At 60.6% G+C, this 66,411-nt stretch overlaps 2 protein-coding genes across 8 annotated transcripts in view; both read left to right on the top strand.

Moving 5' to 3' along the window:
- Window positions 1-6,293, top strand: part of SRRM1 (serine and arginine repetitive matrix 1) — a 21,228-nt gene extending 14,935 nt beyond the window's left edge. For all 7 annotated transcript variants that reach the window (XM_068159131.1, XM_068159133.1, XM_068159130.1 and 4 more), the window contains 5 exons: window positions 275-379; window positions 1,042-1,506; window positions 2,254-2,440; window positions 3,293-3,496; window positions 3,986-6,293. In XM_068159131.1, the coding sequence (XP_068015232.1) occupies window positions 275-379; window positions 1,042-1,506; window positions 2,254-2,440; window positions 3,293-3,496; window positions 3,986-4,090 (1,066 nt within the window). In that variant the 3' untranslated portion in view covers window positions 4,091-6,293. The remainder of the gene's footprint in view (window positions 1-274; window positions 380-1,041; window positions 1,507-2,253; window positions 2,441-3,292; window positions 3,497-3,985) is intronic.
- A 21,641-nt stretch (window positions 6,294-27,934) lies between these two features.
- Window positions 27,935-56,751, top strand: CLIC4 (chloride intracellular channel 4). The gene is made up of 6 exons (XM_068159128.1): window positions 27,935-28,104; window positions 41,885-41,994; window positions 45,048-45,173; window positions 46,524-46,630; window positions 48,136-48,317; window positions 49,755-56,751. Exons 1-6 carry the CDS (start codon window positions 28,033-28,035, stop codon window positions 49,917-49,919), a joined length of 762 nt encoding a protein of 253 aa, XP_068015229.1. The 5' UTR covers window positions 27,935-28,032; the 3' UTR covers window positions 49,920-56,751.
- Window positions 56,752-66,411: the final 9,660 nt, after the last annotated feature.

Here is a 66,411-nt window from a genome sequence, read left to right as displayed (position 1 = left end):
TGAGGAGTCTCAACCTTTCAGAAGAAGATAGACTGAGTTGGGCTTCCAGCACCTCTAAGGGAGCTGCTGCTAGACCAGGCTGAGCAGGAGCTGAGCTGGTCTCCTGGCTGCCCTGTGGGCTCTGACAGTGAGATGGGGCCTGGCCCACACTGCTTTTCCATCAGTGATTCTGAAACAAGATGGTTTTGTACAGTGAGAGCAGACTTCCCCCCTCCCCAGAAATGCCCTGAAGAGTCACCTGCAGCTTTCCTGAGCCTTCTCTCTGCTCCCCTAGCCGCAGGAGGAGGAGTCCCTCCCCCCCACCAGCCCGGCGCCGCCGCTCCCCCTCGCCTGCTCCCCCTCCCCGCCGCCGGCGGTCGCCCTCCCTGCCCCGCAGAAGGTGAGTCTGGGCTGCTTGGGGTGGCTTGGGTTGGGTTTGGCCTGGAGTGGCTGCTTTTGGCTAGTTGGCCTCAAAACGAGATGCTGTGATGGCAGCTTGCTGAGGGCAGTGGGGGGATTCTGGGTGGTGGGGGCGTGGAGCAGTGCCTGGGTGACCCCCTGGGGGTGCTTCTCAAGAACTTTGGTGTTGAGCCTCTAAAAATTCTTCATAACTTCATTTTTCTCCTTCTTTGGCCAAGCTTCAGCCTGGGGATGAGAAGGCTGAGGAGGGATCTGACCAGTGTTTACAAATACTGTCGGGGGGGTGTCAGGAAGACTGGGGCCAAGCTCTTACTGCTGCCCAGTGATAGGATGAGGGGCAGGGGATGCAAACTGGAACCCAGGAAGTTCCACTTCAACCTGTGGAGAAACTTTGCTGTGAGGGTGGTGGAGGCCTGGGGCAGGCTGCCCAGAGAGGCTGTGGAGTCTCCTCTGGAGAGCTTCCATCCCCGCCTGGACACACTCCTGTGTGACCTGCCCTGGGGGCTGCTGCTTTATCGGGGGGGGTGGGCGGGATGACCTCCAGAGGTCCCTTCCATCCCCTGCCCCTCGGTGATTCCCTGAGCCGCGGCTGTCTGCGAGCTGCGAGGCCGAGCGGCAGCTGAGCCTTTGTTGTCTCTGCAGGTCTCCCTCCCCGCCCCCGCGCCGACGCTCCCCCTCCCCTCGGAGGTACTCTCCGCCCATCCAGCGACGCTACTCTCCCTCGCCGCCGCCCAAGAGAAGGACCGCCTCTCCTCCGCCCCCGCCCAAGCGCAGGGCGTCTCCCTCTCCGCAGGCCAAGCGCCGAGTCTCCCACTCCCCGCCTCCCAAGCCGCGGAGCTCCCCCGCCAAGCGCCGCTCCCCCTCCCTCTCTTCCAAGCACCGCAAGGGGTCTCCTCCCAGCAGGTCCAACCGGGAAACTCGTTCCCCACCACAGAACAAAAGGCATTCACCTTCACCACGGCCTCGAGCTTCTCATACCTCTGCAAGCCCACCTCCACCACCACCGCGAAGGGGAGCTTCAGCTTCGCCCCAGAGGAGGCAGTCTCCATCACCCAGCACCAGACCCATCAGGAGGGTGTCGAGAACACCAGAACCTAAGAAGACAAAGTAAACCAATCCACCTCTGGGCTTTGGGGAGAGCTGGGGAATCGCTTTCCCGTGGCTCTCGTGGCTTGGGGTTGCTCAGGTGCTGCTGGTGGCTCCATCCAGCTTCCACCATCGTAACACCGATTGGGTTTGGAAGCATCTGTTGGAAGTGCAGGCGTTGGGAGAAGCATTAAAGAGGCTTCATGGAAGCTCTGAAAGGTCTTTTAATGGCACAAGAAAGCTTGAGAGGAGTTTTGTTGCCAGCTTTGATTAAAGCAGAATGAGCTTTCTCTTAAGAAGTTAATTGTGGGAGGTTCAGGAGCACTCCACCAGCTGCTGAGTGGATTCCTCAGTGGTCATCCAGGACAAACTGCTGGCACTCCAGAGGCTGGGGTTTGTTTTGCCTGTAGTGTGAGGCTGCTCCCAGAGCAGATGGTCCAGAGTGTGGTGCTGGCTGCTTAATTTTTGCAGAGAGAAAAGTGTAGCTGCCTGCCATGTCTGGCACTGTCTGCACTGGGTGCTGGGAGACAGCATTGCTCTGCTGCTGGCGCTGCCTGTGCTGATCCATCAGCCCTCAGGGGAAGCAGCGCTCGCTCGCTGCCGAGCTGCTTCTGTTTAACAGGCTGCCGCCTTGCAGCGTCCCCACAGAGGGGCTGGGGGGCTGTGCCTTCAGTGTGGCCACTCATACTTCAGGTGGCTCTCTTGCTATGTTTTGTTGTCTTGCTTTGTCTCTCAGTAGAGCCTAATCCCAGCTCTTGTGGTTCCCAGGGCCTCCACGCCGAGCCCGCGCTCCGCCCGGCGAGTGTCTTCGTCGCGCTCTGCTTCGGGATCCCCTGAGCCAGCGCCCAAAAAGCATCCAGGCCCTCCCTCTCCTGCTCGCTCTCGGTCCCCCTCTGCCAACTGGTCACCTGCAAAAAAGGCTAAAAGCCCAACTCAGAGCCCATCACCTGCAAGGGTACTTGTTTGACTTGGAAAAGCCATGCTGGCTTGGGTTAGATGGCACAGATCCAGGCTGGGTGCAGAGTGGGTTGAGAGCAGCTCTGAAGAAAGCCTTGGGGGTGGTGGTTGCTAAGAAGCTCCCCAGAAGGCAGCTGTGTGCTGGGCTGCAGCCAGAGTGTGGGCAGCAGGGCAAGAGAGGGGATTCTGCCCCTTGGCTCTGCTCTGCTGAGACCTCACCTCCAGTCCTGCATTTGGAATGAGTCCAGAGGAGGCCACAAAGATGGGCCAAGGGCTGGAGCACCTCTGCTGTGAGGCTAGGCTGAGGGAGCTGGGGGTGTGCAGCCTGGAGAAGGGAAGACTCCTGGTGGGAAAAGAACAATTCCATGTGGCATCCTTATCTCTTCCCCAGGGAGCTTCCTAGGGACTCTTCCCCTCTTTGCCAGAGGGAGTTGAGTCCACTTGGCAGCCTCAGTGAGGGGGAAGAGCTCTGCCTGGTGTTGCTGTGAGCAGCACATGGAGTTTGCATGCTCTGTTTAAGCAGCCACAGCACAGCCATGCTGTAGGGCATCTCTGCTAGGATTGCTTCTGGGGCAGCCCTTCTGACCCCTGTGCCTCTGCCAGTTGATTGGGATTGTGACTTTCCCCTAGATCTGAAGACAATGTTGACCTCTCTGAGTTTCAGAGTTCTTGGTCCAATGGCCCAGCATGGCTGGGGCCTTGTTTTAGCCTTCTGAAAGCCTTAGGGATGAGTTGGGCTGGGAGGGACCTCAGAGACCATCTCACAGTTCATCCAGCTCCAGCCTCCCCTGCCGTGGGCAGGGATGCCTTCCACTGGGCCTCACCCTGTCTCTCTTGAATTGTGTCACAGAATTCAGATCAAGAAGGGGGTGGAAAGAAGAAGAAGAAAAAGAAGGATAAGAAGCATAAAAAGGATAAGAAGCACAAGAAGCACAAAAAGCATAAGAAGGAGAAGGCTGTGGCGGCCGCGGCGGCCGCTGCCGCTGCTGTGGTGGCCGCCCCAGACACCACCTCGGCACAGGAAGACCAGGAGCCAGAGCCAGAGCCCAAGAAGGTAGGAGTTGGGTAGATGTGCTTTCACTTAAGGGTCTGGGACGAGCCAGTAGCTGGAGGTGAGTGTTCCTGTGCTGGTGTCTGAGCAGCAGTGTGCTCACTGTCCAGCCAGGCTCTGGTGGGTGCTGCCCAGGCACAGGACAGGGAGCAGTGGCTGCAAGCTGCAACCCCTCAACATGAGGAGAAAAGTCTTTATGGTGAGGGTGCTGGAGGCCTGGAGCAGGCTGCCCAGAGAGGCTGTGGAGTCTCCTTCTCTGCAGACTTTCCAAGCCCACCTGGATGTGTTCCTGGTTTATTCCTCGGCTCTCCCCGGCTCTCCCCGCCCTGGGCGGCCCTGCTTTGGCAGGGGGGTTGGGGCTGGCTGATCTCCAGAGGTCCTTTCTGTCCCCTGCCATCCTGTGATGTCACTGGAAGGTTTGCCATGCTGGGGGAGCTGCAGCCTGGCTCAGCCCTCTGGCACTGAAGAGCTGCTCTCTCTCTTTCTTTGAAGGAGACAGAAAGTGAACCAGAAGACAACCTGGATGACCTAGAGAAGCACCTGCGAGAGAAGGCCCTGAGGTCCATGAGGAAGGCTCAGGTCTCCCCCCCCTCCTAGGCAGAGACCTCTTTGATATAATAATGTACATTTTGACTTTATTTTTGGGGGTTGGGGTTTTTTTTTGTTTGTTTTGTTTTGGTTTGTACTCAGAATTCAATTTCCAGTTGCTAAATGTGTTTGAGCTTTAGACTATAACCTTTGTTGTCAGGATTGCTTAGGTCTGGAGGTTCACCCTGTACAGAGGGCCTGGATCCCCACCACTAAAGGTGTCCACAGTGTGCTAGTGACATTCTTTCATTGCCAGGCAAACATTTCAGCTGGAGGGGGAGGCCTCTTGGGGGCTTTTAGGAGCAGGAGGGGTTGGCTTGGAAGCTTTTAAACACCACTCTCAATTCCCCACTTCCTTTGGAAGGCAAACCAAAAAAGCAGAGTCTGGGGGGTGGGCTTGGTTTGGGGGGCAGGGGAGGAGGAGGAGGCTCTCACTGGCCTCCTCTTCTCTTTTTGTACCTACTTCATCTTGTGCTGCTAACCTTGGTGGTTTGGAAGCCTGCCCAGGAGGCAAAACCACTGCAGAATTAGGGGAGAGATTCATCAGCTGGAAGGAAATTGGTCAGTTTGGAGGGGAGGTCACCTGAGGGGAGAGACCTCCTGTTTGAGGGGAGAGTGAATCCTTTGGGGGGGAGGGAGGGAATTGATCCCATTGGATTGGGGATTGAGTGCATTGGAGAGGGATTGAATCCATTGAGAGGGGAAATTGACCCATTGGAAGGGGGATTGAATCCATTGGAGGGGGATTGAATGCATTGGAGGGGAAATTGATCCATTGATAGGGGAAATTGACCCATTGGAGGGGGATTGAATGCATTGGAAGGGGGATTGAATCCATTGGAGGGGGAAATTGATCCATTGAGAGGGGAAATTGACCCATTGGAGGGGGATTAAATGTATTGGAAGGGGGATTGAATCCATTGGAGGGGGAAATTGATCCATTGAGAGGGGAAATTGACCCATTGGAGGGGGATTAAATGTATTGGAAGGGGGATTGAATCCATTGGAGGGGGAAATTGATCCATTGAAAGGGGGATTGAATCCATTGGAGGGGGAAATTGATCCATTGGAGGGGGGATTGGATCTATTGAGGGGAAATTGATCCATTGAGAGGGGAAATTGAATCCATTGGAGGGGGAAATTGATCCATTGAGAGGGGAAATTGACCCATTGGAGGGGGATTGAGTGCATTGGAGGGGGAATTGATCTCTTTGAATGCCTTCTCCTCTTGCCTGTGTAGTTCTCCATGAAAGCAAGACCCCCCAAAGTGGCAATTTGAGAGTGATCCCCACAAGATAACCACCCTGCAGAAATGAAAGCATGTTGTTTAGCAGGACACTGTGGGGTTCTGTTGGCTGTGTGACCTGGTTTGGAAACACTGGAATCTTTCAGTTGTAATTTTTTGTTTTTGTAATGTTCTCTTAGTTGTTGTTTTTGTTGTTTGGCTTTTGGTTTGTTTTTTTTTTAAGGGCAGTTTCCATTGATCAGCAGCCCCAGAGAGAGGGGGAGAAAAAAAAAAACCACCATAGAAAACAGCCAAAAATAAAAAGAAAGAAAGAAAGAGAGGAGAAAAAAAATAACAAACAAACAACAAAAGGAAAAAAAAAAAAGGCCAAGAAAGGAAAAAGCAAACAGGAAAAGAGGCTAAAAAGGAAGCAGAAAAATCATTTGAAAGCAGTTGGAAAGGAAGCAAAAGTAAACAAACAGCAGACAGAAAAGTAATAAAAAGGCAAACAGAGAGAAAGGCAAAAAAAAAAGGAAAGGAAAAGCAAAAAAAAAAAGGTTTTAAAAAAAAAAAAGGAAATAAAAGCAAACAACCACCAAAAAAAAGAGGAAAAAAAAGGTAAATGACAAAAAAAAGAGCAAATAACAGAGGGGAAAAAATCCCCAACCAAACAAAAGATTTCCTTCAGCTCCCTGAGACTTTGTGTTGGAGATGTTGTTGCCCCCCCCTCCCCTCCCTCCCCCCTGTTGCTAAATCTTTGTCTCCTGACGGTTCTCAGAGTGGTTCTGAGCCTCCTCCCAGAGCTGTGGGCTTGGGACTGTCCTGAGGAGCCCTCCCCCTGCCCTCCCTGCCCTCCCCCCCGGACCTCTTTGGCTATTGTCACGTTCTGACTGTTCCCTGGGGTGGTTCTGGGGTGGTTTTTTATTTTTAACTCAGAAGCTCTCTAAAGCTTGTGGATTAAACAAATAAATTTCTAAATTTAAAGAGGTGCTGGCTGGTTTCCTGGGGGCAGCTGCTGCCCCTCAGCTTGCCCTGGGGCAGGGGGGAAGGGCTGCACTGGGGAGGAGCAGCAGGGAGGTCCTGTGTCTGAGAGACTGTGGGGGGAAGCTTTGTGGTTCTTTTGTGCCCCCCTCCCTGTGCTGGGGGCAGGGCACAGCAGAAGCTGCTCCTTGTTCACCTCCTGTTGTGTCTGGAGGGATGCTCTTGCAAAGCAGGAGTTCAAGCCAGCTCCAAGCTGGGCAGCACTCTGCTAGGCTTGGGTAGAAGCTTCAACCCTTCTGGTGCTTGTCAGCAAGGGGAAGGTTTGAAGTGCAGCTCAACCCCAAAACCCTTTCCTGCAGGTTTGCATCAGCCTGGCCCCAAGCTGTGGCTGTGGAGGTGCAGGTCTGAAGGCTCCTGGGAGGGAAGCCTGGGGGGGTTGCTGTTCTCTTTGGGCACCTTTGGGACTTGCTGGGTTGCTGCTGCTGTCCCAGGTGGTTTCTGAATCCTCCAAGCTCTGCTTCTGGGAAGCAAATCTTGAAGCCTGAGCTTCCTCTGGGGGAGGAATGGGCTCTGCCTCTCCAAGGGGTGGTGTGCTGCACCTGCAGGAGATGTGATGTGCACAAGGCAGTGTAGAGCTCTGGTCCTGGTCCTTTGGGCTTGACCTCCTGGTAGGGCTTGAAGCAGGTGGTGTGGAGGTGATGGATGGAAGGGGCTAGCTTTGAAGTGGCTTTCTGCTGCACTTCCTTTTGTGCTGAACCTTTTGTCCCTCAGCAGAAGCTCATTGTATGCTAAAGTGCTTGCAAACTTAGTTGTCCACCTCTGGCACCTTGAGTTCTGTTGTTAAATGTCTGTAATAAATGCCAAGAGCTTCCTGCACAAAGCCAGCTGAAAAAGTCCATCTGAGTGAACCTGCTGCTTGTGGAGCTGCAGAACCCAGCCCTCAGCCCTTAGCTTCCTCCTTTGCTTTCCCCCTGGGATGTTTCTTGGCAGCACAAATGCTGCTGAAGTTCACTCTTAGGGCTGCTGTCTTCTCCAGGAGCTAACAACTTCATAGGTTCAGAGAATGCTTTGGGTTGGAAGGGACCTCAAAGCTCATCCAGTTCCAGCCCCCTGCCATGGGCAGGGACACCTCCCACCAGCCCAGGCTGCTCAAGGCCTCATCCAGTCTGGCCCTGAACACCTCCAGGGAGGGGCCAGCCACAGCCTCCCTGGGCAGCCTGTGCCAGAGTCTGCCAAAAATTTCTACCTCCTCTCCAGTCCCAGCCTGTCCTCCTCCAGCTTCAATCCATTCCCTCAGCCTGTCCCCAGAGAGGAGGTTCTGCAGCCCTCTGAGCATCTTTGTGGCCTCCTCTATACCCACTCCAGCAGCTCCAGGTCCCTCTTACGCTGGGAGCACCAGAGCTGAAGGCAGTGCTGCAGGTGGGCTCTCAGCAGAGCAGAGGGGCAGAATCCCCTCCCTGCCCTGCTGCTCTCCCTGCTTTGGATGCAGCCCAGGCCGTGGTTGGCTGAATCTTGCTCTGCTCTGGGTTTGGTGACCTCTGTGAGCCTTTTAATCTTAGTCCCAGGAGAAGCTCTTTAAATACATCCAGTGCCTGAGTCACCAGCTGCTTATCTCCACTCCTATCTGCTTTTCATCCCCTGCCTCCTGGAGCTCCCAAGGCTCTGAGCACCCTGCCCTAGTGGAGGCTCTCCCTGCAGAGGTGTGGGACTGGGTGACCTTTGGGAGGTCCCTTCCAGCCCAAACCGTTCTGTGATGATTCCAGGGCAGGGAGCTGTGATTCCGAGGCAGGGAGCTGTGATTCCAGGGCAGGGAGCTGTGATTCCAGGGCAGGGAGCTGTGATTCCAGGGCAGGGGGCTGTGATTCCGAGGCAGGGGGCTGTGATTCCAGGGCAGGGAGCTGTGATTCCAGGGCAGGGAGCTGTGATTCCAGGGCAGGGAGCTGTGATTCCGAGGCAGGGAGCTGTGATTCCGAGGCAGGGGGCTGTGATTCCAGGGCAGGGAGCTGTGATTCCGAGGCAGGGGGCTGTGATTCCGAGGCAGGGAGCTGTGATTCCGAGGCAGGGAGCTGTGATTCCGAGGCAGGGGGCTGTGATTCCGAGGCAGGGGGCTGTGATTCCAGGGCAGGGAGCTGTGATTCCGAGGCAGGGGGCTGTGATTCCGAGGCAGGGGGCTGTGATTCCGAGGCAGGGAGTTGTGATTCCGAGGCAGGGGGCTGTGATTCCAGGGCAGGGAGCTGTGAGTCCGGGGCAGGGGGCTGTGATTCCGAGGCAGGGAGCTGTGATTCCAGGGCAGGGAGCTGTGATTCCGAGGCAGGGGGCTGTGATTCCGAGGCAGGGAGCTGTGAGTCCGAGGCAGGGGGCTGTGATTCCGGGGCAGGGGGCTGTGAGTCCGGGGCAGGGGGCTGTGATTCCGAGGCAGGGGGCTGTGATTCCGAGGCAGGGGGCTGTGATTCCGAGGCAGGGGGCTGTGATTCCGAGGCAGGGGGCTGTGATTCCGAGGCAGGGGGCTGTGATTCCGAGGCAGGGAGCTGTGATTCCGGGGCAGGGGGCTGTGATTCCGGGGCAGGGGGCTGTGATTCCGAGGCAGGGGGCTGTGATTCCGGGGCAGGGGGCTGTGATTCCGAGGCAGGGGGCTGTGATTCCGAGGCAGGGAGCTGTGATTCCGAGGCAGGGGGCTGTGATTCCGGGGCAGGGAGCTGTGATTCCGAGGCAGGGGGCTGTGATTCCGAGGCAGGGGGCTGTGAGTCCGGGGCAGGGGGCTGTGATTCCGAGGCAGGGGGCTGTGATTCCGGGGCAGGGAGCTGTGATTCCGAGGCAGGGGGCTGTGATTCCGAGGCAGGGGGCTGTGAGTCCGAGGCAGGGAGCTGTGATTCCAGGGCAGGGAGCTGTGAGTCCGAGGCAGGGGGCTGTGATTCCGAGGCAGGGGGCTGTGATTCCGAGGCAGGGGGCTGTGATTCCGAGGCAGGGGGCTGTGAGTCCGAGGCAGGGGGCTGTGAGTCCGAGGCAGGGGGCTGTGAGTCCGAGGCAGGGGGCTGTGATTCCGAGGCAGGGAGCTGTGATTCCAGGGCAGGGAGCTGTGATTCCGAGGCAGGGGGCTGTGAGTCCGAGGCAGGGGGCTGTGATTCCGAGGCAGGGGGCTGTGATTCCGAGGCAGGGGGCTGTGATTCCGAGGCAGGGGGCTGTGAGTCCGGGGCAGGGGGCTGTGATTCCAGGGCAGGGAGCTGTGATTCCGAGGCAGGGGGCTGTGAGTCCGAGGCAGGGGGCTGTGATTCCGAGGCAGGGGGCTGTGATTCCGAGGCAGGGAGCTGTGAGTCTGGGGCAGGGAGCTGTGATTCCAGGGCAGGGAGCTGTGATTCCGAGGCAGGGGGCTGTGATTCCGAGGCAGGGGGCTGTGATTCCGGGGCAGGGAGCTGTGATTCCAGGGCAGGGAGCTGTGATTCCGAGGCAGGGGGCTGTGATTCCGAGGCAGGGAGCTGTGATTCCGAGGCAGGGGGCTGTGAGTCCGGGGCAGGGGGCTGTGATTCCGAGGCAGGGGGCTGTGCTCGGTGCTCTGAGCTGTGCTGTGGAGCAGGCTCTGAGGAGCCGAGGCTCATCTGGCCTTGCCCCTTTGCTGGATGCCAGGTGAGTGTGCAGCTGGGCTGGCACAGCACTGGCAGCACTCAGCTTGCTCTCAGCTGGAGTCAAAGCTGCGGCAGAGGCTGTGGCAGGGAGAGGGGGAGCTGCTGTCACCTCCCCGTGTGGCTTCCCAGCTTCCTCGCTTTGCCTCCTGTGTGATCCACTTAGCTGCTCAGTCCCTGTCGTAAGCGGCTGTGGTCCCTCCGCAGGGACAATCGAGAGGTGATTAACTCGGAGAGCAGTGGCGCTGGCAGCTGTGTGCTGCCAGACTTTCATCGGCAGTTTGACTTTTGAGCTTCAGCTGTGCTCGGGGGGAGCTGTCGGACCAGCGGGAGTCCATTCAGCCAAGAGGAGGGAGATCGTTCCCCACCCCCTGGCCGCCGGTAGGTGATGTCCTGCGACAGAGGCTCTTATCTGAGCTCTTCTGGCAGGGAAATCAGATAAGCAGCTGCTGAAAGTACAGCAAGAACACTGCCTCTGTCCTGCTCTGCTGCTGAACACGCACACACACACAGAGCTTCTCTTGCAGTCCCTTCTTTGCTTCCAGCAAGGGTCTGGCTGCCAGAAGCAGCTGGGTTTATGGTTTCTCTTGCTCAGGTTTAGCTCTGCCTTGGCTCTGCAGCTGCCAGCCCAGGAGGCTCCACCTCAACATGAGGAGAAACTTCTTTGGAGCTGGAGCCCTGGAGCAGGCTGCCCAGGGAGGTGGTGGAGCCTCCTCTGGAGAGGTGCCCCTGGCAAGCAGAGGTTTGGGTTGTTTGGGTTTGAGGTTTTTCTCCCCTCAGTCTTTCATATCAAGCCATGAGCTGAGCTGTGCAGTGCTGGGGTCTCCTGTAGCTGCCAGGGGGCTGTGCCTGAGGGACTGACTGCCCCAGAGCCGCCCCCAGCGTCCCAGGGAGGGGAAGTGCTGCCAGAAGGCTTCCTCAGCTGGGAGTGCCCAGGTTTATAATGGGAGGTGGCTGGCACCCAGGGCTGGGGAGTCAGCATCTGACGCCCTAATCTGGCTGGGTGAAGCTGGGATTAGAGGGCAGAGTGACTCAGGGTGACAGCAGCCACCCTGTGCCACAGGTGCCCCTTTGTTCAGCTGCCTTCTGCTTTTGTTTGCTGCAGAGGTCGTTCAGGGTAACAGAACCCAAAGCCAGCGCTGCAGGGGAGAGTTTGTTGGCTGCCACCCTGGGAGCAGTGTCAGGGCTGGCAGTGTGGCCTGGGGAGATGATCTGCCCCAGGTGGGGCTGACACCTCCGGTGCAAGGTGGTTTCATTGCAAGTAAACTCTGAGTGGAGCTTGCCTGGGCTCTGCCTGGTGGCACAGCCTCTGCCTGGCATGATGTGGAAAGCTCATGGAAGAGCTTTGGCCTGGGGGGGCAGCAGCCCCCTGCAGCTGGCTCAGTTGGAGAGGGTCCCGAGGAGGTGACAAGAGGCTGGAGCTGCTCTCCTAGGAGGACAGGCTGAGGGAGCTGAGGCTGTTCAGCCTGGAGAGGAGAAGGCTCCCAGGAGCAGATCCATCAGGAATGGAGCTTCCTCTCCTCCAGGATCAGGCTCTTGGGGCATCACACAGTGACCACCAACTGCAGCTGGTGCTGTGGGGCTCGACCCCTGGGCCATGAGCAGGGGCCAGGGGAGGCTGCACAGCCTGGGCAGGGGGGACACAGGAATCCTTTTACCTTCCACATCTGCTGCAGCCTGCTGAGCTGCGGGGCAGAAGGGATGTGAGCTCCAGCCGCCTGCTTCCTCCTGCACAAAGGCAGGATGCAGTTGCCCCTGGGGCACAGGTAGCCAAGGGGGGCACGAAACCAGCGCTGCCTCGGCGCGGGGTGCTGGGCACACAGCCGCGGAGCAGCCGCGTCCGGAGCGGGAGGCAGCGCAGCAGGAGGGGGGTCCGGAGAAAGGGACAGGGCAGGAGGAGGGAGGGGAGAGGGCAGCCGGCAGGGGCTGGCAGCGGGGCCCGGAGAAAGGGACAGGGCAGGAGGAGGGAGGGGAGAGGGCAGCCGGCAGGGGCTGGCAGTGGGGCCCGAAGGAAGGGATGGGGCAGGAGGAGGGAGGGGAGAGGGCAGCCGGCAGGGGCTGGCAGCGGGGCCCGAAGGAAGGGATGGGGCAGGAGGAGGGAGGGGAGAGGGCAGCCGGCAGGGGCTGGCAGCACGGCCGCGGGCGCTGTGGCACCAGCGCCTGGCAGCGGTATGGAGCCTGCCGTGAGCCCTTGGGAGGCAGGTAAGGAATCCAGGGAGCAGGAGGTGCTTAAGGAGAAGGATATTGTCCAACAGATGCTGAGGCTGCAGCTGCAGGAGGGGAGTGGGGCTGGTGTGAGCCTCATCTGCCAATGGTGGGCAGGCAGGGGTGGGCAAAGCTCCAAATCCTTCACTTTTACTTAAAAGAAACCACGGAAGAGAGTTGTTTTGGGAGGGCCCCTGCAGGGCCGGGGGGGATCGCTGAGTTCCTCCACAACAGCTTCGTGTGCAGCCAGGGGCAGAGCTGCAGCTCCAGTAACTTCTGCTGGCTGCAGCCGGTGGAGGTTTGGCTCCGCTGTGGCCCCTGGGCTGTGGTCCCTGGGGAGGGCTCTCAGCTCAGGCTGCAGAAGTCCCCAGCACACTGCAGCCCTTATCTGCTCAGCCAGATCTTCCTCCCCACCCCTGACCCTTGCTGGTGCTGTGTCCTGCTCTGGGCTGTGCCCACAACACAAACCTCAGCTGCCTCCCTGCTGACCTGCACCATGCGGTGGGCAAAGGGACTGTGCCTGGTGGCACAGCTGTGCCCAGCTGCCTGGCATGGAAAGCTCATGGAGGAGCATTGGCCTGGGTGGGCAGCAGCCTCCTGCAGCTGGAGGGTCAGTTGGAGAGGGTCCAGAGGAGGCCACAAAGATGAGCAGGGATCTGGAGCACCTCCCCTGCAAGGCCAGGCTGAGGCAGCTGGGGCTATTGAGCCTGGAGAAGGCTCCAGGGAGACCCCAGAGCAGCCTCTCAGTACCTGAAGGGGCTCCAGGAGAGCTGGGCAGGGACTTTGGACAGGGGCTGGGAGTGACAGGGTGAGGGGGGATGGATTGAAGCTGGAGCAGGGTTAGTTCAGCACATTAGGAAGAAGTTCTTCACTGTGAGGGAGGTGAGACTCTGGAGCTGGCTGCCCAGAGGAGTTGTGAACCTCTCATCCCTGGAAGTGTTTCAGGCCAGGCTGGATGAGGCCCTGAGCAGCCTGGGCTGGTGGGAGGTGTCCCTGCCCGTGGCAGGGGGCTGGAACTGGATGGGTTTCAGGTCCCTTCCACTCTGTGATCTCTGAGCTCCTCACTCAGGCTGCAGCAGTGAGTGGCTCCATGCTTGGAGTGAAGCAGAGTCCCTTTTAGGAACAGCCAACCTCCCCCACTGCAGGGGCAGGGGAGCTGCCATTAGCAGCTGATCCTCTCTGTGTCAGCTGGGTTTGGATGCAGCCAGTGGGGGTTTGACTCCCCAGGTGGAAAGGAAAGGGGGGGGGGGGGGGAAGCCCAACAATTGCCTTTGTCACTGCAATGATCATTTCTAATGAGCCAGAGAGGCTTTGGGCCCCTGTCCAGCTTGTTAAAGTCTCTGCCAGTCCCACATGCAGCAGGACCAGAGGAGAAGGAGGGGAAATGACATCAGGTGCACGAGTGGCAAAGCACAATCCAGCCCTTGATGATTTATTTAGGTTTTAATCTCTCACAAGGCTGGGGATGAAGCCTTCCATTATTCATGCAGGAGCAGAAAGGGAGCTGTGCTCACCCCAGACTCCACTTTCAGCTTCAACTCTTCTTTCCAGCCAAGGAAAGTGGACACCTCGCTGGGATCCAGGGCAGAGATAAGTGAGGGGAGCTGGGTGAGGAGGGAGGAAGTGTGGGGTGGCTGCTGTGGAGGGCAGGAGCCAGCAGCAGCCCAGCCCCGTGGCTGCAGGGCTCATGTCGGTGGTCTGGGGGCTCCTGGGGGTGCTGCAGGGGAGATCTTGCTGCTGAGAACAAGCTCTTCCCCCTCCCAAGGGGCTCGGGCTTGCAGCTGGAGCTTCAGTCAGCTGAGTCCCTGCAGTGGCTGCTCACAGCTCTGGGCTGGCCGATGGGGTGGCTCCTGGCAGCCCAAGCTGGAGCTGCTGCTCTCCAGCTCAAGGCTTTCACAGAGTCATGACGCTTGGAAAAGCTTTTTGAAGGTCAAGCCCAGCACCACCCTGGCCCCAGGAGCCATGGCCACAGGCTTCCCCAGCCCCTCCAGGCATGGGGACTGCACCACCTCCCTGGGCAGCCTCTGCCACCCCCTGACCACTCCTGCAGGACAGAAGTTGTTCCTAATCTCCAACCCAGACCTCCCCTGGTGCAACCTGAGGCCATTTCCTCTGCTCCTCCATCCCCCCCGGCCCTGCAGCCTGCACACATCACCTTGTCTCCAGCCTGGCCACGTTGCCAGCAGGGGCTTGGCCCTTCTCCAGCTGCTGCTTCCTTCCTCCCAGCCTCGGCACAGCCTTTGCTGCCTTCCACTGCCTGTGTGGCAGCCCGGAGGAGCTGCAGCAAATGCTAATCTCATTTACTGCTCCGTGGCCTTTTCTGGGGGTGGCTTTTTGCTAGGGGAGGAGGAGGGAGATGAGGTTGGTGCTGAGCTGGAGCTGCTGGCTCACTCTGGGATCCCTCCCTCCTCCCCCAGCTGTGCCAGCTGTGGGTTTAGCCCTGCCTGGGGGTGCAGGGAAGGTGCCCCCTGGCCCAGGCTCCTGTCTCTGAGAGCAGTTTCTGCTGACTGAGGCTCTGTTGGCAGGTGAAGAGGTGAGTGCTGTGGTGAGGCCAAAGGGAGGAGCCCTGAGCAGTGGAGCAGGAACAGCCCAAGGCTTGGGGATGCATTCACAGCATCCCAGCACCGAGGGGGCTGGAAAGAACCTCTGGAGGCCATTGAGTCCACTCCCCCCTGCTCAGATCCCCCCTGGGGCTGCTCCTCTCCACACCCAGCACCCCCAGGGCTCTCAGCCTTTCCTCCTCACAGAGGTGTTCTCTTCCTTTCATCATCCCCATGGCCTCCTCTGGACTCTCTCCAGCTGTTCCCTGTCTCTCTGGAGCCCAGAGCAGGACACAACACTCCAGATGAGTCCCCACCAGGGCAGAGCAGAGCTGCAGCTAGCCTCATGCCCCCCTTTCCCTGAGCCCCCCGAGGCACCTGGTGCTGGGATGCAGATCCCAGATCTGGATGAAGTGCAGGGTTGGAGGGAAAGCAGAGGAGGGGAAGAAGCTTCAGAGCTGCAGGGCTGAGAGCAAGCAGCAAAGACAGAACCCTCCTGGCTGTGCCAGGGACTCCAAACCCAGCCCTGGGCAGCAGGGTGAGACAGGCTGAGGCTGGCTGAGTGCTGCAGCTCCCTGTGCCCAGCTTGGCCTTGCTTTGGCACCAGCACTCTGCTGGCTCCACCAGGACCTTCCCTGGGCTGCGTCTCTGAAAGCCTCCATTGTGAGGGGAAGAGGCCCAGGGCCCAGCTCCCTGGGGCAGGGCTGAGAGCTGCAACTCCTGGGATGAGCCCTGCAGCCTCTGAGCCCTGCCCCCCTGCCCTGTGCCCCCTGCCCTGTGCCCCCTGCCCGAGCCTGCTCAGCAGGGTTTGGCTCATCAGCCCTGAAGGGAACCCCAGGTGCTAAAGGGGTCAGGGCTGGCAGAGGCTGCCCAGGGAGGTGGTGGAGTCCCCAGGCCAGGCTGTGTTTGAAGGTGGCTTGGCTGTGGTGCTTGGGGCTCTGCTTTAGGGGTGGCCCTTGCAGAGCAGGGGCAATGGTTGGACTTGGTGGTCCTGAGGGTCTCTTCCCACCTGAGTGTTTCTGCGGCTCTGTGCTGCCAGCTCCTTCAGGAGGCAGCCCAGAGGCCATGGTGGGGTTGGGCTGCTGGTTGGGTTTGATGATCTTCAAGAGCTCCTCCAGCCTTCATGGCTCTGTGATTCCCACCCCCCAGGGCTCCCAGGCCCAGCTGCCATCAGCCCCCTGAGCCTGGGACACTCCATGGCTCAGCATCTGCTGCTGCTCCAAAGGCAGCCAGAAGGGCTCTGAAGGTCCTGGCCACACCAACCCCATTTGTCTGCAGTGGTTTTTCCCTTCCCCCTCCCTGGGCTTTGCCATTGTGGCTGAGAGGCTTTTCCAGCCCCCACTTCTGCCTGTGCTGGACAGCTGGGGGAGCAGGTGGCCAGATCCTGGCGTGGTGCTGTGTGGGTTCCCTCAGTAGGGAGGATCTGATGTGGTGCTTGGGTGTAACCAGCTGTGCAGGTTTGCCTTGGCCAGCTGCAGGTGGAGATTTGCCTGCAGCTCCTTCTCCAGCTCCTCCCCTGCTGACCTTCAGGCTGTGCTGCCCCTGTGACCTGTGGCAGCCACCCTCAGCTCCCTGCCCAAACCTTCCCTGCAGATGGAGACACTGAGGATGCAACAAGCAAGGAGCAGAGCTTCCCCCTCAGCAGCCATGGAGGCCCTCAGGATGATGCTGGGCCCCATGCTGGGCCCTGGGGGAGGACAAGGAGCTTCCAGCAGCCTGCTCTGGGGTGGCCTTGGTGCTGCAGCTCTCTGTGGTGTGCAGGAGCTGGGATGGAGCTGGCCAGGAAACAACCCCTTGGAGCCTTGGCTTTGGGGGGCTGGGGCTGGGGCTTCTCTGGGGGTGCCAGAGCAGGGGATTGAAGAGGGTCTGGTTGTAACCAAGCCCCACTCAGGTTTGCTGTGCTGGCAGTGAGGATTTGCCCTGCTGGGCTGAAGCCTGAGCAGCTCTGCATGGGGGAATCCTCCCCCAGGTGATGCCCACTGGTGCTGTGCCCCATGAGGAGTGGCCTGGCAGCAGGATGCCAAGGCAGATGGGGTGGCACTGGGTGGGTGCAGAGGGAGGTTGCCAAGACATTCAGGGAGCCCTGGATGTGAGGTGAGTCCCCTGAGGGCAGCCTGCTGTGGCTGGATGTGTGACCCTTCCCTCCTGGGAGGGGGGCTGGGATTTCTGCCTCCTGCCAGGGAGGGTTTGGCTTTATTGTCTCACCCTGCCCAGCCCTGCCGAGAGGGAGCAGCCAAGGGGACATTTGAATGTCAATGAGATGCCAGCTGCAGCCCTGCTAATTGCTCATTTGCTTACCCAGAGCTAAGTGTTACAGCAGTGAGAGAAACCTCAGCCACAGGAACCTCTCCTGCACCTCATTAGGGTGGCTGTGGAAAGCAGCCCATGGTGGAACCACCCTTGCCTGCTGCCATGACCATCTCCAGCTCAGCTCCATCGCTCTCCCCACTGCCCTGAGCAGCCAGGGAAGTGATGGAGGTCACCCAGAAGTTCATGGCTGGGAGAGGTGCAAAGGATTTAGAAGGGGGAAAAAAAATCTCAGCAGAGCCTTGGTGCTCAGAGAGGGGCAGGCTGTGGCTGTGCCCTCCCTGGAGGTGGTCAGGGCCAGGCTGGATGAGGCCCTGAGCAGCCTGTGCTGGTGGGAGAGGGCTGGAACTGGGTGACCTGGAAGGTCCCTTCCAACCCATTCCATGAATCCCTGTGGAGTCTGGGTGGGCTTGGGCAGCCCTTGGGCTGTGGGGCAGAGGGATGACTCCAAGCCCTCAAATCCCTGCCCCAGCTTTGTGCTTCAGCTTCTGGCTCTCAATGGCTCTGGCTGTAACTTAGGAGGAGGCTGAAGAGTGTCTCCCAGAGATGGTGACACAAAGCCCAGGGGGCTAGCAGGGTGATGATTAACATTGCAAAAGCAGGCAGGGCTCAGCCCTTCCTGCCTTTCAGCCTGAGCAGGTAGAGCAGAGGCTGCAGGGAGCCAGGCTCTGCTGCTGGCAAGGTCTGGGAGAGCTGTGCTCTGCTTCTGCCCCCCAGGATTGCTGTTCTCCCTGTCTGCAGGGCAGGAGTGGCTTTGACAAGGACCTCAGCTGCTTCTGCCAGCTGCTGAGCCGTGGCTCAGGTTTGTGCTCAGGTCTCAGCTCCCTGAAAGGAGGCTGAAGGGAGGTGGGGGCTGCCTTCTCCTCCCAGGATAACAAGTGATAGGATGAGAGGAAGTGGCCTCAGGGGGCACCAGGGGAGGTTTAGGTTGGACACTAGGAAGAGTTTGTTCCCCAGAAGGGTCACCAGGCACCGGCCCAGGCTGCCCAGGGAGGTGATGGCAGAGTCCCCATCCCTAGAGGAGGTTAAAAGCTGCTTGGGTGAGGAGCTGAGGAGGGAGCTGTTAGGTTATGGTTGGACTTGATGACCTGAAAGCCTTTTCCAAGCAGGTGGTTCCACCATCTCCATCCTGCTGTGGCTATCTCTGGGCTCTGGGCTGGGATTCCCTTGGCCTCACTGCGCTGCAAGGCTCAGAGGAGGTGGAGGAGCTGCTGCCAGCTGCCAGAGCTTTACCTGCTCAGGGTTTGATCACTGTGATTATCCCTAAGCCCTGCTAGGACTGCAAGCCCTTGGCAGCCAGACCACAGCTCCTTTTCTTGCTTAAGCCCTTTAGAGGGGAAAGCCAAACCCCAAACAACAACCAACCCAACCTGGCTCCTTCCACCGTGACTCAGAGAGGAGGAAATCAAACGCAGGTTCCCCAGGCTGCCGCCTGAGTCAGAGCAGCCTTCACGCCACGGTCCAGGGCAGGCTCCCTGCTGGCGTTTGCTTTGTTCCTTGTGATCAAAGTAATCAATCTGAGATGTGGACTTTGCCCAGGGAACCTCCTGGAGAGCTCAAGGGCATCTGGAGCCTCCTGTGTAGGGGTGCTCGGGGTCCCCCCCTCGATAGGAGCTCCCTCGGTGGAGCTGGAGGGGCTGAGCCCGGAGGGACTCAGGGGAATTGCCACCTGAGCTCTGGGGTTCCCTGTGAGGCTTCATCCCATGCTGCCCCAGCACTGTGGGCTTGGGCTGGGCTGGGCTGCCCTGGAGCAGCCCTTTGGGGCTCCAGCAATCTCAGTGTCCTTACCTGAGAAGAGCACTGGAAGGGCACCTCGGGATTTTGCTGCCTGCCAGGCCTGCAGGAGCAAGCTGCACCCAGGCAGGCAATTTGGGTCCCTCACTGCTTCTGGGAGCTGCCTGATCTGCTGAGGGGTTTGGATGGTGTCTGATGCTGAGGGCTGAGCTCTGTGGGAGCAGCCAGAGATGGGTGCCTGGGGAGAGGCTGGGGAGAGGCAGCTGCTGGAAGGGCACTGCAGCAGCAGGGCTCCTGTGCCTGCGGCAGGAGGCTGTTTACCCTGGCACCACCCTCAGCTCTCAGCCTCAAAGCAGGGGCAAGAGGAGGGCACTGATGTTTTCCTTACCTGAGGCAAGAGAGGAGTGTCAGGGGCACGTCTCCACCCGGGCTGGAGCAGGAACCTGCCTCCCTCCTGGAGGTGGTGGTGCTGGGTGAGTGCTCAGGGCAGGGAGGGGGAGGTGGAAAATCCTCCCTCCTGCACGAGGGTCTGGCCCTGAGCACATCTGCCGTGCCTTGGTCTTGCCACCCACCCCAGGGCTACACCAAGCCCAGCCCCAGCTGCTTGGTGTGGCTCCACTTGGACCATGGTAGACTCCAGAAGAGCAAATGCACTGCTGAGGGCAGCAGGGCTGTGCTGGGGATGGGCTTGGGTTGGGGTCTGGGGGGAGCAAAGCAGGGCTGGGCTCTGCAGCCTGGGGGGGAAGGAGAGCTTGGCCCTGGGGAGAGGATGCTCCACACCACGGACAGGAGTGGGCATGGCCCTGGGAGCTGGCAGAGAGGAGCAGCTTGAGCTGCTGCCTGCTTGATACCTGCAGTGCTGGATGAGCTGCTGCTCTGCAGGACATCCTGGGGCAAAGCACTTAACCTCGTGGAGCTGTTCCCCGAGGAGAAGGAATGAATGGAATGGTTTTGTTTGGATGCCCCCATCCTGCAGCAAGCTGACTGGGATTGCTGTTGACACTCCAGCAAGTGCCAGGTCAGGAGAAGCCCTTTGCCAGTGGAAGGCAGGGGCCCATCTCACTCCCAGTGTGCAGGAATGGAAACAAAGAGATTTCAGAGCCTGGGTGCAAGCTGAGGCTCAGCATCCATCACCGTGAAGCAAGCTGCTGGCTTTGTCCTCTCCCTCCCCTCCAAGCTGGCTCCAAGCCCTGCTGGTGTGGAGCAGCACCACACACCTTCAGCATCTGTGCCTGCTTGGCAGCCACCCAGGAGCAGAAGGCAGCTCCCTGCCCTCCTTCAGGGGTTTCTGCCACCCTTGAGGCTTTGCTGTGGAGCACAGAACTTCAGCAGCAGCCTCACTCCACAGAGAGCTCTCCCTGTGCTTTGGGTTCTGTCAGGCCACAGCCTTGCTGCAGCTTGGGCTTGGATTATCAGGAGCCCAGGGTCTGGATCAAGCAAGCCCGGGGATAAAGAGGGTTTGGTGCTGGATTTGCTCTCTCTGATGTCAGCCTGCAGCCCGGGGAGAAGATGCCACTGGCTTGGGGTCATTACTTTAATTGGGCTGATCCTCTGCAGATGTCATTTGCAGGCTGCTGGAGGAGCTGCTGCTGGAGGAGCTGCTGCTGCTGCTGCTCCCTCTCTGCTGGCACACAAAGGAGCAGGCAGGAGGCGGGGGCTGGCTGCACGCTGCCTTCCCACACCGCCTCCTCCCCCCGGGGGCTTTTGCAGACCATTTAAACACCAAAAAAACCCAAACCCAAACCACATCAAAGAGCACTGCTGCCACCGAGGCTTCCCGGCAGAAGCCACTCTGTGGTGGTGAACCCCAGCTGGGAGCTGCTGGGACACAATGGGAAGGGCTCGTTAGGGGAGTCCCCAGCTAGCAGCAACTTCTTCTCCAGGCTTTTGGGTTGCTAGAAGGGCAGGGAGGGAGCCCAGCTGGTGGCAGCTGATGGCTGTGCTCCAGGGCACTGGGGCTGGCTCCAGAACTCACCCAACCAAAGCCAAGCAAACCTGGGCTCTGCTGGGAGAGGAGCAGGCTGGGTTGTGCCAGGGTGTGCTGCGGGCTGGGTTGGGTTGGGTTGGGTTGTTGTGCTTGCTGTGGTTGGGTTGTGTGGCTGTGGTTGGGTTGTGTTTTGTTTTGGGTTGTGTTTTGTGGCTGTCTTTGGGTTGTGGTTGTATTGTGGTTGTGCTGTGGCTGGGTTGTGGTGGTTGGGTTGGGGTTTGGGTTGTGTTTTGTATTGTGGTTGTGTTGTGGTTGTGCTGTGGTTGGGTTGGGTTTTGTATTGTGGTTGTGGTTGGGTTGTGGTTGGGTTGTGGTTGTGGTGGTTGGGTTGGGTTTGGGTTGTGTTTTGTGGCTGTCTTTGGGTTGTGGTTGCATTGTGTTTGTGCTATGGCTGGGTTGTGGTGGTTGTGTTTTGTGCTGTGTGGTTGAGTTGTGGTTGTTCTGTGGTTGTGTTTGTGTTGTGTTATGTTATTGTGTTGTGTTTATTGCCCTAACCAAGCATGTCCCCAGCCCAGCTCTCTGCAGAGCTCACAGCCTAGCCTTAACCTGACAGGAAAGCAGGCAAAGGCCTCCACTGACTGCTTCCCAGGCAGCTCCCCACAGAATCAGAGTCATGGAACTGTAGAAGCACAGAATGACCTCAGCTGGAAAAGGCCTTTAAGGTCATCAAAGCCAATGTCTGTACATAAGGGTGGGCAAATAGAGAGCTTTGAGGTCTCTTCCAACCTTGGTGATTCTGTGATTGTTTCCCTTCAGCAGGCACAGCAGAGTCCTTTTTTCACCCCCAAATGGCTTTTCAACCCAGAACTGCAACAGATTTTTCCTGAGGGCCCTCCAGGTGCTTGGTGTGGCTGTGCCTGTGCGGTGCTGCTGCAGGGATGTGTCCTGGGAGGTCTCCCAGCACCCAAAGACAGCTTCCAGCTCCCCTCATCCCTCATCCTTAGCTGAGATCCAAACTGTGCCTCTGGGGTCCAAAGTGTGCCTGTTGGTCCTTTCCAGGTTCTCTCCTCCAAGCAGGGTGAAGCTGGGAGCTGGGTTTGCTGATGCTCACTGTAGAGACAAGGCCAGGATCTGGTTTTTGAAAGTAGGGCAGGGAGGAAGGCAGGGAGAGGAGACAAGAGGCATGGCAACAGCCTCCTGCTGAAAGGGGAGAGCCTGGCATTCAATTACTCCTCTTGTCTGTGTTGTCTGTGTGCTCCTGAGAGCCAACTTTCCCTTTCCCCTCCTTGGATATCACCTCCAAAGGGGGGGAGATGCCAAGCAGCTTGACTCTGCCAGGCTTGCAGCCCCCCTGAGAGGAAGGGAGCTGCAAACTCTGCCTGTGTCAGCACTCCTGCAAACCTGCCCCCACCCTGCCCCAGTGCAGGGGGACCTGAAGCAGCCCAGGCAGACCTGCAGACAATGCCTGCTTTGTCCACCTCCCTGCTCCTCGGGTGCTGGGAGGTGCTGAGTCCAAACATTTAACCACCAAATGCATTAATTACTGTCCAGCTCCCCCGGGGGAAGGACCAGATGCCAGTAAGCAGGGGGAAGGAAAACTCACCCAGTGTGTTCCTGCATGGAAAGAACATCGATTGTTCAACCACCTCAGGCTGCAGTTGCTGCCACAAAAAGGGCTTGATGAAGGGTTCCTAGAGACATTTAATCCCTCCAGGCCTCGGTGCTGGGAGTGCTCTGAACCCAGAGCCTGCCAAAAAGCCCCAGAGATGGTGAGGTGAAGTCAGCTTCCCAGGTCAGGCTCTGGGAGGTGTCCTCTGCTCCTCTAACTCAGAGCTGCTCTCTGCTCCAGAGCCCCAGCAGGGCCAGAGGTGTCCTGGGCTGCATCAGGAGAAGTGGCTCCAGCAGGTCCCCTCTGCCCTGCCCTGCCCTGCTCTGCTCTGCCCTGCTGAGACCTCACTGGAATTCTGTCTCCAGTGCTGGGCTCCCCAGCCCGAGGAAGACAGAGATCTGCTGGAGAGAGGCCAGTGGAGGCTGTGAGGATGAGGAAGGGACTGGAACAGCTCTGCTGGGATGGAAGGCTGAGAGCCCTGAGGCTGTTCAGTGTGGAGAGGAGAAGGCTGAGAGGGATCTGCTCAATGTCTATCAATAGCTGAGGGCTGGGGGTCAGGATGGAAGTGCCAGGATCAGTTGGGTGATGCCCAGGCACAGGACAAGGAACAGGGTGGAACCCAGCAGGTTCCACCTCAACAGGAGGAGAAACTTCCTTGGTGTGAGGCTGCTGGAGCCTGGAGCAGGCTGCCCAGAGAGGCTGTGGAGCCTCCTGCTGTGGGGAGCTTCCAATCCCCCCTGGATGTGCCCTGCCCTGGGTGCCCTGCTCTGGCAGGAGGGTTGGACTGGGTGATCTGCAGAGGTCCCTTCCAACCTGTACCATTCCAGGATTCTATGCCAGCTCCAGGTCTGTTTCCACGCAGCTCTGCACGTCCTCAGCTGCTCACTTCAGCACCTTCTGGGACCAGCTCCGGGAGCCTGCAGCTAATGCTCCAATTTGGCTCCCACCCCGGATGAAAATGAGCTGTCTAGGGACAGCTGGCTGGGAGCTGCAGCAAGCTGCAAGCAGTCTGACACCAGCAGAAGTCTGACTGCCCCCACGGGGAGCCTGGCAGGCTAGCACCCTCCCACCAGCTCCCAACACCAGGGCTGCTCAGCACCGGGGAGAGAAAAGCTGAATGAGGGATGGCAAAACAGCCCCTCCGAGGCGGCAGGGGGGGATGGAGCCCCAGCGCTTGCTGGGTGCCTGGATGTGGGGCTGGAGGACGCCGGAGCTGAGGAGGTTACTCTGCACCGTCAGGGCAGCGCAGCTGGGACGCAGCCTCCCCGAGCCTGTGGTCGCTGCTCTTCCGCTTCCAAGTCTCCAGGGGAAGGACTTTGCAGCATCCCAGCCTGCAGGAGCCCGAATTAGCATTGGAATGGGAATGCTGGGCGGGGAGAGTTCCTGCCTTTCTTTTAATAGGTGTCCGTGGGCAGGTTCTTGCAGCTTCAGCCACTTGCCTCGAAGAGCCAGAAGGAAGCTGACCGCCAGGGCCAGGCTCCTGCTGACAGCTGCAGCTGGCACAGGATGGTCCAGCAAGGCTGCCCTGGTGCCTCCTGCCTCCCAACCCTCCCTCGGGACCCTTTCTCCTCAAAACAATTTCATTAAGCTTAAAAGCTGGGATGTTCATAGAGACCTGCTGAGCTGCAACTTGAGCTGTGTGCTGAGCTCCTCCAGTGCCTGGCTTAGAAATAGAGCTGAGCTCCCCCAGGGCCTGAAGCATCCCCTTAGAACCCAAGCTGAGCTCCCCCAGGGCCTGAAGCATCCCCTTAGAACCCAAGCTGAGCTCCTCCAGTGCCTGAAGAATCCCTTTAAAACCCAAGCTGAGCTCCTCCAGTGCCTGAAGAACCCCTTTAAAACCCAAGCTGAGCTCCTCCAGTGCCTGAAGAACCCCTTTAGAACCCAAGCTGAGCTCCTCCAGTGCCTGAAGAACCCCTTTAGAACCCAAGCTGAGCTCCTCCAGTGCCTGAAGAACCCCTTTAGAACCCAAGCTGAGCTCCTCCAGTGCCTGAAGAACCCCTTTAGAATCCAAGCTGAGCTCCCTCTGTGCCTGAAGAACCCCTTTAGAACCCAAGCTGAGCTCCTCCAGTGCCTGAAGAACCCCTTTAGAACCCAAGAGCTATCTTGGAGCCCTGAGGTCAGTGCAGCAGTGAATTCCACCAGCTGACTGTGCTCAGCGAGGGCCAGGGCAGGAGCCCCCTCGCTTTGAGACCTTTCAGCATCCCATGCCTCCAGTTTCCAAAGCCCTCTGGAAAGTTTGAGATGGAAAATTGCTGCACAGAGGCCAAAAGTCTTGGGGAAGCGAAACAAGAACGTGCTGGTGTGCTGCTGTGCCAGAGGGGAATCAACCTCCTCAAGACAGCATAAAATAATAGCGAGGGAGTGACCTCCTGATCCCAGCAGAGGTGGGGGGTGAGGGCTGCTTTGTTCTGACTCCCTGACTCGCTGCAGATTTGCTTTTGAATAAGCCACTTAGCTTTTCCTGACTCACTGCTCCCAGCTGCAGCGAGTGGGGCAGGCTCATTTCCCTGGGGATCATTAGGAGGAGCTGGGTATTTGTTTCAGAAAGCTTGGACAAATTAATTCCAAGCATTATAGGGGGGGGATAATAGAAAAGCTCCTGGCTGAACAGAAGCAGCAATTAGAGGAGCAGGAAAGAACCAAGAGCCTTCAGAAGTGTTCTGAGCATGGGTAGAGAAAGAGGTTGAGTTGCAGAGGGTTTGGTGGGTGGGTGGCAGTGGAAAGCAGGGAAACAGAACTGAGAAGGTATTAAAGCAGCAGGCAGGGCTGGCACAGCTGGAGAGATGCAATAAGCTGCTCTGTGAGGGAACAGCAGGTGAACTCTCCTGCTAGAGGAGAGATTCAGTGGCAGAGAGGGGGGCAAGGGCCCTGGCAGCTCCTTTGTGTGGCTGCTAAGGTGGGAAGGCAGCGAGTGCCTTGCTGCCCTCGGAGCTGGCGCTCTCCGCTCAGCTTCGGCAGCACCCGGGGGGAGCTGATGGTGCTGAACCTGCTGCCCTCTCACAAGCAGCTGGCTCTGTGCTTTGGGGAGGCTCAGCAACAATTTCAAGTTTCACAGAATCGTGTCTCAGGGTGGAAGGGAGCTCAGAGCTCATCCACTCCAACCTCCCCACCGTGCCCAGGGACACCTCTCCGCCAGACTCAGCTGCTGAAGGCTTCCCCCAGGCTGGCCTTGAACAACCCCAGGCAGGAGACATCCACAGCCTCCCTGGGCAGCCTGCTCCAGAGCCTCACCACCCTGTGACTTTGAGGCTTTGCTGAGAGGAGGATGGTGAAGCACAGAGAGGAAGGCTTGGTGCTTGGCTGAGAGGGGGGTACCTGGCTCAGCACCCCTTAGCCTGCTGCTGCTCGGTCCCAGTTGAGTGGACTCAGCTCTTGCCTGTGCCAGTGGCCACCAATCTATCAGCAGAGGGTAAGAGCTGTCCCCTGGCAGCCTGCAAGCAGAGTCCCTCATCTCCAGGGCCTGCTGGGGGCATTTGGCCCAAGTGGTGCAGGTTTTGTACCCTGCTGTGTGGAGAGTTGGATCCAGGAAGGCTGGGCAGGGGCTGCTCCGGAGGGCTGGTGGCAAACTGGAGCAGGGCAGGCTCAGGTTGGACCCCAGGAGGGAGTTCTGCACAGGGAGAGTGGTGAGACACTGGCACAGGCTGCCCAGGGAGGTGGCTGCAGACACTCAAGCTCAGCCTGGCTGTGCCCCGGGCAGCCTGCTCTAGCTGGGGGTGTCCCTGCCGAGTGCAGGGGGTTGGACAAGATGACCTTTGGGGGGGTCCCTTCCAACCTGATGCAATCTGAGTCTCTCCAACCGATGCTTGTGGAAGGCCTCAGCACCAATCCCATTTAAGGGAATGTTTCTTTCCCCCCTCCCCACGCCACCCACGTCCCAGTGACGATGTCCTCTGTGGGCACAGGCTGCAATTAGCTTAAGGGCAATCATCCAGAGAGGTTTCTGGACAGGGCCGGCCCGCGTGGTCCCAGATGGGTTTGGGCACAGTGACACACCAGCTTCCCGTGCCGCCTGTCCCACCCCGTGAATCAGCGAGATTCCTTGGACTCCCTGCAAAACAAACAGAAGGGAACCTTCCACCGGCTGGCAGGGAGGCTGCCGAGCCGAGCCGGGAGCTGCAGGGATGGGAATCACTCTGTCACCGCATCTGCTGCCCAGCCCCGCCAGCACCGGGACGGGGACCGGCAGCTGCTTTTCCTGCTCGGGATGAACAATCCAAGGGCATTTCAAAGATGCAATTTGCTTAAAGATATCCGGTTACAGAGAGCTGGGGGGGACGAAGCGCCCCGGGAGAGATGCGAGGTTTGGTTATGAGCAGGGAAGGCTCTGCCGGTAACCATTTCATCCCCAGCCCTTCGCCGGCTGCGCGCAGGCATTTGGGTGCAAATTACAGGGCGGGCTGGGCGGCAGCGCCGGTGGCAGACGGCTTGGAAGCAGCTCAGAGCTGGGGAGCTGCGTCTGCGACTCAGCTCGGTGCCACCCCGGGGGATCCCGCGGCCCCGGCGCAGCCTGCCCCGGGAAAGGCTCTGCCCAGACGTCTGCTCAGGTGCAGCTGAACTCAGACTATTAAAAATAGAGTCTGAGCCGCTGAGAAACAGGAGGAAAGGAAAAAAGGCAGGGCTGGGAGCGAGGGAGGGAGGGAGCTGCCGGGGAATAAAAGCTGCTCTGTTCGCAGCGGCTTGGACTCGGCAGGCATGAAGTCGCACGGGGAAAATGTGATCCCAGGCTGTGTGCTGCCTTGTGCTATTTTGGGGAGAAGCCTGGAAAAAAAGGGCAAATGGCTTCCTTTCGTTCCAGCGTTTCGCCCAGTTCTCCGGGGGTTGCTCTGTCCAGCTCCTCGATCCCTGACCCTAACAGCGAGGCAGGGAGCAGGCTGGGAGCGCCCGCCCCTGCCTCTCCGAAGGCTTCCTCTCCCCCCAGCCAGGCCAGAGGCTGCTCTGCGCTGCGGGGAGCCCTGCACCCTGCGGGGAGCCCTGCAGCCTGCGAGGGCAAAGCGGTTGAAGTTTTGAAGCTTTTCACGGGATCCTGCCGGGGGTTGGAAGGGACCCAAAGAGACCATGGAGTCCAACCCCCCCGGCCAGAGCAGGCCCACAGCCAGGGCAGGCTGCAGCCCCGGCGCTGGCCCCAGCCAGGCAGGCACAGAGCACAACCCTTTGGGTCGGAAAAGGCCTTTTGGGAGCGTTTGAACCGTTGTCGAACTCTGATCGAGTCTGGCGCTGAAGCACCTCCCTCGGCACCACATTTCTGCGGCTGTTAAACCCCCCCCCGCACCCCGACGGCGACACGGAGCCCCAGACACAGACACGGAGCCCCAGAGCCCCAGCCACGGAGCCACGGAGCCCTCCCTGGGCCTGTCAGGGCGCACGGGGCCGAGGCCTGCACCACTGCCAGGCCCGAGCAGGGCCGCTCCCAGACGTTAGGTCATCGGGCACCGCACCAGCCCCGGGCGGCGCCCTTCCAGGGGGCGTCCCCCATGTCACCGGGCTGCCCTCCGCTTCCCGAGAGGGGACCCTTCGGCCCCCCCGGGGCCACCGCCGGGACCCCCCCGGCCCGAGGCGGCGCCGCAGCTCGGGGTCCGCCATAGCGGCCGCGTCCCCTGCCCCCGCGCCGGCCCCGCCCCCTCCGGCACGACCACGCCCGCTGCCGCGCAGGCCCCGCCCCCTCGGCGGCCCCGCGGGCTCCTGAGCGGGCGGGGCGGGGCGCGCGGCAGTCGCCTGGGCTCAGGGCGGGGAGCGGCGAGCGGAGCGGAGCGGAGCGGCGACGCCGTCCCGGCTGGCAGCGGCGGGAGAGGCGAGCGGCGGCTGGAGCATGGCGCTGTCCGTGCCGGTTAACGGCCTGAAGGAGGGCGACAAGGAGCCCGTCATAGAGCTTTTCGTTAAGGTAAGGCGGTGCCGGGGGGCGTGTGTGTGTGCATTCCCGTCCCGTTCGGTCCCGTCTCGGCGCCGAGCGCGCCGCGCCCCGACCGTTGGCCGCCCCCTCCCCCAACCGCCCTTTTCCCGCCCGCTCCCTCCCGGGGGCCTCCCAAGTTTCCTTCGCGACTCGCTGCGGGCCGCGGGGCGATGGCGGAGCAGGGAGGAAGGGAGGGAGAGGGGCACCCCCCGTGCCCTCCGTACGGCCGTGGCCCAGCCCCGGGGGCGAGGACCCTTCCCGGCTCCCCCAGCCCGCACTGCCCGGGCGCGGGGGCGCGGCGGCCGCGTGGGGCTCGCTCTGCCCAGGGCGGCTCCGGGCCCGGCCGTCGGCGACGCCCTGCCGCTCGGTGCGGGGCGGCCGAGCACAAAGGGGCCCTGGGGCGGGGAGGGGAGCGCGGGGTGCGCGGGGAGGGGGCGGCCCGGGGCCGAGCGGAGGGGGAGGGAGGCGAGCGGGGAGCCGGGGCCGAGCCGGGAGCCGAGCCCGGGCTGCGCGCATGGAGCGAGCAGCAGAGAAGTCACTTCGGAAAGAACTCTGCCCTGCCTCTGCCTTTGCTGGAAGATTCTCTCCCGGCAGCGAATGCCGCAGCTGCTGCGGGGCAGGACCGTGGGCATCGGAGGCAGGGAGGAGAAACTTGCTCCGAGCATCCCCCCATGCGCACCCCCCCCGCAGCTCAGCTCTCCGCTTTGTGTGCGCGGGACGGTGGTTAAAACCCAAGTGACTTCCCGCTCGGTCCCCCACGTCAGGCTGATTTTCGTGTCTGTGTCTCAGAAACCATCACTGCTTTGTTGTCTTTTTCCCTGCCTCCCCCCCCCCCCCCCCCCCTTCCTTCCAATCTGTTAGCTGGAGCCTGTGTTGTGCTGCCCTTATCTGGCACGGCTAGCCTGTGCTATCTCCGCATGCTTTGCATTTGTATGATGCAATATTGTTGCATCCTGCGGGGCTCCGGGGGTGCAGCATCTTGCGTGTGGCTTCCTTGCAGCCGTGCGGAGCTGCCCGGTGGTGGTTCCCAGCTTTTTTTTCTTCCTGGGCTTAAACTTCCCGACAGATCGCTGTGGGAAAGCGTTTTTAGCTCTGCCTGCTAAAACGCCGCTCTTGGGCGTTGGAAGGTTGGGAGAGACCTTCAGGATCGAGATGAAGTTTGTCTTGAAAGTGGAGGGAGGGGAAAGGCTTTGTGTGAAGGTCTTGCTCAGAGTCGAAGCCACAGGCATGAAGGTGTGCAGCAGGCTTGGGAGAGCTTTGGGGAAAGTTCCGAAGTAGAGATTTTTGTTTGCTAAATGGCACTCTAAAGATGTTGAATGTTTCCAGCTTCAGCCTTTAGTCACTTGGGAGAGGCAGGGGAGAGGCTTGGGGAAGCTGCTTGCAGGGGAGGGATTCCAGACCTGGATTTCCTGGGAATATTTAGCCCCTCGGTGCAGAGGTTAGAATTTATTAGTGCAGCAATTAAGCTCCAGATGACTTTGAATTATTTATGGCAGCGCTGCTGTAACACAGCATGCCAGCTTTATCTTCATCTGCCCCGAAGTTCCCTGGCAAATTGGTCTGATTTTTAAACAAATGAGAGGCAGGGATTGATGGCAGCAGGCTGTGAGGGCAGGGGAGGGGATGAGCTTCCTTGGGGCTGCTGGAGGGCGCTTCAGGGGTGAGGGAGGGGATGTCAGATGGGGAAGGGTGGGATTGGTTCTGATCAGATCAATCCTGGGACCAATAAAGCCGTGAGAGCAGGGAACATCTTAGTCCCTCTCCACTGGAACTTCTTTATTGGCGTGGATTTAAGAAGGGATCAGCAGTGAGGATCTCCCTGGAGGAAGCTTTTCTCCTGGTGCTGTGTTATGAATCACTGCTGCAAGCCTTGGGGATAGAGTTTGGGTTAAACGACAGGGGAAAAAAAAGGGAAGGAGTTGTTGTTGCCTGCTCTCCTGATCTTCAGGTCAAGGTTTTGTTTCCTTGTCAGATCCTGCAGAGGAGGAGCCCCCACCCCTCCCACACACAGCCCCCTCCTCGCAGGCAGCCCCAGAGCAGTTGTTTGATCTGGGCGTTGCCTCCTGGCCCTGGCTTTATTGAGGCTGTTCAGCCTTATCAGCCCTGGGGATTCTCTAAAGCTCATAAAAGCAGCCCCACCAAACCCCTGCTTGCTCCCTGCCCCGTTAAGAATGGTCCCTTCCTGGGAAAGGCAACAACCCCGCAGAATGTTTATGGCTGTGGAGTAAAGCAGCCCAGGAGCTGTCTGCAGGAGCAGTAGGGTTTGACCTGCAGCCCTTCTGGGGTGGTTTTGCCCTCCCCTGTGAATAGGAAGCTGAGGGGAAAACAAAAGCAGAGGCTGGCTGCGGGCGCAGTCTGGAGAGCCTGAGGCTGCTGAGGGAGTGCTGGAGGAGCTCTCTGTGCAGCTAATCACTCTTGAGACCCTTCCTGGGGGGGTGCCTTGCTTCTGCCTGGGCACTGCCAGCCAGCCAAGCTCTCGGGGCAGAGGGAGCAGAAGGACTTCTTGACCAAGAAGCCCTCTGCCAAACGCCCGGGGCTGAAGGGTGGTGACTATGACCTGGGTACAAAGGATTGTAGCAGCCAGACCGAGATGAAACAAAGCCAGGGATTAAAGCTTGGGAAACAAACCTGTGAAGCAGGAGGAACCCTCTGGCCTCCTGCCCTCCCCTTCCCCTCCAAAGCAAAATCCAGCTGGGTTTGAGTCTTACTAAGCAGGGATCAGTGAGAGGCTAGGATGGGCAGAGCCTGGGCAAGGAGCTCACTCCTGGGCAGCCTGCAGTTCTGGGTGGTTGTTTAGGGCTGCTTCCCAGCAGCAGGTTGCCCTGGCTGGGCCAAGGAGGTCCTGTGCCCGCCTGCTGGGGTGTGGGTTTGCAGAGCTGTGCAGGGTGAGGATACCTGGGTGGGGAGGTGGTGTTCCAGGGCTGGGGGGTGGTGGTGTGCAGTGGATGCCTTCAGCAGGGCTTTGTTCAGGTGCTGGGCTGCCTGGGGCCACTTGGAAACCAAGGGTAAATATTTTTCCAAGTCCTTCCTCTCAGAGCTGATTAGGAGGAGCTGGTGGAGCTTATTAGGAGAAGTTAGTGATGTCTCTGGGTCTGTTTGGCTTCCCCATGCTTTATCAGGGAGGGAGAGCCACTTGCCTTGCTGGAGGGGCTGTTGGCAGGGCAGTGAAGCCTCTGCTGTGCTGAACCTGCACACAGCAGCTCCTGGAGGCCACTTCCAGCAGCTGCCAGTTAGTCCAGAGAGCCCTGGAGTGGGCTGGGTTGGAAGAGACCTTAAAGCTCCTCCTGTTGCAACCCTCTGCCATGGGCAGGGACACCTCCCACCAGCCCAGCTGGCTCAAAGCCTCGAACACCTCCAGGGAGGGGACAGCCACAGCCTCCCTGGGCAACGTGTTCCAGTGTCTCCCCACCCTCACTGCCAAGAGTTTCCTCCTGGTCTCCAGTCTAAACCTGCCCTCCTCAAGCTTCAGTCCCTTCCCTCCCATCCTGTCACTCCATGCCCTTGTCAGGAGTCCCCCCTGGCTTTCTTGCAGGCCCCTTTGAGGTTCTGCTCTAAGTCAGTGCTGTGTGGCTTTTGCTCTCACTCAGCCAGGGGGGATTGACCTGGCCCAGCAGAGCCACTGCTCTGTGGAAGCTGCAGGACACAGCTGGCAGAAGGGCTGAGCAGGGGAGGTGGGAGCTGCTCAGAGCTCAGGCTCTGGTGTTGCAGAGGGCAGCTGGTGGCTGCATTCCTGCCACAGCAAGGTGAAGGCAGCCAGCACCGAGCTGCTGGCTGGGGAGGGGTGGGAGAGACAAACCCAACCAACTCCACAAACAAGAAATTCAGTCCTTTACCTGCTGTCAGGAGAGGGCTGGCAGCAGGGGAGCATGAAGGAAGCTGCTCTCTCCTTCAGCTGTGCAGCAGCTCAGTCCTTGCAAATGACCTGGCCCTGGCTCGGAGGGCAGCTGGCCCAGCCCTGAGACCTGCTGGGAGCATCAGCTGGGGGCTTGGGCTCTGCTGACCTGCAGAGGAAGGGCTGTGGCCTCCCCCTGCAGAGTGCCCCCCAGGTGCTGGCAGCAGAAGCTTGCCTGCAGGCCTGGAGCTCTTGGCTCAGCAGAGGCTTTGCTGGCAGCTCAGCCCTTTGCCTTCCCTCCTGTTGGTGCAGAGCTGGAGCCTGTGGCAGGGCAGGGAGGTGTGGATGGATCTGCATCTCCAGCAGCAGCCTTGGGGCTTGCTCAGGGCTGGGTGGCTGCAGGGGGGTGTCTGAAATGCACACACTCAGCTCTGCTTTTCTCCAGACTCCCTCCTGAGAAGTCTCTCTGCAGCCTTCCTGCAGGATCCCTTCAGCTCCTGGCAGCAGCTCTGAGGTCCCCCTGGAGCCCTCTCCAGGCTGACCTCCCTCAGCCTGGCCTCACACCAGAGGTGCTTCAGCCCCTGGCTCATCTTTGTGGCCTCCTCTGGACTCTCTCCAGCAGCTCTGTGTTCTTCTGCTGCTGGGGACAGCAGAGCTGGAGGCAGGGCTGGAGGTGAGGTCTGAGCAGAGCTGGGGGCAGGGCTGGAGGTGAGGTCTGAGCAGAGCTGGGGGCAGGGCTGGAGGTGAGGTCTGAGCAGAGCTGGAGGCAGGGCTGGAGGTGAGGTCTGAGCAGAGCTGGGGGCAGGACTGGAGGTGAGGTCTGAGCAGAGCTGGAGGCAGGACTGGAGGTGAGGTCTGAGCAGAGCTGGAGGCAGGACTGGAGGTGAGGTCTGAGCAGAGCTGGGGGCAGGGGCAGAATCCTCTCTCCTGCCCTGCTGCCCACACTGCCCTGGCTGCAGCCAGCATGCAGCTGCCTCTGGGCTGCAGGAGGGCACTGCTGGGGAGCTTCTCAGCAACCAGCACCCCCAGGGCTCTCTCTTCAGAGCTCCAGGACTGAGGTGGAGGCAGCTTGGAATATTCTCTGCTTAGCTGTCAGAACCCTTTGGGTTTTTTGCCCAGCAGCTCCTGTTCCATGCTCTGCCTGGGGGAGCTCTCCCAGCTGGAAGGCTGCTTCCCTCTGATGTGAAGCTGATTGCTGGTACAGGAGCCCATGCACTGGGAGAGTGTTTGGAAACAGAGCTGAGCTCCCAGGGAAATGGTAATCTTTTCAGGAGCACTGGAAGTGAGCTGCACCACTCCTGGCAATCATTTCCCAGGGGATTACACAGATGAGTTAACTTCTCAGGCAGAGATTGCTTCAGCCTGCACCTCAGCAGCTGTGCTCCCAGGCCCTGGCATCTCCCCCCTGCCCTCCCCCCTGCTGAACACCTCAGCAGCACAGAGAGGTGGTCAGCAGGACTTGGCTCTGCAGCTGGGAAGTGCCTCACCCTTGGCCACTTTGGCCTCCTTTCCCCACAAAGTGGTCTGAGAAATGGCAGAGCTCCTGAATTCCACCCCCCAGAGCTCCTGAATTCCACCCCCCAGAGCTCCTGAATTCCACCCCCACCCCCCCAGCCTGTGAGGCTGGGACTGGGCAGGCAGCTGCAGTGGTGCTGGGAGCCCTCTGCTGCACAGCAGTGCTGTGTGCCACAGCAGCCCTTGGGCACAGGCTGAGGGAGCTGGGGCTGGGCAGCCTGCAGAGGAGAAGGCTCCAGGGGGACCTCAGAGCTGCTGCCAGGAGCTGAAGGGATCCTGCAGGGAGGCTGCAGAGGGACTGTTCATGAAGGTGTCTGAGACAGGCCCAGGGGGAATGGTTTGGAGCTGAGGCAGAGCAGGGTCAGAGTGGAGCTGAGGAAGAAGTTCTTCAGCAGGAGGGAGCTGAGCCTCTGGCCCAGGCTGCCCAGGGAGGCTGTGGCTGCCTCCTGCCTGGGGCTGCTCAGTGCCAGGCTGGATGAGGCCCTGGGCAGCTGAGTCTGGCTGGGAGGTGTCCCTGGGCATGGTGGGGAGGTTGGAGCAGGGGAGGTTGGAGCAGGGGAGCTCTGAGCTCCCTTCCAGCCTGAGCCCTGTGCAGGGTAGATGCACTCAAGGCTCTGAGGAGCCCCAAGCCCTGCTGCTGCTGCCCGTGCTGTGTGGCCATGCAGCAGGGCAGAGCTCTGCTGCCAGAGCAGCCAAGCCCTGCTGCCAGAGCAGCCAAGCCCTGCTGCCCATGCTTGCAGAGGGAGAGCTCTGGGGGGAGCTGCCTTGGCTGCTGGCTGAGGGACAAGAGTTGTGCCAAGGCAGCTCCGGTGCTGGGCAGGAGGGGCTGCTAATCCCTGAGTGGGCAGCACTGTGCCACTATTAGCATCCTAAGAGCTTGGTAATCGTTGCCCTGGCAGCCTGCAGTGACTCAGAGCTGGTCCTGGCCTGGTGATCCTGACCTAATCCTGTGGGAGGAAGCAGGGAGGGGAGAGAGGAGCCCTCTGCGTGAGGAGTGTGCCTGGCTGGCTGAGGTGGCTGAGCAGGGCTGCAGCTGGCCCTGCAGCTCAGCCTGGGGCTGCCCAGGGCTGGTGTTGCCTCCAGAGCCCTGTGCTTGGGAGGGGAATTCACTGAGCCTGTGGCTAAAGAGTAAGCTGTGTGCCCTGGGGGGAAGGACTTTTGTCCCCTGGGGTTGCACGTTTGAGCTGTGAGTCTGCTCCAGCTGCAGGGGAGAGGAAAGGCTCTGGGCTGCTGAGTGGGGAGGTGCTGAGGGAGACTTCACTCTGGGGTGGCTCACAGGAGGCCTCACACCTCCAGAGCACCTCCTCCACCACCCCCAGGCCTGGCTGGGCTGCAGAGAGCACTGAGGGCTCCCCAGGGGCTGCCTGGACTGGGCAGCTCTGCTGGGCAGGCAGTGGGGTTGGCTCTGGAGCAATTCTCCTTGGCCCTGCAGCTGGCCCCAGCTGAGCAGAGCTCCCCAGGAGCTTGCCTGGGGCAGAGGAGGCTGCAGGTGGCTGCAGGCCCTCAGCTGGGCTGAGACAGAGCTGGATGAAGTGGAGGTTGGTTGGCTGCATGGGAGCATACCTGGGGAGCTGAGGTCCATCCCCAGCTGCTGTCAGCTGTCCACCCAAAGGGATTTCTCTCTCAGAGCCCTTTGCAAGTCCCCAGGGGAAGCTTTCTGCCCTGACCAAACCTCTCTTTGTGCTGGCAGGTTGCTCACCCCAGAGTGGGGAGTTTGAGACTCTCAGAGGGAGCTCAGGGCTCAGCCAGCTCCAGCCCCCTGCCATGGGCAGGGACCCCTCCCCCAGCCCAGGCTGCTCAGGGCCTCAGCCAGCCTGGTGCTGAGCACCTCCAGGGAGGGCACAGCCACAGCCTCCCTGGGCAGCCTGTGCCAGGGGCTCCCCAGCCTCCCTGCCAGCAATTCCTTCCTCCTCCCCAGTCTCCCTCTGCCCTCCTCAAGCCTCAGTCCCTTGCCTCTCAGCCTGCCCCTCCCAGCCCTTGGCCAGAGGCCCTGCCCAGCTCTCCTGGAGCCCTGCAGCTGCTCTGAGCTCTGCCTGGAGCCTTCTGCAGGCTGCACAGCCCCAGCTCTCAGCCTGTCCCCACAGGGGAGGCTCTGCAGCCTCTGAGCATCTCTGTGGCCTCCTCTGGAGCCTCTCCAGCAGCTCCAGGTCCCTCTTGTGCTGGGGACAGCAGGACTGGAGGGAGTGCTGCAGCTGTGCCTGACAGGAGGCTCAGCTGGGCTTGGCCCCCAGCAGCTCTGACTCCTTCAGAAGGGTTTGGGGCTGGTGCCTTTCCCCTGTACAAAGGGCAGAGCTGCTCTAACCCTGAGAGCTCTCTGGGTGCAGGTCCAAGCTTCAGGCAGGGCCCAGCCTGATGTCCTCTGGCTCAGAGCTGTGAGCACTGAGCTTGGTTGGGCTGCAGGGAAGGCCAGGAGCCAGGCTCTCACTCCTCCTGCCTTTGTGTGGGAGCTCTCTGAGAGGCCAAGGCTTATTCCTTGCATTGTTGGGCAGACAAAGGGGCAAGGAACTTAGCAGGAGGAAAGGAAATGCCTTGGTTGTGGCCACTGCATGGCCATATTAGGCAGAAACTAAATATAGGTCTCTAATCCAGGAGTGAAGTCATAGCTGAGTGCTCTCAGGGCTGATGAGCTCACCCAGCGCTGCTGGAGCAGCCTCAGAGGCCTCCTGGCTCTGGGGTGTGATGAGCTGAGCTGAGCCCTGCAGAGCTGCTTGTCTGGAGTGCAGGAGAGAGGCAGGGGCTGGAGGGGCAAGTGGGGAGCTGCCCAGGGGGGGCTGAGCTGCCCTGCTCAGCAGGGCTCTGCTGCAGCTGAAGCAACCTCCTGCCCCTCAGCAGGGAGCTCTGCTGCAGCTGGGGTGCCCCCCCCGAGGGGTGCCCCCCACCTCTGCCCAGGGGTGCCCTCTGCCCAGGGGCTGCCCCCCTCCCCCCGGGGTGCTGAGCCCAGCTGCAGAGCTGCTGCCCAGTGCTGAAGCTGCTGGTGCTGAGTGGTGCTGGTGGTGTGCTGCAGGGATGAGATCCCCTCCAGAGGGACCTGGGCAGGCTGGGGAAGGCCTCACCCAGCCTGGCCCTGGGCACCCCCAGGCAGGAGGCAGCCACAGCCTCCCTGGGCAGCCTGGGCCAGAGTCTCAGCTCCCTCCTGCTGCAGAACTTCTTCCTCAGCTCCACTCTGACCCTGCTCTGCCTCAGCTCCAAACCCTTCCCCCTGGGCCTGCCTCAGACCCCCTCAGGAGCAGTTCCTCTGCAGCCTTCCTGCAGGCTCCCTCCAGCTCCTGGCAGCAGCTCTGAGCCCCCCTGGAGCCTTCTGCAGGCTGCCCAGCCCCAGCTCCCTCAGCCTGTGCTCAGAGCTGCTCCAGCCCTGGGCCCATCCCTGTGGCCTCCCCTGGGCTCTCCCCACAGCTCTGAGTCCTGCTGCTGGGCACAGCAGGGCTGGGGGCAGGGCTGGAGGTGAGGCCTGAGCAGAGCCAGGGGCAGATTCCTCTCTCCTGCCCTCTGCCCACCCTGCTGGCTGCAGCCCAGGGCCCAGTTCCTGCTGGGGCATTGCTGGGCTGTGCCAGGCTGGTACCCAGCCAAGTCTCTCCCTGTTTGCCAGGGCTGGGCACAGCTGGCTCCCTCTGGAGGCTCTGCTGCAGCAGGGAGAGGGCCAGGGGAGGAGAGGTGCCGGGCCTGTGCTGCTCAGTCAGCAGAGCCTCAGAGTCCCAAAGAGCAGCACCCTGGAGGGGCCGGTGGCTGCCCCAGGGGCGGCTTAGCAGCAGGGTGAGGACCTGAGAGGCTGCCTGAAGGAGCTGGCAGCCACCCCCTGGGGACAGCCACAGCTGAGGGCACAGCAGGGAGAGCAGCTCAGGCTTGGGAGGCTTCTTGGTGTGCATGGGAGCTGGGACAGCAAATCCTCCTGAGCCAGCAGAGTGCCCCTGGGGCAGGGGAGGGGAGAGTCACCTCCTGAGCTCCAAGGGGTTGGGAGGTGCTGGGGAAGCCTGGTGGTGTTGGAGGGCAGGAGCAGGGGCATGGCTGTGACCCTCCCCTGGGGCAGGGCAGTCCCAGGCACTGCTACAGCCTGGGCAGGGATGGCTGAGAGCTGCCCTGGAGCAGCAGCAATCAGGCCTGGGGCAGGGAGCCAGCAATGGGCACTGGCAGCCCAGGAGGCCAAGGGCAGCTCAGCTGCCAGTGCTGCCAGTGCCCACTGCCAGAGGTGGAGGGAGGGGATCCTGCCCTCTGCTCTGGGCTGTCAGGGAGGGACAGGGCTGGGGGGGATGGAGCAGAGCTAGAGGAGGGCAGATTCAGCTTGGCTGTGAGGCAGAAGCTGTTCCCCAGGAGGGTGGTGAGAGCCTGGCACAGGCTGCCCAGGGAGGTGGTGGCAGCCTCAGCCCTGGAGGTGTTTGCAGCCAGGCTGGAGGTGGCTGTGAGCAGCCTGCTGTGGTGTGAGGTGTCCCTGCCCATGGCAGGGGGTTGGAGCTGGCTGAGCCTTGAGCTCCCTTCCAGCCCTGACCCTTCCATGCCTCCTGCAGTGCCTGCTGCAGGCTGCTCTGCTGGCAGCACACAGCCTGAGCACCAAGGGGGAGCCTGAAGCCCCAGCTCTGGGGGGGTGCAGGGTGCTGAGAGGGATGCTGGATGTTGCCCTCAGGGTCCTGTGCCTGTTGGGAGGGACTGGCAGGGCCTGGCAGAGCCATTTGCTGCTGAGGAGAAAGCTCCTTAAGGGCTCTGGGAGCTGGGGCTGGAGCTTGGGTGGCTTCTTGACTGAGGTGAGCAGGGGCTGAGCAGCAGGCTCAGAGCTCCCTCAGCAGCTTGGCTGGGGCTGGGCCTGGCTGTGCCAGCAGCTGGGGCACCCTGAGCTCTGGCCTGGCACTGCAGCTGGAGGCTTGGAAGGGATCTCCAGAGAGGGGGCAGGGCAGGGGCAGCCAGGGCAGGGGCAGGGGCAGGCAGGGCAGGGCAGGGGCAGCGCAGGGCAGGGGCAGGGGCAGGCAGGGCAGGGCAGGGGCAGCGCAGGGCAGGGGCAGCGCATGGCAGGGGTAGGCAGGGCAGGGCAGGGGCAGCGCAGGGCAGGGGTAGGCAGGGCAGGGCAGGGGCAGCGCAGGGCAGGGGCAGGGGCAGGCAGGGCAGGGCAGGGGCAGCGCAGGGCAGGGGCAGCGCATGGCAGGGGTAGGCAGGGCAGGGCAGGGGCAGCGCAGGGCAGGGGTAGGCAGGGCAGGGCAGGGGCAGCGCAGGGCAGGGCAGGGGCAGCGCAGGGCAGGGGCAGGGGCAGGCAGGGCAGGGCAGGGGCAGCGCAGGGCAGGCAGGGCAGGGGCAGCGCAGGGCAGGGGCAGCGCATGGCAGGGGTAGGCAGGGCAGGGCAGGGGCAGCGCAGGGCAGGCAGGGCAGGGCAGGGGCAGCGCAGGGCAGGGGCAGGGGTAGGCAGGGCAGGGCAGGGGCAGCGCAGGGCAGGCAGGGCAGGGCAGGGGCAGCGCAGGGCAGGGGCAGGGGTAGGCAGGGCAGGGGCAGGGGCAGCGCAGGGCAGGGGCAGGCAGGGCAGGGGCAGGGGCAGCGCAGGGCAGGCAGGGCAGGGCAGGGGCAGCGCAGGGCAGGCAGGGCAGGGCAGGGGCAGCGCAGGGCAGGGGCAGGCAGGGCAGGGGCAGCGCAGGGCAGGCAGGGCAGGGCAGGGGCAGGCAGGGCAGGGGCAGGCAGGGCAGGGGCAGGGGCAGCGCAGGGCAGGGGCAGGCAGGGCAGGGGCAGCGCAGGGCAGGCAGGGCAGGGCAGGGCAGGGGCAGGCAGGGCAGGGGCAGGCAGGGGCAGCCAGAACACAGCCAGGGGGTGCTGGGAGCTCCCCAGAGCAGGAGGCTCCACAGCCTCTCTGGGCAGCCTGCCCCAGGCTCCAGCAGCCTCACACCAAGGAAGTTTCTCCTCCTGCTGAGCTGCAACCTGCTGGGCTCCAGCTTGTGCCTTGCCCTGTGCCTGGGCACCACCCAGCAGAGCCTGGCACCTCCACCCTGCCCCCAGCCCCTGACAGCCACTGAGCAGATCCCTCTCAGCCTTCTGCTCTGCACACTGCACAGCCCCAGGGCTCTCAGCCTTCCCCCCCAGCAGAGCTGCTCCAGTCCCAGCCCCCCCTGGCCTCTGCAGCAGGCTCTGTGCCCCCTGGCCTGGGGAGCCCAGCCCTGGCCCCAGCACTGCAGGCTGGGCTCAGCAGGGCAGGGCAGGGCAGAAGCTCCCTGGAGCTGCTGGAGCCACTCCTCCTGCTGCACCCCAGGGGACCACAGCAGCCTGAGGCTCTCCTGAGCCTTCCCTGGGCTCCTGCCCCTCTTGCAGAGGCTGCCCTGGGCCCTCAGCTGTGCCAAGGGCTCTCAGCTGTGGAGAGAGCTTCCAGAGGAGCCAGGGCTGGCTGCTGGGCAGGGCAGGGGCCAGCTGCAGGGAGCACTCAGACCTGAGCTTGGGCCTGGAGCAGCTCCAGCAGCCTGGGGGCTGTGCCATGGGGGTGAGGGCAGCAGCAGAGCCCTCTCTGGGGCTGGCAGCACCACCCTCAGGCACTGCCTGAGCCTCCTGTCCTGCTGGGCTGTGGGTTTGGTGCCTGGGTTCCTGTGCCCCTGAGGGCTGCAGCTGGGATCCAGGCCCAGGGCAGGGAGCACAGCTCAGCCCTGCCTGCTGTGGGCTCTGCCAGGCAGCAGAAGGCTCCCAGGCCTTGCCTCACTCCCCCTGCAGCTGCCCCTGCTGCCTGCAGCCCTCCCTGCCTCACTGCTGGGGCTGGCAGGCCCAGGGCCATGGCCTGCAGCAGGCTCAGGCTGGGGCTGAGGAGGTTCTGCAGCAGGAGGCAGCTGAGGCTCTGGCCCAGGCTGCCCTGGGAGGCTGTGGCTGCCTCCTGCCCGGGGGTGCTCAGGGCCTGGAGCAGCTGAGCCTGGCTGGGAGGGGTCCCTGGGCATGGAGGGGAGGTTGGGGCAGAGGAGCTCTGAGCTCCCTCCCAGGCTGAGCCCTGCTGGGAGCACAGCCAAAGGCCTCTTGGGCAGGCAGCAGAGCCCTGGGCTGGGGAGCTCAGGCCCCAGGCTCTTGGCATGCTGAGTGCATTCCTTCCCCAGGGGGGCTGGGGGGGCTGCAGGCACAGCTCTGGGCTCAGCTGCAGCCTCTGCAGTGCTGTAGGTCTCCTGGAAGGCACTGGGGGTGGGGGGGGAGCCCTCAGGGGCTGCAGAGAGCCCTCCCCAGGGGCTGCTGGTGGCTGTTTGCTCAGCTGGGAGGTGACCCTGTGCTGGGAGGGGAGAGCAGAGGCTGGCTCCAGGCTGGCCTTGCAGCTGCAGTGCATCTGAGCTGCTCTCCCCTGGCCTTGCAGGGGGCTGTAGGCCTGGCTGACCTGCAGGGGTCCCTTCCAGCCCCCCTGCTGCAGTGCCCCAGCAGAGCCAGGGGCTGGGGTCCCCATTGCTGTGAGGGGAAGGCAAGGCCTGGCTGTGAGGGCCAGCAGAGCCCAGGGCCAGCAGAGCCCCAGCCCAGGGCCACTCTCCTGCAGGCAATTCATCAATCAGTCTGTGTGCTGGCACAGGAAAGCTCCAGGGCAGGCAGGGGGCATGGGGCAGGCATGGGGCATGGGGCAGGCAGGGGGCATGGCAGGCAGCTCAGGGCAGGCATGGGGCAGGCAGGGGGCATGGGGCAGGCAGGGGGCATGGGGCAGGCAGCTCAGGGCAGGCATGGGGCAGGCAGGGGGCATGGGGCAGGCAGGGGGCATGGGGCAGGCAGCTCAGGGCAGGCATGGGGCAGGCAGGGGGCATAGGGCAGGCAGCTCAGGCTGTGCCTGAGGCTTTCTGGGCTGGGGCTGGAGGCCTGGAGCCTTGGATCCTGGAGGGAATTCACTGCTGGGAAGTGGTCCAGGAGGGGAGTCAGGCAGGGCTGGCAGGCTGTGTGGGCACACAGCAGGGCTGGGGCTGGCTTGGGGCAGCCCTGGGTACCAGCCCAGGCTGGGGCATGCTGAGGGGCAGAGCAGCCCTGGGGGGCAGAGGCTGGGCAGGAGCCAGCAGTGGGCACTGGCAGCTGCCCCCCAGGGCCCTGCTGGGCTGCAGAGAGCATCCTGCCTCTGCCTCAGCTCCAAACCCTTCCCCTGGGCCTGCCCCAGACCCCCTCAGCAGAAGTCTCCCTCCAGGCCCTGGCAGCAGCTCTGAGCCCCCCTGGAGCCTCCTGAACCCCCCCAGCTCCCTCAGCCTGTGCTCAGAGCTGCTGCAGCCCTGGGCCCATCCTGTGGCCTGCCCTGGGCTCTCCCCACAGCTCTGTGTCCTGCTGCTGGGCACAGCAGGGCTGGGGGCAGGGTCAGTGCTGTGGGGGTGCACAGGCAGTGCCCTCTGGGCTCTGATGCTGAGGCTCTCTCCATTTAAAGGGGCTGGGGGCTGGGCTGGGGGCTGGGCTGGGGGCTGGGCTGGGGGCTGGGCTGGGGGCAGGTGGCTGCCCCAGGCCTGGCTCCTGAGCTGTGCTGCTTCTCCCCTGCAGGCTGGCAGTGATGGTGAGAGCATAGGCAACTGCCCCTTCTCCCAGAGGCTGTTCATGATCCTGTGGCTGAAGGGAGTGGTGTTCAGTGTCACCACAGTCGACCTGAAGAGGTGAGGATCGCTCCTGGGGCCCTGAGCCCCTGCTTGCTGCAGGGCCCAGGCTGGCTGTGCCCTGCTGGGGGGCAGGGGGGTGCAGCAGAGGCTCCTGGGGGCCCCTGGGCTGCAGCTGAGGCTTCTCTGCAGGCTGGGGAGGCCTGCTGAGCCTGGGCTGCTGGTGGGCTCCACTCTCCTGCCCCCTGGCAGTGGGGCTGCAGCTCTTGGTGGCCCTGCCCTGTGTCTGTGCCCAGCACAGCACTCCTCTGGGGGAGTCTCTCTCAGGCAGCAGGCAGGGAGCCCCCAGGCCTTCCTCTCAGTGCTGGGAGGTCCCAGAGCTGTTTAACTGAGGAGGTAAAGCTGCTTAAGGCATTAGCCAGGGCCAGGCTTGGAGCCCTGGGGGGCAGGAGGGAGGTGGTGGCCACTGGGAGGGAGAGGCTCCTGGAGCCTTCCACACTGAGGAGGTTCAGCTCTGCTCCTGAGAGGCCTTCCCTCAGCTGGCTGGGGGCAGGGGGACAGGGGGCTCAGTCCCCATCCCTGCAGCTCTGGAATTGCTCTGCTGGGAGCTCCTCCTCCCCCCCTGCCCTGCCCTGCTGAGCCCAGCCTGCAGTGCTGGGGCCAGGGCTGGGCTCCCCAGGCCAGGGGGCACAGAGCCTGCTGCAGAGGCCAGGGGGGGCTGGGACTGGAGCAGCTCTGCTGGGGGGGAAGGCTGAGAGCCCTGGGGCTGTGCAGTGTGCAGAGCAGAAGGCTGAGAGGGATCTGCTCAGTGGCTGTCAGGGGCTGGGGGCAGGGTGGAGGTGCCAGGCTCTGCTGGGTGGTGCCCAGGCACAGGGCAAGGCACAAGCTGGAGCCCAGCAGGTTGCAGCTCAGCAGGAGGAGAAACTTCCTTGGTGTGAGGCTGCTGGAGCCTGGGGCAGGCTGCCCAGAGAGGCTGTGGAGCCTCCTGCTGTGGGGAGCCCCCAGCCCCCCCTGCCTGTGTTCTGGCTGTCCCCTGCCCTGGCTGTCCCCTGCCCTGGCTGTCCCCTGCCCTGGCTGTCCCCTGCCCTGGCTGCCCCTGCCCTGCCCTGGCTGTCCCCTGCCCTGGCTGTCCCCTGCCCTGGCTGCCCCTGCCCTGGCTGTCCCTGCCCTGGGTACCCCTGCCCTGGCTGCCCCTGCCCTGCCTGCCCCTGCCCTGGCAGGCCTTGGCCTCCCTGGAGGTCCATTCCAGCCCCTTCCATTCTGGGCTGTGGCTCAGTGCTGGACTTTGGAGCAGGGTCCCTGGCTGGACCTGGTGGCCCTGGAGGCCTTTTCCAGCCTGAATGGTTCTGGGACCTTCTGAGGCAGCTTCCCCCTCCTGCTCCCCAGGGGTGCCCAGGGCCCTGCCCCTGCCCTTTGGCACTCCAGGCTGCTGCCCTTTGCCCTGCTTGGGAGGTGCAGCAGGGCTGCAGTTCTGGCAGGGGCTCCTCAGCCTGGAGAGCTGAGAGCAACATTTCCCCAGGGCCAGCCCTGCTGAGCCAGCTCAGCCTGCAGGCTGCCTGCCTGCCCCTGCTGGGGCTGCTCCCTGAGCTGCTGCCCCTCTCCAGCACCCTCAGCTGTGGCCCCAGGGCCCAGGGCAGGCAGCCCCTGGGTGCCTGGAGCTGGCTCAGAGGCTGCCCAGGCTGTGCACAGCCCAGGGGCAGGGGCAGGGCTGCAGCCCAGCCTGGCTTTGTGCCAGCAGCAGGCAAGGGGCAGCTTGGCCTTGGCAGCCTCCCTGCTGCCCCAGGGGTGTTTGCTGCTCCCCAGCCAGCACAGGGCTCAGCAGGAGCTGCTGGCAGCCTGCAGGCTGTGCTCTGGGCAGCAGTGGGATTGCAGTCAGGGAGTCACAGAGCTGGAAGGGAGCTCAAGGCTCAGCCAGCTCCAGCCCCCTGCCATGGGCAGGGACCCCTCCCCCAGCCCAGGCTGCTCAGGGCCTCATCCAGCCTGGTGCTGAACCCCTCCAGGGAGGGCACAGCCACAGCCTCCCTGGGCAGCCTGTGCCAGGCTCTCCCCAGCCTCCCTGCCAGCAATTCCTTCCTCCTCCCCAGTCTCCCTCTGCCCTCAAGCCTCAGTCCATCCCTCTCACCTCACCCTCCCCTGCCTCTCCTCCCCTGCCCAAGCCTGTGGCTTCACCTGCAGGCAGCTTTGGCTGCCCTGGAGGAGGCTCTGGGCCTCCCTCTCAGAGGTGGTGTGTGGGGACCTGGCAGCCTGCCTGGCAGTGCTCTGTGTGCACAGCAGCAGCCTGCAGAGGGGAGGGTTAGCAGGGATCCCAGCTTAGGCTATAGATAACTGCTGCAGGTCCTGGCAGGGGGCTGTGGGGCCTGCACAGAGTGCCCTGAGCACCAGCTCAGCCCTGGGGAGAGCACTGCCAGGGGCAGGGGCAGGCAGCTGGCTGGGGCTGTGGGGGGAGCTGTGAGGAAGTGTCCAAGGGGCATGGAGAGCAGTGTGGGCAGCAGGCCAGGGCAGGGCATTCTGCACCCCCAGCTGAGCTGCCCCCAGCAGAAGCTCTGGAGGAGGCCACAGCAGTGAAGGGAGGGCTGGAGCCCCTCTCCTGTGGGGGCAGCTGGGGTGGTGCAGTCTGGGGAAGGCTCCAGGGAGACCCTAGAGCAAGCTCCCAGGATCTGCAGGGGCTCCAGGAGGGCTGGGGAGGGACTCCTGACAGAGGCTTGGAGTGGCAGGAGGAGAGGTGGTGGCTCCAGGCTGGCAGAAGCTGGGCTGAGAGGAGGCATTAGGGAGAAGCTGCTGCCCAGGAGGCTGGTGAGGCTCTGGGCCAGGCTGCCAGAGCAGCTTCCAAGCCTGGAAGTGATCCAGGCCAGGCCCTGAGCAGCCTGGGCTGGTGGGAGGTGTCCCTGCCCATGGCAGGGGGCTGGGGCTGGAGGAGCTTTCAGGTCCCCTCCTGAACCACTGCAGTCCAAGCTCAGTCCCAGGGTAAGGAAACAGAGGAAGGCTTTCTGGGGCTGCTGTGCAGAGCTCAGGCAGAGCCTGTGTGGCAGTGGCAGTGCCAGCTGGGGGTCCTGGCTGTGCCATGCTCACCCTGGGGCTGTGCCATGCTCACCCTGGGGCTGTGCTCACCCTAGGAAGCCAGCAGACCTTCAGAACCTGGCTCCAGGCACTCACCCTCCCTTCATCACCTACAACGGGGAGGTGAGGACAGACGTCAACAAGATCGAGGAGTTCCTGGAGGATGTTCTGGCCCCACCCAAGTAAGTGCTGCAGGGCTGCCCGGGCTGCCGAGGGGAGGGGAGGCAATCGGCACCGGCTGAGGCTCAGCAGACTGAAGGTGGAGACACTGGGGGCAGCTTGGAGCTGCTGCTCTCACCTCTCCTGGCCATGGGAAGGGTTCCCTTCTGGGGCCTCTCTCTGTCCTCTCCTCCCTCCTGCACTTGTCAGACCTGCTGAGAGGGGAAGGCCACTGCTGTGCCCAGAGCAGTGCAGGGGAGCTGCTGGCCAGGCCCTGGGCAGAGGCACAGCTTGTGCCTGCTTGGGAGAGGCCTCCAAGAGGATCCAGCCCAAGCCTCAGCCCAGCACTGGAGCTCACCACTGAGCCACAGAGCTGGCAGGGCTGGAAGGGAGCTCAAGGCTCAGGCAGCTCCAGCCCCCTGCCATGCCCAGGGACACCTCACACCACAGCAGGTTGCTCACAGCCACCTCCAGCCTGGCTGCAAACACCTCCAGGGCTGAGGCTGCCACCACCTCCCTGGGCAGCCTGTGCCTTGTCCCTGGGCACCAGGTCCCCTGGAAGCCCTGCAGGGGAGGTGGCTCCAGCACTGCCCTGGGCAGCCCACTCCAGGGCCTGGGAGCCTTTCAGGCAGGAAATACTTCCTGATCAGCTTCAAAGCCTTCCCCCTGGGCCTGGCTCAGACACCCTCAGGAGAAGGCTCTCTGCAGGATCCCCTCAGGCCCTGGCAGCAGCTCTGAGGTCCCTCTGGAGCCTTCTCCAGGCTGCACAGCCCCAGCTCCCTCAGCCTGTGCTCAGGGCAGAGCTGCTCCAGCCCTGGGCTCACCCTTGTGGCCTCCTCTGGCCTCTCTCCACAGCTCTGTGTCCTCCTTTTGGAGTCCTTCAGAGTCTGGAAGTGCTGACAATGCTTGAAAGGAAAGGAAGGCTCTCAGGGAGCAGAGCTGAGGCTCATGATTGGACTCTGCTCCTGGAGGTCCTTTCCACCCTCAGGAGTGGACACAAGAGTGATTTAACTCATTCCCTAGCTGAGCCCCAAGGATGCTGCTGCCTGCAGAGCTCTGCTCTGCTCCTTGGCTGCAGTGCTGGAGGCAGGCAGCTTGCTCCTGAGCTCCTCCAGGCACTGAGGGAGATGCAGAAAGCAGCAGAATGCTTTGGTGCTCCTCTGGGAGGGGATTGGAAAGGCTTTGGCTGAAGCTTGGCTGAAATGGAAGTGTGGCAGCAGGCCCAAGGGCAGCAGCTCCTCCCCACTCACCTGAGAGAGGAGGAGTTGGTCCCTGCCCAGGCTCCAGAGGGCTGCCTTGTGCTGGGCAGAGGCTGCTCAGCACCACTCTGCCCCAGGGCTGCTGCTTGCTGCTTCTTTGGCCTTTGTTTGTAGGTACCTGAAGCTTTCCCCAAAGCACCCTGAGTCCAACACTGCTGGCATGGACATCTTTGCCAAGTTCTCTGCTTTCATCAAGAACTCCAGGCCAGAGGCTAATGAAGGTGAGGGTGAGCTGGGGCACTGCCTGGGGGGTCAGAGCAGCTTTGCCCTGCTGTGCTGGTGGACACCTGAGGCAGACTCCTGACTTCAGCTCCTGGTTTAAAGTTCATGGTCAGAGACAAAGGATTGCCACACTCCAGAGAGCTGCTGTTGACAGAGGATGGTTTGGGCTGGAAGGGAGCTCCAAAGGGCATCCAGTCCACCCCCTGCAGGCAGCAGGGACACCCTCCACAGAGCAGCTTGCTCACAGCCCTGCCCAGCCTCACCTTGAGTATCTCCAGGGACAGAGCCTCAGCTCCCTCCCTGGGCAGCCTGCTGCAGTGCTCCAGCAGCCTCCTGGGGCAGAACTTGTTCCTCACACCCAGTCTCAATCTGCTCTGCTCTCATCCCAAACCATTCCCCTGGGCCTGGCCCTGCAGGCCTTTGGCAGCAGTCCCTCTGCAGCCTGCTTGGAGCCCCTGCAGGTCCTTGCAGGCTGCTCTGAGGTCTGCCTGGAGCCCTCTCCTCTCCAGGCTGCACAGCCCCAGCTCCCTCAGCCTGTCCTTGTGGCAGAGCTGCTCCAGCCCCCTGAGCATCTTTGTGACCATACTCTGGAGCCTCTCCCTCAGGTCCAGGTCCTTCCTGTGCTGAGGGCTCCAGAGCTGCCCCCAGCAGTGCAGGGCAGAGCAGAGGGGCAGAATCCCCTCCCTGCAGCAGCTGCTGGGGATCAGCCCAGGGCAGGGCTGGGTGTGGGCTGGGAGTGCAGGTTGCTGGCTGCTGCTGGCTGCTCTGAGCCAGCTCCCTCCGTGGCAGGATGTTTACAAGCCTCAGCCAGCGGCTGAGCAGCCTTCTGCGGGGTGTGCTGCCCTCTGCTGCTGCCCTCTGCTGCTGCCCTCTGCTGCTGCCCTCTGCTGCTGCCCTCTGCTGCTGCCCTCTGCTGCTGCCCTCTGCTGCTGTCCTCCACAGCCCTCAGCAGCCTGTGCTCGCTGGGGGCTGCCAGCTGAGCCTGTGGGCATCAGCCAGGCTGCAGCTGAACCCTGGGAAGCCTTAGCACAGCTTCACTCTGAGCTGAAGCCCAGCTGAAGGAGCAGCCTTAGGCCACAGAGAGAAGCCCTTGGGGCCAGCCCCACAGGGCAGCAAACTGCCACGGAGCAGCTCTTGAGTGACCTGCAGCTGAGGGCTTAAAGGGCTTTGAGGCCAATGTCCTGGGGGGCCATGAGGGCAGCTCCGGCTGTGGGGCAGCTCCGGCTGTGGGGCTGCTGCAGAAGCCTGCCCAAGGCCTCAGGAGCCTGCAGGCTGTTCAGCTGGGGGGGGTGCAGGGCTGGGGATGGTGCAGTGCTGGCAGGGAGTGCAGGGCTGGGGATGGTGCAGGGCTGGGGGGGGTGCAGGGCCGGGGGGGTGCAGCGCTGGGGCCTTTGGCTGCTGCCGGGCTCTGGCCTCACTGTGCTGTGCTTTGCCTCCCCCCTGCCCTGTGCTTTGCCTCCCCCCTGCCCTGTGCTTTGCTCTGAAACTCCTGCTCCTGCTGCAGCCTTGGAACGAGGGCTCCTGAAGACGCTGCAGAAGCTGGATGAGTACCTGAACTGCCCCCTGCCCGACGAGATCGACGAGAACAGCATGGAGGACATCGCCTGCTCCAGCCGCAAGTTCCTGGACGGCAACGAGATGACCCTGGCAGACTGCAACCTGCTGCCCAAGCTCCACATTGTCAAGGTGAGCCCCCTGCAGCCTTGCCTGGGGCAGGGACGGAGTGCCTGTGGCCTGCTGGAGTCAGGGGAGCAGGGAGTTGTTAGGCTTGGGAGGGAGCTGAAGGATGGGCTGGTTCCAGCCTGGCTGCCGTGGGCAGAGGGGTCCTGCATGGCAGGATCACAGAGAGGGTTGGGCTGGAAGGGAGCTCCCAGGGGCATCCCCTCCAACCCCTGCAGGCAGCAGGGACACCCTCCACACAGCAGCTTGCTCACAGCCCTGCCCAGCCTCACCTTGAGTATCTCCAGGGACAGAGCCTCAGCTCCCTCCCTGGGCAGCCTGCTGCAGTGCTCCAGCAGCCTCCTGGGGCAGAACTTGTTCCTCACATCCAATCTCAATCTGCTCTGCTCTCATCCCAAACCACTGCCCCTGGGCCTGGCCCTGCAGGCCTTTGGGAGCAGTCCCTCTGCAGCCTGCTTGGAGCCCCTGCAGGGACTGGAAGGTAGCTCTTAGGTCTCCCTGGAGCCTTCTCCTCCCCAGGCTGCACAGCCCCAGCTCCCTCAGCTGCTCCTCCCCAGCTTTGTTGTCCTCCTGGAGCCCTCCAGCCCCTCAATGTCCTTGGAGAGAGGGCCCCAAAGGTGAGCCCAGTGCAGAAGGTGTGTGCTGAGCACAGCAGAGCTGTGCCTCTGTAGCCCTGGCTGCAGTGATCTTTGTCAGGTTTGTACTGCAGATGGAGCCACAGATTAAGTTTCTGCCTGGGTGCAGGAGCAGTTCCTGTGGTGAGGACAGCAGGAGGAGGGAGGTGAGGCAGCCTGCTGCCAGCTCCAGGCACGTCCCAGAGGGGCTGCCTCCTGACTTGGGACTCTGAGTGTTGGAAAGATCATTTGAGAGAGCTCCAACCTGCAGTGCCCCTTCCAGCTCTGGGGTCCCCAGCATAAGAGGGGCATGGAACTGCTGGAGGAGGTCACAGAGATCAGAGGGCTGGAGCCCTATGGGGACAGGCTGGGAGAGTTGGGGCTGTTCAGCCTGGGGAAGGCTCCAGGGAGACCCCAGAGCATCCTTCCAGGATCTGAAGGGGCTCCAGGAGAGCTGGGGAGGGACTGTGGACAAGGGCTGGGAGTGCCAGGATGAGAGGGAATGGACTGAAACTGGAGCAGGGGAGACTTAGGTTGGACATTAGGAAGAGGCTCCTCACTGTGAGGCTGGGGAGGCACTGGAGCAGGCTGCCCAGGGAGGCTGTGGCTGTGCCCTCCCTGGAGGTGCTCAAGGCCAGGCTGGAGGAGGCCTGGAGCAGCCTGGGCTGGTGGGAGGTGTCCCTGCCCAGGGCAGGGGGTTGGAAGTGGGTGAGCTTGAAGCTCCCTTCCAGCCCAGCCCCTCCTCTGAAGCTCTGAGAGGGGCTGCAGAGAGCAGGGAGCTGCAGGCTGGAGGTTGCTCAGCTGCTCCCCTCTGCTGCTCTCCCTGCAGGTGGTGGCCAAGAAGTATCGCAACTTCGAGATCCCCAAGGAGATGAGCGGGGTCTGGAGGTACCTCACCAACGCCTACAGCAGGGATGAGTTCACCAACACCTGCCCTGGAGACAAGGAAATTGAGATAGCCTACAGTGATGTAGCCAAGAGACTCAGCAAGTAAAAGCAGCCCCTGCAACCCAGAGAGAGAGGAGAGAGAGCTCTGACTTCTTGCATCTTCCATAACAAAGCTTCTAACAGACTGCTCCTTTTGCATCTCTTTGTCTCTTGGTTGGGTGGGTTTGGCAGGAACTTGGCACTTACTCAGAGCTCTGGTGGATAGCCCAGGTACAGTTTGCAAGTTCCAGGCTGGTGGGGTGGTGTTGTTTTTGGGGGGGGTGGGGGAGGGGTTTGGTTTGGATTCCTTTGCCTCCCTCTCCCAGGGAGGGTTTGGAGCATCCTTCCTGCAGCTGGTGGTTGTTGTTCCCTGTGGCACTGGGGGGTGAAGCCCTCTTCTTCCCCCCCTGCCACTTTGCTTTGCAAACATCTGGCTCTGGATTGGGTTAGGATCTTGTCTTAGTCTATGGTACAAGGAATATTTATGTATTTTGGGATTTATTGCCTCTTTATTTTGCCCCCTCCCCCCCAGGCCTAGCCCCAGCTGTCACCTCCCCTGGGACACACCAAACTGTACCTGCTCATCTGTCCTGGAGACTTAGGAGAGGGAACTTAGCATCCAAAAGAGCCATCTGCAACACACTGGGCAGGGCTCCTAAAGCCAGTTCCTCTTGGATTTGAAACCACAGCAAAGGCTGAGAGTGGACTCAGGTGGGGAGCTTGGATTTGGATGGCCTCAGGCAGCAGGGGAGTCAGAGTGCTCTGCAGGCAGCTGGGAATGGCCTCAGACAGCAGGGAAGTTGGACTCAAGGCTTGAAGTCTGAGCACTCTGGCAGGGAGCTGACAGTTCAGAGCTACACTTCAGTTGGGAATGGCCTCAGACAGCAGGGAAGTTGGACTCTAGGCCTGAGCATTCTAGCAGGGGGCTGACAGTTCAGAGTCAGCCTTCAGTTGGGAATAACCTCAGACCTCAGCAAGTTTGATTCTAGACTTGAGCACTCTGGCAGGGAACTGGCAGTTCAGAGCCAGACTGCAGTTGGGAAGTGCTTTAGACACCAGGGAAGTTGGACTCTAGGCCTGAGTGCTCTAGCAGGGAGCTGAGAGTTCAGTTAGCCTTTAGCTGGGAATGACCTCAGACATCAGAGAGCTCTGAGCACTCTGGCAGGGAGCTGGCAGTTCAGAACCAGACTTCACTTGGGAAGTGCTTCAGACACCAGGGAAGTTGGACTCTAGGCCTGAGTGCTCTAGCAGGGAGCTGAGAGTTCAGTTAGCCTTTAGCTGGGAATGACCTCAGCCCTCAGGCACTCTGAGTCCAGGCCTGAGCACTGTGGCAAGCAGCTGCCAGTGCAGAGCTCCTCTTAGCTGGGAATGTCCTCAGACATGAGGGGAGGTTGAGCACTGCAGCAGGGAGCTGGCAGTGCAGGCTCAGTGCTGCAGTTGTGTCTTCAGGAGCTGGATGAGGGTTTCTGACTCCACCTTTAGGAGCACTGGCAGCCTCCCTCGGCCCTGAATCTGGGCTTGCAGCAGACAAATCCCTGCCAGGATGCCCTTGGCCACCCTGCAGCCAGGGCAGTTGGGTTCTTGCCAGCTGAGAGCTTGCAGGTGGCTTTCTTTTGGGTAGCTAAGAGCCTTCTGTTTTGTGTGGGTCTGGTGATACTTACTGACAGACATCTCTGCTGGCATAAGCGAAGTCTCCATCCCCAGGAGTGCCCTAGCTGGGGGCTGGCTGCTGGAGGGGGGCAGGAGCAGTGCAGTGCTGAGTGGGGCAGGACTGAAGGCTGAGAGCCTTCCTGGGAGCTTGCTGCAGTGGTTTCTCTCCTGGAGAAAGCTCAAGTGACCTTTGCCAAGACAACCTTTGCCTTAAATCCCAGCATGCAGTGGCTGCAGAGCCTGGGGGTGGGGTGGGGGGAGGCTGTGTTCCTGGAAGGAAGCCTCTCCCTGCCTCCAGAAATGGCTGTGTGGAAGTCCCCAGCCCCTGGGGAGGTTGGCTTTAGCCCCCAGCTGCTTGGCTCTGCAGCCTGGGCCAGCAGCCTGGCCCCTTCTGCATCACTGCACTGCTCCCCACAGCCTGCCCTGGCTTTGGGGGTGCTTCCCACAGCAGCACCCAGGGAGCAGCACGGCAAGGCCTGGGGGGGGAAGAAATCCTTTTTGAACTGGTTCTGAGGGGAAACCCAACCAATTCTGAACTGGTTCTGAGGGGAAACCAAACCAATTCTGAACTGGTTCTGAGGGGAAACCAAACCAATTCTGAACTGGTTCTGAGGGGAAACCCAAACCAATTCTGAACTGGTTCTGAGGGGAAACCCAAACCAATTCTGAACTGGTTCTGAGGGGAAACCAAACCAATTCTGAACTGGTTCTGAGGGGAAACCAAACCAATTCTGAACTGGTTCTGAGGGGAAACCAAACCAATTCTGAACTGGTTCTGAGGGGAAACCCAACCAATTCTGAACTGGTTCTGAGGGGAAACCCAAACCAATTCTGAACTGGTTCTGGGGGGAAACCAAACCAATTCTGAACTGGTTCTGAGGGGAAACCAAACCAATTCTGAACTGGTTCTGAGGGGAAACCCAAACCAATTCTGAACTGGTTCTGAGGGGAAACCCAAACCAATTCTGAACTGGTTCTGAGGGGAAACCCAAACCAATTCTGAACTGGTTCTGAGGGGAAACCAAACCAATTCTGAACTGGTTCTGAGGGGAAACCAAACCAATTCTGAACTGGTTCTGAGGGGAAACCAAACCAATTCTGAACTGGTTCTGAGGGGGAAATCCATTCTGAACTGTTTCTAAGGGGGGAAAAATCAATTTTCAACCGTTTCTAAGGGGGAAAAATCAAATTGGAACTGTTTTAAGGGGGGAAAAATCAAATTTCACCTCTTTCTAGGGGAAAAAAATCAAATTTGAGCTATTTCTAAGGGAGGAGAAAATCAAATTTGAACTCTTTCTAAGGGGAAAAATCAATTTTCAACTCTTTGTGAGGGGAAAAAGTCAATTTTCAGTTCTTTCTGAGGGGAAAAAAATCAAATGTCAACCATTTCTAAGGGGAAAAGTTCAATTTTCAACTCTTTCTAAGGGGAAAATGTCAAATTTGAGCTATTTCTAAGGGAGAAAAATCAAATTTCAACTCTTTGTGAGGGGAAAAAAGTCAATTTTCAACCATTTCTAAGGGGGGAAAATCAATTTTGAACTGTTTCTAGGGGGAAAAAATCAAACTTGAACTATTTCTAGGGGGGGGAAAATCAAATTTCAACTCTTTGTGAGGGGGAAAAGTCAACTTTCAACCATTTCTAAGGGGAAAAAATCAATTTTCAACCATTTCTAAGGGGGAAAACAAATTTCAACTCTTTGTGAGGGGAAAGAAGTCAACTTTCAAGCCTTTCTAAGGGGGGAAAAAGTCAAATGTGAACTATTTTAAGGGGACAAAAGTCAAACTTGAGCTATTTTAAAGGGGAAAATCAATTTCCAGCTCTTTCTAAGGGGGAAAAAAAATCAATTTTCAACTGTTTGTAAGGGAGGAAAATCAAATTTGACCTCTGAGGGGGGGGGGAATAACTTCCAGTCTCTGTCCCCTGCTTTAGGAACAGTTGCAAATGTTTATTTTCTGGGGGGGTTGCTAATCCTTTCCCTGCTCCTGTCTGTAATCAATGCATGGAAGCAACTCTTGGGTTCTCTTTTCTCTCCTCCCCAGGACCATCCCCACCCCACAGCCCCCAGGCCCAGCAGACTTTTCCCCTCTGCCTCTGCCTGGGGCTTTGGTTTGGGTTTGTAAAGAGACTTTTATATATTTAACTGACTTTTGGGGGTGGGTTGGTTTGTTTTTGTTGTTGTTTTTAGGAGCTGCCAAGAGCTGCTCCTTGCTTTTGGGATATTTAACATCCTGCAGTAGTCACAAGGAGGAGAAAAGCAACACAAAGGGTCACACAAAACACTTTCAGACACTAATTGTCTCTTGTCTGGTGGGAAGCTCTGGCTTCGTGGTTGGGGGGGGTGGGAGCCCAACCACCACCAAAGCCCAGCCTGGACTTTTCTAAGCTTTTTATTGCTACTTTATATAGCTCTTGGAATCTGTAGTCTGGGGGAGGAAAGACAGCAATCCCCCTGTGTGTCCCCCTGGCTTTGTTGGTGCCTTGTCTGTGCCTTCCCAGAGCTAGGAGCCCGATCTGGAGGCACTTAGCGACCCTCTTAGGTGTCTTACGACCACCATAGCTGCCCTTAGACCCTGCAGGGAGTGGGTGCCAGGGGTGCTGAGGCACAGAAGGAAAACTCCTGCTTAGGAAGAGCCTTTCCCTGCAGCCTTCCCCTGCAGGCTGGGTGCTGCTGGCACCACCTCACCCTCCAGCAAGGTCCTCAGCCATAAGCATCCTCTGCAGGGGGCGTCCAGCCTTGGCTGCAGGGTGGCAGCAAGAGGAAGGAATGGCTCCCTTTTGGTTTCTGGGTTAGATCCCACTTTTAATGATGCACAGAGGAAACCCAACACAAACCCAGCCCCCAGGCCTCACAGGTCTGGGGCTCTCTGCCATCGTAGGCCTCAGCTCTCCAAGCACAGCTCCCCAGAGCAGGCTGTGGGCATCTCCTTGGGGAGCTTTGAGCTCTGCTTTAAGACCCTAGGTCAGGCTGGGCCCTTGGAAGCTGCCTGAGGTGGTAGCCAGTGCCCCTCAAGCCTTTTTACCAGCAGAGTAGCCACTGCCTGCACGCTGGGGTCCAGAGGCAGGGGGATGAGAGCATCACCTTCCCCTTCCACACAGGGTTGGAGTCCTTCCCTTGGCAGAGCAGAGCAGCTGCTCCCTTCTCTTCCAGAGAGGCTTTTCTCTCTCCTGGCTGTTCAGTCAACCTTCAAGCAGTTGTAACAGAGTTGTGCTCAGCAGGAAGGGTTTTAATGAGTGCTGGAAGCCGGCAAACAGAAGCTGAGGCTGCTGCCGGCGCTAATGTGTTCCTTATCTCAGCACAATGAAGTGCTGGAGCCTCTCCCTGCTCGGTGGCATTCAAATGAGGAGCAGGTTAGCAAGTGTGGAGGTGGTTAGCAAGGGAGAGCTGAGCTGGGAACTGTCCTGCCTGAGAGCAGCTGCTGGCTCCCAGGCCTCCTCCTGCACAGTTGGGTTGGGTTGTGGCACAAGCTGGCTTCCAGCCCCTTGGTGGGCTTCAGCCCCCTGCAGGCTTCCAGCTCCTTGGTGGCTGCAGCAGAGAGGCCCTGGAGGCAGAGAGGCTGCAGCAGAGAGGCCCTGGAGGCAGAGAGGCTACAGCAGAGGGGCCCTGGAAGCAGAGAGGCCCTGGAGGCAGAGAGGCTTTCACCCAGGCTGGCTGTGTGCAAGGCTCAGCGTCTGCTGTGGGCAGAAGGCTTTCATCTGGCCCCAGTCAGGCAGCAGTGCATTAATGAAATCACAAAGCAGCAAGCCAGCCCTTTCATAGCTATGTAAATCCCTGCCTCCTGTCAACTTGTTTACAATCTGCTCTGGAAAATGCATGTTGGAATTCATCAAACAGTAATTAATCTACACCCCCCCACCCCTGCCCCAATGGCAAGTGCTGCTCCCAGCCCCTTCTGCACCTCCAAAGCAGCAGCTCCCCTTTCAAGTAGGCATTGCCCTGTGCAGGCATTGGCATGCTGAGGGACTTGAGCCTGCAGCTGGGAATGGCTTCCAGTTCCCAGCTAAAACACAGAGGTGACTTGTGGAGCTCCTGCACAGGAAGGGAAAGCCCAGCAGCTTCCCCAGCAGCTTCCTCAGCAGCTTCCCCCTGCTCTCTGTGGCACACTTCAGTCCCTGGGCATGGCTGCAGCTTTTCTCCTCCTCATTGCATTTCTGTTCTCCTCACTTCATTTCTTCCTCCCTCTCCTTATTTAACTTTTGTTCTCCTGATTAAGTTCCCTTTAGGTCCTTTTATCCTCCCCAGTTAGGTTCTTTTTTCCTCCCCTTAACTTTTGCTCTCCTGATTTAGTTTTGTTTCCTCCTCTTAATTTTTTTCTCCTCACTTAGTGATTTTTGTTGTTGTGTTTTTCCTCCTGATGTAGTTGGATTTCTTCCTGCATGGCTTGGGGCTCCTGGGCCCTGCATGGCTTGGGGCTCCTGGGCCCTGCATGGCTTGGGTTTCTTTTCCTCCTCATTCTCATTTCCCCCCTCACTTAATTTCCCCCCTCCTCTTAACCAAGCTTTCCTTCTAGAGGGAGATCCCTTCTGTGCAGGAGCTGCCTGCTGAGCCACAGCCCTGTGAACTCCCAAGCAGCTCCAAAGCTTTCCTGCCCCATGCTGGCTGTCCCCAGCCCCTGGAGCTTTGCCCCTTGCATTTTCCCATCCAGTGGGTGCTGTGTTTTCCCTTCCAGTGGGCATGTTGCAACTGACTGAAGCTGTGTGCAGTTCCCTGATGATCAGAGAGATGGAATCAAGGGAGGTTTTTTCATGCTGAAGGAGCAAATTAGCATTTCATATCAAAGGCACCCAGACAGGGAGCCATGGAGGGTGCTGGAGCCAAACCCTCTGATGCCTATCTCAGTGCAGAACAAAAAGTGGCTAAGTGCAGTCAGCTCCTTGCTTTTTCTTCCCCCCTTCCCCTTACTCTCTGCCACTCAGGGCACCAGCTGAGCACATCCAGCTGACAGCTTCAGCAGAAGGCTCTCTGTATCCCTGCTCCAAACTCTTCAAGCTGTGCCACCAACCTGTTCCATCTTTATTTCCAGAGAGGGGGAGAGGGTTGGGAGGCTTGGAGGAGCAGAAGAGGGAGGGGGAGGCTCCCCAGGAGAGGAGGTGAAGAATTTGGAGCATTGTGTGCAGAAATACTTGAAGAGTTGATCCCATTTCTTGTAGTTTTGCTTTTTGTCTTTCACTCTCTGGAAGCTCTTTTACAGATCTCCAAGTGTACTGCTGGCAGCTATTGTTACAAATAAAAGTATATTTTCACTACCAAGCAGAGCTTCAGCTTCTCTCTGCAGCTTCCAGCTCTCGGGGGTGGAAGCTGTGACTCCTTCCCAAGATCCACTCTGACCCTGCAGAGCTGCTGGAGAGAGGCCAGAGGAGGCCACGAGGGTGAGCCAAGGGCTGGAGCAGCTCTGCCCTGAGCACAGGCTGAGGGGGCTGGGGCTGTGCAGCCTGGAGAGCAGAAGGCTCCAGAGGGACCTCAGAGCTGCTGCCAGGGCCTGAAGGGATCCTGCAGGAAGGCTGCAGAGAGACTTCTCCTGAGGGTGTCTGAGCCAGGCCAGGGGGGAATGGTTTGGAGCTGAGGCAGAGCAGGGTCAGACTGGAGCTGAGGAATTTCTTCAGCAGGAGGGAGCTGAGCCTCTGGCACAGGCTGCCCAGGGAGGCTGTGGCTGCCTCCTGCCTGGGGCTGCTCAGTGCCAGGCTGGATGAGGCCTTGAGCAGCTGAGTCTGGCTGAGAGGTGTCCCTGGGCATGGAGGGGAGGTTGGAGCAGAGGAGCTCTGAGCTCCCTTCCAGCCTGAGCCCTTCTGGGACTCGCCTTGAGCTGGTGACTGCTTCCCACCCAAGCAGTCAGGCTTGTGCTGGTCTCCTGAAGTCAGCAGCCCTGGGGAGGAGACCTGCAGCAGCTTCAGCTCTGGAGAGAAGTGCAGCAGTGAAACCCTTAGGTCTGGCTTAGCCTCTTCCCTAAGCTGCCCAAACTCTGTGGTGGCTGAGCTGGGGCTGTGCTGGCAGCTCCCAAAGGAACCAGGGGCTGGGGGGAGTCAGGTAGCCAAGTGTCAGGGGCTAATTACTGCAAACTGCTGGCTGAAGGCAACTGCAAGAGCCTCAGCCTGGCTCCTGGCTGCCTGTGAGACAGGAGGAGGCTGAGGTGAGCAGCCCTCCCCTGCAGAGCCTCCTGCACTTGGGGCTGCTGAGGAGCTCTCAGAAGCTGATGCTGGAAGGTTTCCAGAGGTGGGAGAAGAGAGCTCCTGATCCTTTGAGTCAAGAGAGGAGCTGCTGTGTTCTTGCCACTGGACAGGGAGATGAAAACTGTTGCTAAAGAAAGATCAAAGGTGTGAGCTCCATAAACAAACAAACAGAAGTGGTGCTGAGGGACCTCAGCTCCCTGCCTGAGGCCAGAGGGCTTGGCAGGACCCAGGAGGATGACTTTGTCAGGTTCACTTTGGAAGAGCCTGACTGCAGTGATCCTGGGTGGGAGGTTGTGCTGCCTGCAGTGGGCTCTGTGCATGCCCTGCTGGAGCTCAGGGTAGGGCAGGAAGCACTTTGGGTGCTGGGCTCTGGCTGTAGACCAGAAGTGGAGCTGAGGAGGCTCAGAGGGGAGCTGAGGCTGCTGGGGCTTGAGGACAGGGGCCTGTGCCCTAAGGAACCTGGTCCCAGTGACTTACCACAGAGCCATTAAGGTTGGAAAAGCCCTCTGAGGTCAGCAGGTCCAACTTCCATGCCCACCAAACCCTGTCCCCAAGGGCCATCTCCTCGTGATGGAGACTCCACTGCTGCTGGTTCCCTGCCTTGCAGGCTCACAGGGACTGAAGTCACCTGGGGGTGACAAAGCTGCCCTGGGGAAGCTGCTTTGCTGTGCAGGTGCTGGAGCAGCCTGCCCAGAGAGGCTGGGGAGTCTCCCCTGGAGACTCAGGACCCCTCTGGGCATGTTCCTGTGTGACCTGCCTGGGGGGAGCCTTGCTTTGGGCTCAGTGATCCCCAGAGGTCCTTTCCAGCCCTTAGCATTCTGTGACTCTGGGGCTTGTAGCTGATTGATTTTCCCATTTGCTCTGGGTGGCTGATCTGCAAGGAACAAAACTGAGTGCTGAAGCTTGGGGGGCTCTCCTCCTGGTGCCTCAGGCCCCCTGGGCTCTCCTCCTGGTGCCTCAGGCCCCTTGGGCTCTCCTCCTGGGGCCTCAGGCCCCCTGGGCTCTCCTCCTGGTGCCTCAGGCCCCTTGGGCTCTCCTTCTGATGCTTCAGGCCACTCAGGCACCTGAAACTGCTGCTGGTGGCTTTAGCTGTGACACACCAGCTCAGGATCCCCCATGCAAGGACAGAGGGCAGGCAGGGAAATGCTGTGAGTGTGTCCAGCTCCTGTGTGTGGGGTGGAGGAGCAGGCAGACATCTGCTGCTTCAGCAGCTACTTGGTTTTGATTTCCTCAGGGAGTGTTTCTTCCAGGGCCTGGGAGTTGCTGGAGTCTGTGGGTTTGGGGGTTTGGAGGCAGTGGCTGGCTCTGCCTCTTGCTGCACCCACCTAGGCAGGAACCAGCTCTGCAGCAGCTCAGCCACAGACTGCAGGCACCCAGGGCTTGGTGGGGCTCAAGTGTTCAGGGGCAGATTTAATCTCTTCAAGGGTTTTAACCAATCTCAGAGCCCTTGGGGGAGCTGGAGCCAGAATCAGCTTTGCCATGGGAAGGAGAGTGGAGTAACTGCTGTGGCCACTGGGTGAGTTTTCCCTGCTGGGCTCCTCGAGGGGAGAGATGCTGCACACTGGCAGGCAGCTCGCAGGATGGAGACTGTCCCTGAGCCCCGGCTGCCTGCCCTCCAGGCAGTGTGTGCCAGCCCAGCCCCCTGGGTCTAAGGTCCCTTTGTTCCAGTGGGCAGGGGCAAACTCTCTCTGAGTGTGCCTAAGCCCTGGGGGCAGCAGCCCAAAGCCCTCAGTGTGCAAAATCCCTGCTCAGGCTTCTCCCTCTCCTTCCCCTCCAGGTGAGACCTTCCTCAGGGCCAGCTCCAGCAGAACCTGCTCAGCTTTCCTGGGGCTGCCCACAGAGGTTGTGGAGTCTCCTTCCTTCTCTGGAGACATTCAGGACCCACCTGGATGTGTTGCTGGGTGCCCTGCCCTGGGTGACCCTGCTCTGGCAGCAGGGTAGGGCTGGGGGATGCCCACAGGTCCCTTCCAACCTCTGCCATTTGGGGATTCCCTGAGGCTTCCTGCTGCCAGCTGGGCTGTGCAGTGGCTGCTGCACTGCTCTGGTGTGTCACAGCCTTTGGGAGGGAAGGATTTGGGCAGCTCTGGGGCCAGGTGAAGGTTGCTGGCTGTAGGCAGTGAGGAACTTGCTGGGAGCAGCTCCGTGAGGGCTCCTCAGGGCAGCATCCTGCCTGCAAGCCTGGAGAGCTGAGGTGCAGGTGCTCCACTCTGGGTCCAAAGGGTTGAGGCTGTGCTTGAGGAGGAGGGAGAGGCTCCTGCAAGTGTTGGATGGCTGTAAGAGAAGGATCCTGGGTATCATAAGGGCGACTCAGTGGAGTGGAAGCCTTTGAAGTCTTCTCCTGACATCCATTCCCCTACCAGCATCTTTCATCCTTCGCCAGCTCTTCCCCAGCTGGAGCTATTAAAGGGAAACTACAGAAGCCATAAATCCAGGCTGTTAACATCTCCAGTGGCAGCCTTGCACAATGAGCCCAAGGAGCTGCAAGAGATAAGAGAAGCCCTTGAAAGCAGGGCAAGTTGGGACTGGTTCCCAGGAATAGCTGAGCTCCACAGCTTCGTTGGGGGTCCCTCCAGGTTACTGCTGCTGGGCTCAGGAGCTGCCTCTGCTGCTGACTCTTTGGGTGCCCTTCTCTGAGTCACTCACTGGGTGTCTGCATGGTGCAGCACGGCCTGGGGCAGCCTCCCCCCAGCACTGGCCTGAGGCAGACCCCAGCTCTGCCCCAGAGCATGTCCAAAGAAGGGCAGCCAAGCTGGTGAAGGGTCCAGAGAAGAAGTCTTATGAGCAGCAGCTGAGGGACCTTTAGGGTTGTTTAGTCTGGGGGAGAGGAGGCTGAGGGGAGACCTCATTGCTCCCTGCAAGGAGGCTGGAGCCAGCTGGGGGTTGGTCTCTCCTCCCCAGTCTCAGGTGATAAAAGGAGAGGAAATGGCCTGGAGTTGCACCAGGGGAGGGTCAGGTTGGACACCAGGAAAAGTTTCTTTGCTGCAGGAGTCAGGTCTGGCAGAGGCTGCCCAGGGAGGTGGTGGAGCCTCCATGCCTGGAGGTGCTCAAAAACCTGTGGCCATGGCAGCTGGGGCCAGGGTTGGGTGGCCATGGGGGGCTGGGTGGTGTTGGAGTGGATGCACTTAAGAAGGTCTGCTCCAGCCAAGGCAATCTGTGAGCCTGTGACCTGAGCCAGAGGGGAGAAGCTCTCTCTGGGGTGCTGTGTGTGGCTGCTCTCTGGGTGCTGTGGTGCTGTCCTGCTGGGGTTAGGCTGCTCCCCAGGGCTGATCCTATCAAGGCTGTGGGGAGCCCGGATCTAAATGCAGCCCTTTGGTGGGGCATGGGCAGAGGCAGGGCCCCCCTGGCAGGCTGAGTGAGGAGTGCCTCTCCCAGAGGGCCAGGAAGGAATCCAGGAGCTCTGATGCCTCAGGATTCCTGCTTTGGCCACAGTGTCTGGGTGGAAGAGGCAGTGGAAGCTGAGGTCTCTTGGTGTCTGCAGGGAGCTGGGAGGCAGCAGGCTCCTGGCAGCGTGGGGAGCCTTGGGCCAGCAGGGCAGGCAGAGGCAGCAGGTCCCTGGGAATGCTGCTTCCAGTCCCTGGGAATGTTGTTAGTGAGCAATCTGGACTCAGGGCTACACTCCCCACTTGACTTACACCCCTGCTGTGGGCCTGATCTCTGCCCAGCCTTGGCTGCAGATGTGGACAGAGTTGACCTCACCTGGCCCTGCAGGACCTGGGGCTGTGCCAGGCTGGCTGCCCACAGCCTTCCTCCATCCTCCTCTTCATGGGAAGCTTTGCTTCTCAGCTCTTCTTCCCAGCACTCCTCTAGCAAGTCTCTTTCCCTAGCAGCAGGCCAGGAAGAAGTGCTGAGGCCTCAGGGCAACCAAGTGGCCCCGGGAGAGGGCTGGGGGCAGCAGGGCAGGATGGTCAGAAGGGCTTTGCCCTCTCTGTGCTCTCCCATCAGCACTGCTTGTCCCCAGCCAGAGTGGGAGAGAGAACCTGAGCCCACATTCAGGTTCTGGACACAGCTGCCCCCAAGCCCTCTGAAGGAGTCAGAGAACCAGAAGGGTTCAGAAGGGGAGCTGCAGGCAGGCTGGGGAGGGGCTGCTCAGAAGGGGCTGTGGGGATAGGGCAAGGGACAAGGGTTTGAAACTGGAGCAGGGCAGAGTTAGGTTGGACACCAGGAGGAAGCTCTGCACAGGGAGGGTGGTGAGACACTGGCCCAGGCTGCCCAGGGAGGTGGCTGAGGCTCCATCCCTGGAGGCACTCAAGGGCAGAGCTGATGTGGCCCTGGGCAGCCTGCTGTGGTTGGAGCTGTCCCTGCTGCCTGCAGGGGGTGGACAAGATGCCCCTGGAGGCTCCCTTCCAGCCCAGTGCAGGCTGTGACTGTGAAGGGACCTCTGGAGATCACATCCAGCCCAGCCCCCCTGGGAGGTTGTGACCCCCCGGGTGGGAAACCTTTGGGTAGGTGTGAGGGAACCAGTGGCAGTGCTGGAACATGAGGCTCAGCAAGCCCCTGGGGGCTTGGGCAGGGCATGGGGGATTGCAGGGGGTGTGGGATGCAGGTCACATCTGGCCGGAGTCCTCACTGCCCTCAGCAGTGTCTCGGAGCTGCAGACCACTCTCTCAGTCCTGCCAGTTGTGTTGGCTTGGCTCTGCTCACCCTTCTCCTCCAGGCAGTCAGGTGAGTCTCTGAGTTATCTTCCTGGCTCTGAAGTCCTCCCCAGCATCACCACCTGAGACCTCTCCTTCTGTGGGGTCACTGCCCCCTCCTCTGGCCACACGCTGCTCCCCAGGGCCGGGCTTTCCTCTTCCCATCACCTGCTGAGCCCTGGGGCAGCTGGTGCCTGCCTGTGGAGGGCAGAGCAGATCCACTTGGACAGCAGAGAGCTCTGGGATTTGGCAGCAAGCCCCAGACAAAGCCAAGGCTTTGAGGAGGCGAAGGCAGCGTCTAGGAGCTCATCTGAGCAGCTGCCGGTGGAACCTCAGCCGGGCAGGAGGCTCCGGGGCTCTTGCCCTGCGGGGATGACTCTGCTCTTTGTCAGCGAGGATGCAGCCCTCCCTCAGACCTTCCCTGGAGGAGGAGGAAGCCTCCACAGCAGCTACACCCAGGAGATCTCTCCAGCCCAACCCCCCGGTGTCTGCTGAGCTGCTGGGGGCAGGGGGAAGCCCTTCTGGGCGCTGTGTTGGTGCCAGGCTGCACAATCCCTGCCTGTCCTTGTCCCCAGCAGCTGATGTGGGGGCCCTGGGGGGTCAGGACTCCTGGGTCTTTATCTCCTGTGTTCAGAAAGTGTCCTCTGAGCCCTGTTAGACCAAGAGCTTAAGGAGCTGCCGTGGACTTTCGGTCCCTGTAGCACCCAAGGCTCTCGGTTCCCGGGAGGAGGGGAGGCAGCAGCAGAGGAGAGGCACAGGAAGGAGCAGGAGGCTGGAGAGGAGGAACGGGGCCAGGAGCATCTGCCCCGAGCTGGCAGCTGCTCTGTGGAGCTGTCCTTGCTGGGGCAGGAGGTCGCAGCCCCCGCAGGTGCTGCCCTGGTGCCCCCAGGCTGGCGCTGCTGCGGGGGGGTCCTCCTCCTGCTCGCTCGGTTTGGGGAGGGTTTGCTGGTCCCCGGGAGGCGCTGGGGGCTGTTATGATCCAGCCGGCCTGTGGAGGTCAGCCTCGGCTCAGCGAACCTCCAGCAGCTGCCGGCAGCAGCAGGGCTGCCCCAGCTCCTGCCCCCCCTGCTCGCTGCCAAGCTGGGGGACGGCTCTGGGGCAGCTCCCTCCCTCCCTCCCTCCCAGCCAGGGGCTGGTGGCTCTCGCTGCCTCCCTGCTGCTGTTCCGTAGTGGTCCAGGGGTTCAGAGACCCTCGGCAGCGTTTGGCTGCTGGAGGGGCAGAGAGGGAAGGCGGTGGAAGAGCCACGATGCTGTGCTGTGAGCCCAGCCTGAGCGCATCCCGGCCTGTCCCTGGCACCTGGGCCCCATCTCCACCCTGCTGACCTCTGCCTTGCAGCTCTGAGGTGACCACGGATGGACATCGGGACTCTTCCTGGCGGCTTTCTGTGCTCTGGGTGTTTTCCAGGTCCCTCCTCACCCCGCAAGTGAGGAGCGCTGGCAGCGCTGCGAGCGGCTGCTGCCGCAGGAGGCTCCGTGCCCCACACAGCGCAGAGCTCTCAGGCAGCTCCACAGCCTGGCCCAGCGCAGCCCTGGCTGCAGGCTGCCTTTGGATGGACCCCTCCGGGAAGGCTCCAGCCGTGAGGGCTGAAGGTTTCACCCCCTTGGTTTCCTGGCAGTAGATGGGACAGGCACTGACCCCAGCCTGCTGTCGGTGGGTGCTGCACCTCCAGCCCCTGCTGCCTCCTGCGCCTGGCAGGGGCCCAGGGAGCCTCTCCCGGCCAGAACTGCATTTTTCTTAGTCTCTTGCAAGTGGAATCAGCTTGGTCTGTGCCACTGCAAACTCCTCTGACCTGAGTTTGGAAAGCCCAAGAGTAAGGAGTCCCAGAACAGTCAGGGTTGGAAGAGACCTCAAGGCTCAGCCAGCCCCAACCCCCTGCCCTGGGCAGGGACACCTCACACCACAGCAGGTTGCTGACAGCCACCTCCAGCCTGGCCTTGAAAACCTCCAGGGATGAGGCTGGGATGAGGCTTCCACCACCTCCCTGGGCAGCCTGTGCCAGGCTCTCACCACCCTCCTGGGCAACAACTTCTTCCTCACATCCAATCTGTATCTCCCCACTTCTAGTTTTGCTCCACAGCCCCCCCCCAAGTCCTTCCTTTGAATCCATTCAACCCTGCTCATTGTTGATGACCTCTTGTGTCATATCCTGGAGGCTAAGAGCTCAGTTCAGGGCAGCATTGGAGGTCCTGGTCCTTGCCTTGCCAGCCCACACCAGTGGCTGCAGCTGATGCCCTTTGCCCTGGCCCCACTGGTGGTCTGAGCTGCCAGGCTTTGCTCTTGGGTGTGCAGGAAGCTGCTGTGGTGAAGACCCAGGAGCTTCCCTGGAGCTGGACATCCTGGCTGCTCCCAAGGGGAGAGCTCTTCCCATTCCCCACCTCACCAAGCAAGAGCAACTTAAACTCTGTGGACTCTGCTGGTAAGCACAGCAGCTGCTGGAGGGCTCTGCTGCTCTCCCCTGGGTAATTGTCCTCCCTTTGTGCTCCCCAGGCTCCAGCACAGCCATGGAAAGGTGGAGAAGCTGGACCCAGGTCCTGGCCAAGCTCCTCTGCTGGGCTGTGAGCAGGTTTCTGTAGCTGCCACACAAAGCAAGTTATTAAGGCAGATGAAAGGCCAAGGAAGGAGGCTGCTGTGCTGGTGCATGCCCATGGGGTAGGCTTTCTGCCCCTCCCTGTGTCTTTATTCCATCCATCCTGCTTCAAAGCTGCTGGGAGCTCCCCAGCAAGGTGCTGCCACGGGGGGAACAGAGCACAGCCACAAAGTGCTTCTGTGCTTGTGCAGTGCCAGGCTGGTGGCTGGGCAGAGCCAAGCTCACAGCTTCAGCTTTTGCTTCCTGCAGCCTCTTCTCCCAGAGCCAAAAGGCAGCTCCCCCAGCCCCTGCCTGGAGCCTCCTCCAGCTGCCCCATGAACAAGAGGTGCAGATTCAGGTTGGGTCACAGAGGTCTTTGGTCCAGCTTCCATGGTTCTAAGCTCCCCCAGGCCAACCAGCACCCCAACAGCACCCTGGCTGTTAAACCATGGCCCAAGTGCCATGGCCACAGGGTTCTTGAACACCTCCACCCCCACCCTGGGCAGCCTGTGCCCTGCCTGACCACTCTTGCAGGACAGAAATTGCTCCTGATCTCCAACCTAAACCTCCCCTGGTGCAACTTGAAGCCATTTCCTCTTGTCCTATCACTTGTTCCTTGGGAGAAGATCCCAACCCCCCCCCGGCTCCAGCCTCCTCTCAGGGAGCTGCAGAGGGCCACAAGGTCTCCCTCAGCCTCCTCCAGGGTGAGCACCCCCAGCTCCCTCAGCTGCTCCTGCCCAGCCCTGCTCTCCAGCCCCCGCTGGGCTGCCTCAGCAGGCTGGGGAACCACCAGCACCACTCGGGGGGGTGCAGGAGGTGGTGAAGCTCTGCAGACAGATGTTTGTCTCTGTAAACACCGAGGTGCCCGGGGCAAGGGAACAGGTTCAGCCACTCCCAGGCTCCAGCCCTCTTTCTCCCTGGTTTGAATCCACACCAGGGAGAGCCTTCACTCCCCTGCCTGCAGATCCCACCCCAGACACGGCCCTGGGAGCTGGGACAGAAGTTCACATCCACGATGCTTTTTGTCAGGCTTTGCCATCTGCTCCTGGCCTCCTGGAGTGCTGCAGGGCAGCTGCTGGGGGGGAGAAGGATTCCACAGCTGGAGCTGCTGCTCTCCTTTCAGAGGATTCTTTTCCCCTCTCCCCTTACCATTGATTTAGTTATATATTTAACTTTCCTTTTCCCTTTCCCAAACCTCCTTCTCCTGTGCTCTTTGGGCCCAGCCTGTCATATTTCTTGGAGTCTCCAGTGCCTCCCTCATGCTACAGACTTTCTGGAGTCCTCCTTGTTAGACCAAGAGCTGCAGTGATTCATTGTGTGCTGGAGATTTAATGCTGCATGGAAAACACTCCCTGCTCACATTTGTTTTCTTTCTTTCTTCCCTTTCCTCCTCCCCTCCTTTTTCCCTTTCTTGGCTTCTCACATGCTGGCTTTTAGTAGTTTTTTATTCTTTTTCTTTTCATGAGGTACAAAAGAAATCCACTCCCAAATGTGTCCTGCAGGAAATGATCCACTTGGGGGTTTTCAGCTGCTGTGCAAACCCAG

The sequence above is a fragment of the Melanerpes formicivorus genome, unplaced genomic scaffold (assembly GCF_026170545.1).
Source record: "Melanerpes formicivorus ecotype bairdi unplaced genomic scaffold, bMelFor1.0.p_v2 SCAF_45, whole genome shotgun sequence".
Taxonomy (NCBI): Eukaryota; Metazoa; Chordata; class Aves; order Piciformes; family Picidae; genus Melanerpes; species Melanerpes formicivorus.
This window is presented reverse-complemented; position numbering and strand designations above follow the sequence as displayed.

Excerpts from the sequence above, each read along its gene's own strand:
- CLIC4 (XM_068159128.1), top strand. The coding sequence starts at position 28,033 with ATGGCGCTGTCCGTGCCGGTTAACGGCCTGAAGGAGGGCGACAAGGAG. Across the intron at positions 28,105-41,884 it reads TCATAGAGCTTTTCGTTAAG|GCTGGCAGTGATGGTGAGAG; the intron begins GTAAGGCGGTGC and ends TCTCCCCTGCAG. Across the intron at positions 46,631-48,135 it reads CAGGCCAGAGGCTAATGAAG|CCTTGGAACGAGGGCTCCTG; the intron begins GTGAGGGTGAGC and ends CTCCTGCTGCAG.